At 32.0% G+C, this 72,089-nt stretch overlaps 2 protein-coding genes across 3 annotated transcripts; one reads left to right on the plus strand and one right to left on the minus strand.

Moving 5' to 3' along the window:
• The first annotated feature begins 13,996 nt into the window (after positions 1-13,996).
• Positions 13,997-28,227, plus strand: POU1F1 (POU class 1 homeobox 1). Of its 2 annotated transcripts, none has more exons than XM_016145825.2 (6): positions 13,997-14,213; positions 17,034-17,183; positions 23,570-23,794; positions 25,765-25,929; positions 26,747-26,807; positions 27,699-28,227. In XM_016145825.2, the coding sequence occupies exons 1-6, from the start codon at positions 14,072-14,074 to the stop codon at positions 27,907-27,909; spliced, it is 954 nt and encodes a 317-aa protein (XP_016001311.1). In that variant the 5' UTR covers positions 13,997-14,071; the 3' UTR covers positions 27,910-28,227. The 2 variants fall into 2 exon arrangements, with proteins under 2 accessions (XP_016001311.1, XP_016001312.1); XM_016145826.2 differs by having other exon boundaries at positions 17,112-17,183.
• A 5,943-nt stretch (positions 28,228-34,170) lies between these two features.
• Positions 34,171-58,331, minus strand: CHMP2B (charged multivesicular body protein 2B). The gene is made up of 6 exons (XM_016145824.2): positions 58,060-58,331; positions 44,809-44,900; positions 40,437-40,631; positions 37,298-37,400; positions 35,470-35,576; positions 34,171-35,269 (listed from the first exon to the last, which is right to left on the minus strand). Exons 1-6 carry the CDS (start codon positions 58,091-58,093, stop codon positions 35,159-35,161), a joined length of 642 nt encoding a protein of 213 aa, XP_016001310.1. The 5' UTR covers positions 58,094-58,331; the 3' UTR covers positions 34,171-35,158.
• Positions 58,332-72,089: the final 13,758 nt, after the last annotated feature.

Genomic DNA, 72,089 nt, shown 5'->3' on the forward strand with positions numbered 1-72,089 from the left:
TCAGATACAATATTCTATCTATATATCATTCAGTACTTCCAGGATGTGTTGGGAACTTCACACTCATAAATAGCTAGTAGGAATATAAATTTTTTAAATCTTTTATAGAACATAATTTGGCAATATGCATCTAAACTCTAAAAATTTTGCTATCTTTTCAACAATTTATTTTCATTTTTATTAACAATGCATTTTTATTAATCTTGTTAGTCTAAGGAAGTAATAATAGATGTTAGCAAATAGTTATATACAAAGATTTTTATTGAAACATTGTGTGATATTAGTCAAATATTGCAATTGTCCTCAGTATTCAATAATAAGTTAACATGATCAAATATAATACTAGACATGATAAAATATTATGTAGACACTTAAAATATCTTTATTATGCATTTGAAAGACATAAAAATGTGCTCATTCTATTAAATAAAGGTTATATAAATATATTAACAGAAATTATGAACCAAATTATATTTGACTAATTAAACACATATTTCCTAATGTTTTTGATGTCTTCCCTATCTTAGTCTTTTCTTTCTTACATAGGAAAATATTATTTTGGGCAAACAAAATAAACCATAATTAATAATTGATTGTAAGCTTTAAATTAGAGCTCAAATACTAAATTCAATAAAAATTTACATAGCTATCACAATCTAGTTCATTAAAGAAGAAACATACCTACTCATTCTAATTGATATTTTTAAAAAAGCAATATTAAAAATAAAACCTCAATCCTTAAGATACCATAGGCAAATCTGGATAATGGATAGGTTTTTATTTTTATTTACAAAATAAATACCATGGCCTTTCTCCATGTTTTGCATGTATTCTTAGCCTCTCAGTCACAAGCTGTCCCACAAGGACGCCCAAATTAAGTATTCCCACCATCCAATCCTAAAGTCCAAGTTAATAATGTTTGTTATATGTTCAGCTGGAATTCTGTTTACACTATGTAAATCTTACAGTTTATGGTTGTTATGGGTATAACTAGGTTTCCTGTAGAATGACAGAGATGCATCATATAAAGTCATATGTCTCAGTTTACCCAGTATGCACCTGTTGCTCAGTATAATTTTTAAGTGTACCCACTTTCCTTCTAAAGACTGTCCATATTTGGATAATAAATTAAATGGACACCCTAATCATAATAGAAAGGAACTGTTTTAATAAAGTTTAATGAAGCGATAACAAGTAGTTATTATCAAAGACTTGTCAGTGAAGATAATTATCAGAGAATAAGAAAGGTGTGTTCAGTAATATCATGTAAGTAGCTATTAATTAACCTTCATGTAGGCCTAGTCTTGTTATTGACTTAATGTCAGAAATGAAATTACTAAGTGCATTATTATAATCACTCATTCTATTTTTGCCACTGATTAAAATAATTTTTTAAATCTTAATTTCCTCATCTGTAAAATAAGACTGATATTGCCTGTATTAATTATCAGAAATAGATTGTATGACTTAATAAATTATGTATCTTAAATTCATTGGAAGAGATAATATGCAACATTATTTTATAAATATTTGCTTTTTTGTTACATCTATTTTGGTTATGTTTATTTTTTTATTACTGTCTCATTTATTTGTATTTTTATAAAGCATTATAATTTATTCTGTATCTTCATAAAAAGTCAGATTTACTTCTAACCTAGGGGTTAAGTTTGATTTTTAAAAAACTTCCTATGAAATTATTCTTTTCATTTTCATATATAATCTTGTAGATTTTAATGTTAAATATTAATTGAATAAGGTGTAAATGTTTTTTCTCCAAATATGTTTTCAGTAAATGAGATAATCATTGCATTAAATAATTGCAAACAATTATTTAAAACCAATAGATGTTCTTATGTCAGCATCTAGCTCCTCTAGATCCAGCGGATGCAGCCAAGGAGTAGGTGTAAACAAACATGATTTTTACTTATCTCAAAGGTATAATTAAGAAAATGTAGTAAAAACCATTATTCTGAAAAAAAAATACATGTGAAGAGATTTTAAAAGGATTATATGATAGTAATAATCCTTTTAGGGCTTTTTTTTTTTTTTTTTAAGTTTAAGCTCCCTTCCACAACCTAGATTATTTATTTATTTGTCTATCTGTTCGTTAGTTTGGATAAAGTTAGATTTGTATTTTTGAAAAGAGCCAATGTTAGAAAACAGCAGTGCAATTAGGATATTGCCCATGAAAACTAGTGGGAAAGCAGTCTCAATTGCTTACTGCATTTCCTCCAACAGCCTCTGCAGCTTTTCTAATTTGGTCAAGTTTTTCCAGCCCACAGTGACTTCCCTTCAGTTCTGTTACTACCCATGCTTCATGGCTGCTTTCCAGCAATAAGCTCTACATAAATAATTTTCATGATGACTTCAACTTGAACAATATCTTCTTTTTGCAATCTTCTTTAAATAAATCTTATAATTTAGGGCAAAATACTTTTTAGAGATGTTACTTTAGATTTTTCTACATTTTCTCTCTTTATTTTTTCTTTGCATCTCTTCAAGCGCTTCCATGGCTTTTATTACAAGGCTTTCTGGATTGTTTTCAAAAACCTAAAGACTTGAGGAAAGGTTCACGTGAGCCCTCAACAAATTCTTGCAATTGAAAGCATAGAGTGATGTTGATACTTGGAGAGGAGGAGACATGCAGACAACTCTCTGGCAGGACCCAAAGATCTCAAAAAGGATGGACACAAGTGCTTGAGAAGATTCAATCCACACCCAAACTTAGCACCAAAGATTTCCACATCTCAATCATGGCAGAGATGTAACAATGAAGGCCTAAAGTGATCCTGGGGGTCAGAACAAAAGTATCTAAACAGGCACCACTGCAACCAGATAGATGATCATACCTTCAGGGACTAAAGAGCCAGAAAAAGAGTGCAGTTGGGGATATTCAAAAATACTTTAAGTTAAATTTCCCACCAACCTTAAGAGATAAGATATTTGAGTTAAAAAAGACATGACTTACAGAAATTAACATATATAGTATTTTTTATATATCTGAATTTATAAATGAAAGTTCACACATTTTGAAATTATTTCATAATTGTGAGAAGAAATTTTAGCCTATTGTGATTCTCCATTTTAAAGTAGAGCTGGTGGGGAGAAGTTTCTTAAAAAACGTCTTGGTGTTTACATATGGATAGGGCTGAGAACTAAGATTCTTTCATTGAATTTTTTTTTTTTAACCCACTTCACGTCTGTTTGGTGTGTGTGTGAGGGGGAAGAGGCCTTTTAACATTAAGTTATGCTCTATGAGGTAACTGTTGTTTCTGAGAGAACTTATTTTGCCTTTTAGATGCTCCATTCCCCAAGTCAAACGTACTGTTGTCCTTCCTGGACGTAGTGGGAAGTGTCTTAGGACTAGCATGCCTTCAAAAGGCATAAGCTGGGTCTTTTTGGTGAGATATAGAGCAATAGAAAAGAAATTACGGAACAGGGACAGCCAAAAGATTCATGGGTTCCCATCCAGAGCTGTCTCTATAAGGTTTGTTTCCTTTGAGTATCTCTACACTCACCAACTACCACTTAATTGCTTTACTTTCCTCTACTCCAAACCTCTTTAAAAAATAGTCTATTTCAGAATCTAATATCTGAGCTCCCTTTCTCTTAATTATGAATAATCTAGTTTTGTATTAGATAACACTTAATTTTTTCTGCCAATGTTTTTATTTTCTTCTTTATTTAAACCTCAGTATTTCTTTGGGTATTATACCTTTATTGAATATAATATGATATATATTCATATTATGATTTATAATATGATTCATATATACATATATATGTATATATATGAAATATGTGACCACTAAACTCAAGGTCCTGGCTATTAGTAACCCAAACATTCACTTCTTCATATAAAAATCTAGATCTGGTATAGATTCACCAATGCATTACCTTCATTTGTTTTTATTATCTGGAGATTTTTCTTTCATTTTCTTTTTTTTCTTTTCTTTCTCCTTTTGTGAGCTTACACACACACACACACACACACGCACATATATATACACTTTATATATGCAACATTTTTGTTTGTAGCAGAAAGTTGCTTCGTTATATGAGAGCCTTTTTTCTAGAACTGAAAATATTAAAATTAGTGTATCTATGGTGATTTTGATATACAGACCTTTCTTACATGCATATATAGCCAAATATGTATGTCTTTCCATAAAGAAATCCTTTTATTTTTCTTTAAAAGTCTATTTCCATTGTGAGATTGCATAATCACCTATAAATTCTACTTGCAAGATTATATTTTTTTTAACAAACACTTTAATTCATGTATACTTATTTGATATATGCTTATAATTGAAGCTCTTATCCTGATATGTTTTTCAAAAGTAAGCCAAGTGTCATAAGAACATTTACTAAATAACACTTTCTTTTCCTACTCGTTATTAAAACACCTCCATCAAAAATAAAATTCTTACATTGATACTTGTATAAATGGTTTTAAAATTATTAGAATTTGAAAGGTTATCGTAATTATGAAACACTAAAAACTGTTTTGTTAAAAAACATTTCCATTATAATGTTTTTAGGTTAAAATCTTGCCTTCTCTGTCTTTTGCTTCAAAGCATTACAAGTGACCTTTTACAGGTGCTGGGCATTGATTTAAATATGCTGATGAAATCACTTGGCTTGCAAGATGTTTGATAGGAAAATGAAACTTTAAACTACCAACTGTGTTTGAACAGATGATGTTTTTCTGCTTAATGCAGCAATATTCATTAAACAGAAGTATGTGCCTAAAGTTCAGGCATGAATAAAAATGAAATGGATTTTCTGGGGGCTTACATGTTAATCTCTATTAGGTCATTGTTTCTCAATACTCTTATGATTTGTCCTTTGTTCTTCAATATAAAAGAAGCAATTAAAATATTACAAAGCCTCCATGAACTCCGAAGAACTTTTGTTCTCATTACTAATCATTTTTTAAACTGGAAATCTGTAGTGAGCTTTATAAACTTACGTAATTGCCTAATTCTAGGAACTTGTTCTACTCCTATTTTCATTTTTTTATCTCCCTAAGTTTTCTCTCCAGTTTATGGATATCGAATAGAAATAGAGGAGATTCTAAGAAGAATAATTTTAAAAGAGAAAATTCTTTGTAATATTTTACATTGTGCTTACTATCTGTATCATAGTTAACTGAATCATATGATGTAATATATTTTTCTTTTACATATCTCACTTGTGAAACATGACCAGCATTCCCTGCCATATATGTTCCATGTGATTGTCCTTACCTACCCTTACATTAGATTATCAGAGGGTCTTCGAAACACAGGATACAATTAATTTTCTCCAGTCCCTTCATCTCTCTTCCTCTAACTTCCTCATCTTTTCTATCTCCTTCTCTTTTCCCCCACCCTTTCCAATCTATTTGACATCTTGGAAAATATGTAGAGTTAAAGTAAGAAAAGTAAAAAACATTTATTTCACTGTGTATCAGTTAGTCAATGTGTTTTTATTAAAGGGGATGTATTTTACAAAATAATTATCATGTTTTTTTATATTTTGTAAATATTGATATTTTAATCATCATTCATGACTTTGAATCACTGACTCATTTATTAAAAATATAATGATCACATTCCATCTAATATATAATGTATTTTTAACTCATAGAGTGAAGTAATTAAGTGATCTTAGATTTTAATTTTATATTTCATTAGATGACTCATTAGAACTCACTCTTTAATTTTCATTTATCCATAATATCCTAAGAATATCAATCTCGCTGGTTTTATTTTTTTATGTGTTCAAATTTATTGTCAAACATTTTCAGGTCAGTTGACTGTTTTACTCAGATTGATTATTTATGACCCTTTAAAATTTGGAATTTCACTAATCTAGTTTTTAAAAATTCTGTCAAAATATTTTGTTTACACCCTACCTGTTTTTTGAGAACCATGGGAAGAATAGTTTTATCCTCAGAGATTGTTCCTTTCTTCAGTGTATGACAGAATAGTTGTCATTTGCAGAATCAGTCTAGTGCAAGGTAGGTGTCTCAGAGAAATTCTAACTTTATTTACCCTTTATTGAACCCTGTGATTTTTTTAAATTAAACTCCTAGGCTCCTGTCAAGAATAATGTGCATTTGTTTTTATTCAGAGACCTAAGATCAAGACAGCTAATTATTCATTAAAATATATATGTATAGACACACACAAGCACATACACATACCACATAGATGATTCATTGTTATTGTTCAGGTCATGAGGAAGTATTCTATAAATTGTCTTCATCTGTTCTTTCCAACTTTCCCTTCTGAGACAAACACATTCTACTCGCTTAACAGAGACTCTTATGAAACTTGAGTTTACCTCCACTATTTGTTCAATTACTACAATAAAAGAATTCTAGGACTCATTGAAAATGTATGTGGAGAGTTTAAGATTTTCAAACTAAGTACAAGTGAGAATATTTGGATATTTCTGTGATAGTAACACTGTGAGAAATATCAAAGAAGTATTTTCAAAAAATGCAAATATATACTTTTTAATAATGCATGTATTTAATAATGTTGGGGAAAACCAGGACAGAGATTAGCAAAAAATTACTTGGAGATCATTAAATTTACATTTACTTAAATAATATGGCAGAATAACATATATCGAAGCACAAATGGGCCACAGAGTTGATGTTCAATAAACAAGAACAGAATCTAAATTCAAGTTAGAAAGAAAGGACTTATTTTTTAAAAATGTTTTTTTCTAAAATTTAGGCACTAAATAGTACTGTGTGCTTGCATGCAAAGAACAGCCCTCAGCACCATTCTTAAATAATATTCTCTCGTCACTGAGACATTTCAATACATTTAGTTATGCTGCCACTTAGTTCTCCCATATTCATCAAGCCATTTATTTTTACCCCTTAAATCATTATTAAAAAAGATTTATCCACATCTGATTTGGAATAGTATAGATTTATGAAAATTTAGCCTATTAAATTGTTCTTCAAATGAGCATGCAGAAATTTAAAATTACTTTATTCGCTCATGACATTTCTGCATGATAAGTAAGAAAGATGAAAGCAGTATAAATTATACTTCTAAACATGGTAGTAAAAAAGAATAAGCAGAAGGTAATATAAGTGGTATAGATAACATTTTAGGATAAGTAGTCTTAAAACAAAACTTAGTATGAATCTGTTTTCTAAAAGCCTTCTAATTCTTCATTGTGATCTGTAATACGTCTTGCTTAGCTTCACTTTTTTACTGAACATTGTGAATTAAACAGAAGTCAATGAATGTTTTAGTTGATATAGTCCGTCCCTCCTCAGAAACAACATAAAACACTGAGGCAATCCCAAATAACCAAACATAGCCTTTGATCTCTATCAGAGGAAATGAAACACCTTTCTTCCTCCCACTTTGTACCCCTGTTTATATTGTCTCCCTTCTACAACCTCTTCATTAAATTATCTTGTGTCATGTACTAAGCCATAGCCAGATGATTATAATTAAATAATCTCATTGCAGTAACTAGGGAAAGCATTCTGCTTCTTTCATCTTCAGAGATGCCTAAATGAAAAAGGAGTCAGACTCATTCGGCACAATATCAATTAATTTGCTGTGTCCTGTATTCATTTCTTGTTACACCATATGATATCCTTGTGTCACCCAGTAAGACTGCTAAGGAGCTAATCTTTTTTTTTTTTTCACATCATGAGTTTAAGGAATAAAAATATAAGTTTTCTAATTCAGGTTCAAATAGCGAACATCTCTTGTGAAAGATTTATATACTCCAAAATGTATCTTTATGTATCATGTAATAATGCTGCCTAATGAAACTCAGAGCAAAGAGGTTTTCTAACTAAATTAATTCAGACATGTTGTTCAGACAAGTCGTACTCTATTTAAGTGAGACAAATGATAAATCTACCCATAAACTCCAGTACAAGAGGAATACGGCCCTTTTGGGTGAGCATTGTTCCTAAGTCAATGTCTCACCTTGACATTTATTTTACATAAGTTTACCTTTTAGACAGCAATAAAAGAGCATTCATCTTCAGCAAGGTTGCAAACCATTGTCATTATCTCTTCCTTGGGTAATAAAGAAACTTGATTTCCAGATATGCAAAAATTTAAGCAAGAATGAACTGAATAATGTGCACAGTTATCATTGCTTTCACTATCAATAGAGAGCCAAACATGACATGCATGACTGATGTGCACTTTAAATAACGTCTGTTTCCAATGTGACTAAGTTCCTTTTCAGGCCATATGGCTGTATAATCTCTTTCTTATAAAACTGCTTTGAGTAAAATTTACCATCTTTTCAAAAGTTATGAGTTGTGGGAATACTACATTTTATTGCTGCTTAGATTAACTGAATAAATTAATTTAGATTCATTTTCATATCCTCATTAGAATTCTCCATCTTAATCCTCCTACTTCTATCTATCATCTCTCTATATCTATCTCTCTGTCTCTATTCTTCTATCATCTATCTATCTATCTATCTATCTATCTATCTATCTATCTATCTATCATCTATCATCTATCTATCATCTATCTCTATCATCTATCTATCTATCTATCTATCTATCATCTATCTATCATCTATCTATATCAATCTAGCAATATAGCTACCTACCTATCTAATAAAATAACCATGCATTCTAATCTGTTTGACATTATTTGAACTGCACGTTGGTGAAGAATGAATTATTAACAACAATTGAACACATTATTGAATAGGGTTAACTTATTCAGCAGTACTAGTCTATTGCCAAAAAATAAATAATATTTATATTATTCATGTAATATTCTGGGTACTAATATAGGTTTTTATAGAGATCCGTATGCTGGAAACATGAGAACACTATATCTTTTGGAGAATTAGGTTTTTCCCCACTTTTTCTCTCTGAAACTATGTGACAAACAAAATATCTACATATAGAGATACATAGAGGTACGAAACTAGAGTTAGATCAATCTTAATATTGAAATACCTTACCTTTATACAATATAAGACATTATGATGTAGCTTGCTCAGGTTTAAATGATTTGGATTTCTATACCAGCTTCACTACTTACTGTATGGCTTTTGGTAAATCTATAACCTCTGACTCAATTTCCCAGTCTGTAAAATGATGCCTAGCTTACTGGATTAATGTGAGGATCAATTGAAATAATAATAGAAAGTATGCAGACTTTTATTAATCATAAATATTCATTGTTATTAGTTCACTTATGAGTAATTGCTAACATTTATTAAGAATTTATTACATGCCAAGCATTTTTCTAAATGAAACAAGTATCAGATAAACTGAGACATTGAAAGGTGAAGTTACTTGGTCAATCATTACATAGCTATTAATGTGTAAAGTTTGAGTTTAAGCCCCAATGATCTGGCTCCAGAATTTACCTACATGCTGAACCATTATACTATACTTCTAACTCAAACAAAAAAGTAGAAAAATTAGAAACATAGATACGAAAAAGAAAAAACAAGCTTTCAATTCTATTACCTGGAGATAAATAGATTCAAATATTATTTCTTAATAACATAATTGCTTTTCTTCTGGGTTTATGTTTTCTTAACATGTGATTATTCTGTTAAAATTCAAACAGTATATTTTTTAAAAAATAATCATTTGTTTAATTGAAGAGGAGATACAGTGAATAAACCAGCCCACTCAATAAGCCTGACTAATACTTCTGCTATATATTTTTTTATTACCTTAATTTGAAATGGATTTTTCTCTTTATTTATCTGATTATTTTCAAATTGTGGTACAATTTTCATTTGTATCTGAGCAATTATAAGTGAATTCTAAAAACATAATAAATGTGGCAGCTGAAAATCTCAAGAGGAATTTTTTAAGGCTCCAAAATGACAAAAACAAAACAAAAATAAAAAGAAAGCCTCTGGATTAAAGAGAATTTTAAAACTTAAAATCATTATGAAATGCATGAAAGAAAAGATTGACATGTTTGTTCATAAGAAATTATTATGTATGTCACTGTCCAACATGCATTTAAAAGACAAGGAAGAAATTAGAAAAATTTTAACCACGAATGATGAAATTAATATTTTTAATATATTTAAAAACACATAAATTGATAATAAAACTGATTAATGTTAAATAGAATGGCAAAATATACTATCTGCTAATTAGAAAAATGCTAAATACAAATAGCTAACATAGATATGTAAAGATAGCATATTAGCAATGAAAATGAAAATTAAATTAATGAATGCCATTGTCTTAACAGACTAATAATGCCTAAGAATTTAGACTTCTGTAAAATGGTAGAACAGCATCGATCATGTTGTAAAGATGTTTTTCCAGATAACAATCCCTCCTTGTCTACAAAAGGCTGAACGCTACCAGTGCAAAACCATCCATTTATAAGTGTGGGCACAGGAATCATGTTGGAACACACCAGTAGCCATAGCCAATCAGGATGTGTCTCATAAATGTAGACTGAGAAGCAGCCAGATAATCTCATCTCTTGGCTAAAAGCTTAAAGTGTGATCTGAAGATCTGTAAAGTGGGATAATAGAGAATCAGCCAAGAAGTTTTGTAGAGAGTGAGAAAAGTGAGGGACAAAGGGGAAAGGAGTAGGAGAGTCAGAGAGATTTGGCAAATAGCTTTTCATGTCCTATTCAGTCTCTGCCTATGACCTGACCTTCTTTTCTATGAGTTTTAAGAAATCTCCATGTCTCCTAATAATAAATAAATATTTTTTCCTCAACTTGATATTTGAACCTAAATCATGTTAGAACGAATTATTTGAAAAAATAATTTGGAAGACAAACCACAACTGGCGAATTTATTTGCAAAAGACATAACCGATAAGGGATTACTATCCAAAACATACAAATGGCTCTTAAAACTCAATGATAAGAAAACTAACAACCCAATTTAAAAATGGGCAAATGATCTGAATAGACACCTCATTAAAGAAGAAATAAAGGTGGCAAATATGCATATGAAAAGACTGGCATCAGAGGCTATCAGGCAATTTCAAAATAAAACAACAATAAAATATCACTACATATTTACTAGAGTGGCTAAAATCTGAATTACAGACAACATCAAATGCTGGTGAGGATGTAGACCAATAGGAACTCTCATTCATTGCTGTTGGAGATACAAAATGACACACCTACTTTGGAAGGCAGTTGACAAGTTTCTTACAAAACTAAACATGTTCTTACCAATGTGATCCAGCAGTCATGCTACTCGGAGTTTAACCAAAGGAGATGTCCTTTGGTAGGTGAATGGAAAAATAAACCGTAATATACCTAGACAATGAAATATTATTCAGCACTAAAAAAAAAAAAAAAAAAAAAAAAATGAGCTACAGAGCCATGAAAAGACATAGAGAAAACTTAAATGCATATTACTAAGTGAAAGAAGCCAACCCAAAAAGGTGATATAAGATTCCAACTATACGACATTCTGAGAAAGGCAAAACTATGGAGACAGTAAAATGATCAGTGGTGACAATAGTTAGACGGAAGGGAAAAATGAATAGATGAGACACAGAGAATTTTTAGGGCAGTGAAACTATTCTGTATGATACTGCAATGATGGATACAGCCGTTATACATTTGTCAAAACCCGTAAAAAGTACAAGAGTGAACTCTAATGTAACAGATTTTGAGTGATAAAGGTATATCAATATAGGTTAATCAATTCTAACAAATATGCCATTCTAGTGGAAATGTTGATAGTGGGGAGGACTACATATGTGTGGGAGCAAGGAGTACATGAGAACTGTCTATACTTTCTGCTCAATTTTGCTGTGAACTTAAAACTATTCGAAAAAAATGTCTTTTTTAAACAAACATTTTGAGAATGTTTTCAAAAACTTTAAAAATCTCATAAGACAAATTCAATAGTCCTACAACTAAGCATATATCCTAAGGGAGAAAATTCAAAACAATCCAACAGCTATATTGTAAAAATGCATTGTGTATAACATTTTGAACAAAAAAGGTAATTGCATTGTTATTTATAAAAGTGAAAAGCAGGAAAAAAATACAAACGCTTAAATTAAAAAATGGTCAAGTTGCAATAGATTTATATGATTCAATATTATGTAAAATTAAAGCTATAAAAATCTTATTTAAAATTGATAAATTAATAGTTTCTAGTACTAGGTTAGAAGATTATAATAGGAACATCTATTTCCTGGCTTTACACAATTTTAACTGTAACATTCTGGTTTGCATTTTGCAGCGTAAGTAGTTAAATAGTTTAAAACCATTAATAAGGAAATTATGTCTAAGATTGCAGTTTTAGAATTTTAGGTAGTATGGCAATCTACTGGGAAACTTTTTGTTTGTTTTGTTCCAAGCAGGTTTTACAGTGCTCTTCATTATCTATCATTTGATTGCTATACTTTACCATTATATTCCAATGACTCTAAATGACAATAGCAAAATTATTAGGGGCAATTCTCAAGTGCTATTCTCTCTAAATATCATTTATTTAATTTTAAATATATGAAATGACTAATAAACATTTATTTAGTTTTATTAGCAAATTCTCTTTTTAAACACACTGAAAAAGTATTCTTTCATATATGTAAAGTCTAAAAATTATAAGAATTTTGCAAGAGTAAAATAAGTACTTTTGATTGCCCATAAACTTTTCTCATTAAAGAAAAGGTTCAAAGATACAGAATTATAAATTGAAAAATATGTCATTTTAAAAATATATATTTTCAGGAAATATCTAATGATTTGGGCAACCTTATAACAGCTTTTTTTTTCTTTAAAATATCAACCAGTTGTTAACAAACCAGCATTTATATTTCATTTTTTAAAATGTATTATTGTTAATATTAACATTAAGTTAGTGCAAAGCAACCAATATCAAGTTATCTCGAAACATTCTATAATATAAAATTATTTTAAAAAATCTAAAGTATGGCCTTCGTTTATTTCTAAGCCCGTCAAGTTACTTTTGCTTGCTGTATTATCCCTAGAATACACTCTAAAAATAGTATTATATTTATTCATTTATATATAGAAATCACGATCATTGGAAAATCTCAATGCTGTTGTTTATCTTTGACTCAATTGTTTGTAGCATATATTTTTTCCATTCTCAGATAATGTCAATATATTCTGTTTACAAAGTTTGCACCCAGTGCTACCTACCATGGTTACTTCGGGCTCTAGAGCAGAATGACTAAGATCAGAGGCTCTGGTACAGTTAAGTGTAGGGAGGATGGTATGATAAATAACTCACACAGATGTGAGATTTGTGTGACGTAAATGTAGAAAGTGCCTAGAATCTGGTAGGTATCTAATAAGAACTTACTAAATATTCATATAATGAGTAACTGAAATCAAAGGAGAGATGTTATCACTCACATTTATCTTCTATACAGATTACTACAATTTTATTCAATAATTTTTTATTTTCCATTTATAATATTATAAAAATTAAATTAATTTTCATAGTTTTTCCAAATCACATCATTAAGTGTCAATCAGTAGTTGGCAATATATTCATTCTTATATTTAGTTTTCTAATCTTCTTTTAATTTAAACTTAAATGTTTATACTTTCTTAAAATTATATAATGTTCTCTTGTTATTTTGCAAATTTAATGAGAAGTTAGCAAAAAAAAATGTCACATATATAAATTTGTCATTGGTTAGTAATGAAAAGACACCTACTATTTTTCAATTAATTATAGCATTATTTCTTCGAGGGATTTTTTTTTTTTTTTAAATTTCTCGATGACTTTCTAAAAGGTCTCAATTACTGAAGTTGTCAAAGAAAGTTTCAGATTTCTTCCTTCCCCTCAGTCCATACCCCAGAATCAGCTTTCCTCTTGGGCATAGATTATACTTGAGTTAGAAGGAAGGCAGTTTAGATAGATAAAGCAATACCCCTGGGAAAAGATGATTAACATGCATAAAGGGATTTCCCTGCAGTATAAATACCAGCACCCGCCCTCTTGGTGCTTCAGAGCCTTCCTGATGTATATATGCAGGTAGCGAGATTTGAAAGAGCCCTTTGAGACGGTAATATAATAAAACTCTGATTCGAAGAGTGGCAGTTTTCCTCATTTTTCTACTCTCTTGTGGGGATGAGTTGCCAACCTTTTACTTCGGCTGATACCTTTATACCTCTGAATTCTGAGTCTTCTGCAACTCTGCCTCTGATAATGCATCACAGTGCTGCTGAGTGCCTACCAGTCTCCAACCATGCCTCCAATGTGATGTCTACAGGTAATGACCTCAATAACAACCTACAGGTGGCTGGGCGTAAAGATTTTCAAATGGATACTTTGAATCTTGTTAGTTTAGAATGTGTTAACTTCCTTTTCTTTTTTCTTTTCCTTCGTTTAATATGCTTTCAGTTATATAGTAAGGCTATTAAAGGAGTCAAATGTCTAAGAAACCTTTTAAAACATATTAATAGGTAATAATTTAAATATTGTTGATTTGATTATAAAGATCTGTTCTTTACATAAGTAAACAATGAGTTTGGCTATTTTTAATTCAAAACCAATTTAATGGAAAGTTTATAAATAAAGGGAAAAACTAAAGAAACAGTCTAAAGTAATATAGTGTTTTACAAATGTTACTGCTATAATTTAAAGATTAATTTGTTTTTTTAGGTTACATTTGTTACCACTCTAAAAACAACCATTTACCTCATAGCACCTATGACTAAATGATTCCTACTACCAGCAATTATGGATATCAAAGAATAAACTAATAATTATAATAAACTTATCTTTTTAGTATAATTCAAAACTCAGAAATCAAAACTGGAAGCAATATATAACATTTAGAGCCAATGAACGGAGTTAAATTTTCTCATAATTGAGTTGTGAAGAGACTTCAACTTCTAACCAAGTTTTAATATTTTCTTGTATATCTTTTTTAAGTGAAAATTAAACTTGAGAATCCAAATATATTTTCTTAAACACCACCAAATAAGTATGTCTTGCTAATGTGTAATCCATTCTTTATGTAGTAACAAGTGTTTTAAAGTAGAATTATAAATAGACAAAGTCTTGAATTGAGTAAATTTCTCCCGTTATATAGCAATATACTATTTACTTTTCATTCATTTTGAAAGCAATCTAAATATGAAATAAATTTTATACATTTTAAAATCAAAATTTGAGTTGATAAATTTATATTCTGATTTAAAGAGTTAAGTTTTATCTTTTACTGTAATTAGGCAGTTTCCAAATACGTATGTAGTTTTGGCATTAATCTTCAGATGAATTTTAAAGATAGAGATTACATAAATATAGAGATTTGGTAAAATCATTAGAAGTTTTTTTTTATCTGCGTAAGATAATTTAATTGAAAAATAATAATGAAAGTGCACACAAACATATTTTTAAAAATATAATAAAATATTTTAACCAACAATAGGTACCATAAAAAATTTAAACTATTACAACATAGCTAATTGTGTGTTTTAAATAATATATCTTTCTATAAATAGGAGATAAGAAGAATAATATATTGTTTGTCTAATCTAGTGAGTGATTATTATTTGGCCAGAATGAAAAAAAATTTAGAATTGAGATAATGATATAGCACATTTAGGCTCAAAACCTTATTAATTTATTTTAAAAATGTATTTGTTTTCAAATAAGTAAATAACACAGTTAGCAAATTGGCCTCGCATTTATCTAACTTCCCCAAATCAACAACACAAAAGGTATTTAAACATTATGAAGTAGAAAACTTTATAATGTGTAAAAATGACCTATTTTATTATATTTATTATTTAAACATATTTTAAATAATAATAGCATTGATTTTTTTATTTTTCCATCAAATTATAATCACATACCTGTAATTATCTAAACAAGGAATTAGAAATAATGGTTATGAGAAGAGCACTTGTGTATTTAATTTGTTTCACGGTTATTTGATTAATTTTCAAATGCATAGTAAGGTTTTTATGTGTAATCATGTTGTAAAATGACTTCAGTTCTTTCTACATGTCATTCGTAAAATAAAAATTAATACAGATTTTTAAAATATTAAATATTGTTCTATAGTTAGAAATATTTTGCTTTCTGAAGAGACATCATATTTTTAATCACTAGATTATATCTTAAAATTTTCAAAGAATCCACAGTCTACTTTATAATATTGCTGATATTGATTCAAGAAGATATGATTATTATATTTTTGAAAATCCAACACAATACTTAGAATATGAAGGAAAATAAGAATAAAATACATAAGGAAACATTGGCTAATGATTTTATTGTCAATAGTCTATGTTTTTAGTCAGATGTTTAAAACTTGATATAAAAAAATTAGAAATTCGAATTTACTTCCAAAATACACATTGATTCCACAAGGTATATGACTATTTATGAACAAGTTTATGTTTATACACCAGGCACAACCTTTATAGACCTCATCACTCAACGATCAATAAACTTATTTTTTGACCAGCTTTATCATTTGAATTGTTAATTGATTTTGTGCATTCAGAAAACCTGCAACTCAAAATTTCAAAATCAATATAAACACATCAAGCATTGTCAAAAGTTTTTCAAAACCTCTAAATCTACTTGGATTTTTATGATTATATCCAATAGGAGTCTAGTTGCTCTGCCATTTCGCCATTAATGGAACAAATTTGTTAGAAGAATAAGCAAAAGTAAAGACTATTCAGGAGTCAATTTCTCTATTTATTCTTTCAGAGAAAGACCACTTTGTAATACTATGTTATGCAAGAATTTTAAGAGACTGTTCCTCTAGTCAGTTTGTTGCAATGTCTGTACTGGATGGAATCTATAAGAATTCTGCAATTTTCAGTTAGCCAAGGTCCAAACTGGTCAGTCAACTCTCAGAGCATAAGATAATCAATGAAGGCTATAGTCCACTTTGATGATTTAGGATCTCATTATTTGAGACAAACTTTAACTAGTTTTAACCTATTTATTAGACAACTTCCTCCAAATGCAAATGAAAAATTAGCATGTAAATTAAAGAATTGTATAAATGTGTTATTTTTTGAAATGAAATGAATATGTCTTGAATCCTCATACATTTTCTTACCAGTCCCGTCTATTTTGTCTTTGACCCAAACTTCTAAATGTTTGTATACGTATTTCTCCATGACAATGTTGGGAAACACAGCAACTGGACTTCATTACTCTGTTCCTTCCTGTCATTATGGAAATCAGCCATCAACCTATGGAGTGATGGCAGGTAAGAAAAATTGTCTTTACATATAAGATTTAGTTTGGGGACTCTTAGATGGACTTCCTGAGTCTGAGGCAATCTTGACCAGAGTGTATCATGAAATTCTGATTTCTTAATCTTGGCAATTACTGGTAAAACTACTATTTATTAAATGTTCCCTGACCTATGATGTGTGATTGCCCCTATGCTGTGCTTTACTGCTGTGCTCCTTAACTTGTTTACTTTGTATGATTTTTATTCTAATTTACTACTGTTGAACTGCTGATTGTCATTCGTTGATGCTGTTGATTGGTTTGTTCCAGTAATAATATGGTAGCCATTACCCTCATATGGCTATTTAAATCTAAATGTAAATTAACTAAAATTGAGGACAAACTTAAAATTCAGTTGCTCAGTTACACTTGCCACACTTCAAGTGTTCAATTACCTTATGTGGCTACCAAAATGAACAACATAGATTTCTAAAACATCCCCCTCACTGTAATATTTTTTTCTGGAGATTTGGTCCATAAAGATAAATTAGATATTGAAGGCTAGAAGTGATTTGCAGTGGCTTTAACAATAGCCATTGGAAACTGACAGTTCTGAGTTGATTTTGAGTCTTAAAAAAGATAACAATGGTTGAAATTACACACATTTATCTTCTGAATAAATAAAACATCACTAGACCAAGAATATCTAATTATTGATGCTTGAATGAGGCATCGATAGCACCACATTTTGATTATGAAAACAGAAAGTGATAAGCACATGGTCATGTGCTGCTCTCTCTTGGAGAAGAGGCTTGCTGTTTATTTCAGTGATTTCCATGAACCCAGGTGCAACTTTATGTGCCCTTGAAACCCAGCAAAGTGCAACAATGGTTTGAGGTTAGCACAAAGATAAAATTAGCCACAGACCAAATATTTGTGATGTTTTTTGTTACCACTTCTCTCTCCACCAGATCAAGGCCAGAGCCTGGGAGCTGGTGAGTTACAGCTGGTCTGAAAATTCTAACATCCTTACAGTTTCCAAAATATGAGCGAACAGGTTCAGGTTCACATTGGCAGTCCACAGGCAGCTCAGGTTGTGCTGGCACAAGTTCTCTGGACAGCCACTCAGCAAACCTGGAGAGAGTCCCCTGGAAAAGCCTTTTAAAATGACTCAAAGCCTGGGTTAGTGACATCAAAAGCAAATGATTATCCTAAGATTTGGAGGTATCACTGTTGTCTTAAAACAAAATTAAATATCTTTGTTACTGAAAGAAAAACTCACCATAGCAACCTTATGAGTATATTTGAATATTTTTTGAAAGCAATATCAATAAAATTTGATATGCTTTGTAATTTCTTAGACTGTCTCTATTTTGACATGTATTCAATATTAGCATTTGCATCGTGGCAGATTAAATTCAGAGAATCTAAATACTCCTGCCTTCATCCCCAGAGAAGCTACTCAAGTTGAGTTATAAAACACAGGAATTCAGAAATAATATAGGAAAGGTATAAAACAAGCAAGAGAAACCTGGTTATGTCATTTGAATTTTCTGAGAAGTCTCAAGGCATTTATCAAATCAGCCACTTCCACACAATCTGGAGAAGTGTCTAATCATCAACAAAAAAGACAGATTCATTGTCACATACTTCATATAAAAGTGAAGCATTACATTTCAAAGGATGTGAAATTGCTTTATTTGAGTGTGGTTATTTTATTATCCATGCTCTGATGCTTACATTTAGTTTGAGCATTTCATTAAATTAATAACCCACTGGAAGGGAAGAACAATAGCTAATATTTTGTTAAGGTTAGTAGAGAGGACTTTAATTACCATATTAATCCACTGTGTCACATAGTCCAGGTGTGGGCATACCAAAACAATGACTAATCAAAAGCAATGAATTGGCCACACAATAAACTAATTACAAACCTTGTTCATCACTTAACATCTCTTGAGTTTCAGTCTCTTCATATTTAAGTTGAGTGGGTACCACATCTCTGTTGGAGTTCAGTTACAGCTAATTCGTACCAACTCAAGCTGTCTTTCTCCTTTGGTCTTCTCTTTAGATACACTTGCAGATAAATTCCTTCTTCTGTCCCTTTGCTTCTGAGAATATAGGTAATTCAACAGCCTACAGTATAGATAAAAGGAATCAGGAATTGTAAATGCTATTCAAAAATCTCTTCTGGATAAACACAAACAAAACAAAATAACAACAAAAACTCTTGAAATTTGGATTCTTGGGTACCTGAGATTGTTTCTGTTCTTCAGTTTTTAAAGCTGGTGAAGGTTAGGACATAAGCTCAGTGAGCTTTCCACCCTGCCCACCATCCTGTGGAAACTGAGCAAATCAGTTCTACATGGTAATGAATGCTTACTTAGCCCAACAAAGTTACATTACATGACGACTGAACCAAGACCTAGTGCGAGCCCTTGTTTAAAAAGTAATTTTAAGAGGAAAGCAAAATAACTGAGGTTTGAAAATTAACCAAAAAGATCACTTATTTTATGAGAAATGAATAATAAAAGAAAAAATTACTATGGCTGAAGTGCCCACTCCAACTGGACTAATGCAAAAGACAACAGAAATTAGTTTGATAGTTGACATAGAGAAATAGTCTACCTTGGGGCTATCTCTTCATTCCTAATTTTTTTTCTCTCTCTTTTTTCTTTTTTTCTTTTTTGGGGGATGGGGGTAGGGATGGGAGGGGAAGTTATTTTTCCTTAATTTGTTCTGTTTATGTTGACTCTGAGGGAAGGAGTAATTTTGAAGATCTTTTGCTTCTGGATTATGAAGGGTCTTTCAGTAGCAGTAACATAATGCATTTTTCTTTAAGTTTTTTAGTCTCTGTCTCAGCTACTCAATTAGGTAATTTTTAGCAGCAAAACAGCCATAGGCATTATGTAAACAAATGGCCATGTCTATATTCCAAGTAAACTTAATTTACAAAACCAAGCAGAGGAACCCTGATGTACAATGGATAGGATTACCAATGCATAAAAGAGAAAATATCACAAATTTATGTGATTCAAATGAAATTCAAATTTATGATTTGCTTCATATTGTCATGTATGGGGGGATAAATGAAACTATTTAAATGAACATTCCTGTACATGTCTATAGCAAGGTGATATATTTTACTAGTTCCCTCTGCTTCCCCTGTTTGTCCTTTTAAGGCTTCAAGTCCGTAACCTCAGAGATGTTGTCAGTTAGCATCTGGCAGAGCCACATGCTGCAGAAGAGCAATTTGCCCCATACCATGGTACATTGAGCCAGAACCCTGCAAGGCAAGCCAGACCTCTGCATTCTCATTGCCTACTTTAAAAGATTTATCTCTGTTCTCCCACCTCCACTACACAGAAATACATGCAGAGCAATTCAGAAAGGCTGTATTAATCTGAAATATGAAAATTTACTTTGGGCTGTAAAGAACATGCAGACACATCCAAGCTATTTAGACTTCTAGACAATTTTGTGCACTAAAGATTTAGCAATTGTATATGAGACTTCTGATGCGCAATAGTCACTGCATCTTTCATCCTCTTCTTTTTCTTTTTTCAATAACCCAGGCTTTAGAAAGATTTTTTTAAAATCTTGCTATATATACCATACACTGGCTCCCTACTCCCTCCCTTCTCTCATTTGATAGAAACTGCAGTTTGTTTGGCTGAGCTTATAACTGTCATTATGAATTTCTCTTTAAGGTTAGTTCCAGAAAAAAATGGTGTCCCTGTGGCAAATTGTGGTTACTTTCACTTACTGGAAGAAAAAAAAAAGTCACACATTATGTTTTCCTTTTTGCTCTGGATGTCAAAACTTTAAACATGGTATTTCCTGTGTTCTTTTCATAGACTCTTATTTAAATCTATTTTCTAAATGTTTGTTTTCCAGAGTATTTATAATGTATAAACTACCTTTAAAGTTTTCAGAAATGAAGATGGCATACTTCTAACATTTTAATGAATAATATTTTTGTATGAAAACATTTGTTTAATGTAGTCAAATACGTTTAAACAGCAAAAGTTTTAAAGGAAAGTCATTAGATTTACCTGAGCACAGACTGCCTGGAAAATGAACTAGGTGGTTATTTTGATGTGGTTTATTGCAGTGTTACTGGAGTTCGGTTCTAGTTTCAACTGCATAGTTAATTCAATTTTTTTTTAACTTAAGTTTTCTAAATTTTAAATTGCATTCTAAAAAAATACATATCCTTCCTATCTCATTTGTTTGTATAATGAAAAGAAAATGACAGATATGAAATAAAGACAGCACAAATGTTACACAGAAAATTTGTAGCAAAATGTGTCTATAATCAGCAAGAAAATTTGAAAATAATGATCAAGATTGCTAATAAGTTCAGATTTTATGGCATTGCATGTAAAAGATATGCACCAAATTACTTATGTAAAATAAAAATAATTTGACATAGGTTAAATGAATTATCCAAAATGCATTAAAATACATTAAATGTGCAAAATCATACAGCAGCCTGTCTTTTTCTCTCTGTACTGTTTCTTAGAGTATTTCGTCATTCAGTATATTAAGTGACATATTTCTGAATGATGACAGAAGTGAAAGTTTTTTCATGTATATAAGAAGCAACTCGGAAAGTCATAAGCAAAAGAAAAATCAAGACAAATATTAAGAAAGCTAAAATAAGTGTGATGAGTTTTTTAAATATATACATTTAGTCATTCTTTTATTTCAACAAGCACAAATCTAAAACTCATAGAAAACTAAAAACGTACCCCAAAAGTAATGGACATTTGAATAATGAGCTATGTAATAAATTTTAAAATAATACAATTTTTTTAAAAAAATTGTATCTGGTCTGATCAATATACCACTCACTAAAGCACTAAGTAAATTACTAATTGACTTTTCAGAAAGTAAAACCGGATAATTTGGTTTGTAAAAGCAGCATGACACTTTTAGACAGTAGTTTCTTTCAAATGTTTTTCACATCTGTGAAGCAGCTAAATTTATTTTATGACATTTTGTTTAATTTCTCACTTGTATGTTTACTTTGCCTCAGAAAAAGAATATGATCTATTGGAAAAGGCGACACTATAATTACATATTCTCATATAAATAATATAAGCCAACAATTTGCTGACTTACACTATTCTTTACTCATTACATATTGATATATTAATGTAACATCTACATATTCTGACAAAATACATTATTACTCACATCTTTGATTTGTGAATGTATTTATAAAGAAATTATAGATAGCATAAACCCTTGTATTTTTTCGTTGTTTCCAAAAATAATTATTTCATATATTCTGTAGTAATTTATTTTTAGCTTAAATATTTATTTATACTCATAATAAACATGATTAACTACTGAACATTTTATTTATATCAAATGTGTCATTTAATATAAATTATAAGGTGTCATTTAATATAAATCGAAGTGAAATCTCTACCAATTAAGATGTATTGTATTGATGGAGAAAACATAAATAAAATGTGTGTGGATTGGCTTATATTATTCCCTCACCCATGCTCCTCATCTGAGACAGACTCTTCTCTACTAATGAAGAATAAAATCTGGAAGTAATTTAAAAGTTTTTAGATACTTTAGTTATTTCGTGATTTACCATTTAACCCACTCAATCAATAAATATAATGCTTCATTATGTATGGGTGATTAGCTATCATACATAGAATTCCACCTTTCCTTGTCACTTATTTTTGCTTTTTATATAATTATCAAAAATCACTTCATTGTACTTTTCAAGAAACCTCATTACTGACTTTTTAATGGAACTTTAAAAATTGCTTTTTGGTTACTCTTCAGAACAATTTAACCATATTAATGTAGTTTATATTCTCACGATTCGCTTTTTACCTGCCTTTGTTAAATTTTAAAAAGATGCAATTATTTCCCCGTTGAAGTTAGGCATTTACTGATAACATATTGTAATATAAATCTTCTGATTCTAATAAAACTTTCCAGCATATCACTTAACTATTTGCCTTGATTATAACAAACATCACAGATTATTTGTTCAATGAATTAAGAAAATAGAGATCAAAATATACATTCTGGTTAGAGATAAACCTCAGATTCCCAGGAATAGTGTCTTTAAGAGAAAAACTGACAGGAAATGTACACTTCTGAGAGAATTTGCTTATTTCTATTTTAATTATTTGCAATTGTCTGCTTCTTTCCTTTGGCATTATCTTTGTTTTTGTTGCTCTGCGAAGGTGGAAAATAAATACTCACCTTTATACTAAGATATTCTAACTTCTACTTTAGAAGACTAAATGTCAGTTAACCTTTTAGGATTGAAGCTGGGTATAGCAGAATAATGGGCTCTCACAAGCGAAGACCTTGCTCATCTAGAAAAGAGAGGAGTAATTACAAATGTTCCTGTCCTTTTCTTTCTTTGTTTATTCACAGGTAGCTTAACCCCTTGTCTTTATAAGTTTCCTGACCACACCTTGAGTCATGGCTTTCCCCCCATGCACCAGCCTCTCCTGGCAGAGGACCCCACAGCAGCTGATTTCAAGCAGGAACTCAGGCGGAAAAGTAAATTGGTTGAAGAGCCAATAGACATGGATTCTCCAGAAATTCGAGAACTTGAAAAGTTTGCCAATGAATTTAAAGTGAGAAGAATTAAGTTAGGTATGCACTTTTTACGAACAATGGGGCACACAACTTGCTCTGCAAATCCTTACTGTATTACTGTTCAGTCTCTTCTACTCTGCTCAAAAGTCCAAGGCAGTTCTCATTCTACATCTCTACTGTGTATTTAAGTTAGTTCAATTGCGAAAAAGCTACATAAACCTTTATATCCTTGTAAATTCTTAATAGCCTAAAATACATAGATTTTTAAATTAATGACACTCATTTTAATTTAACCACATCAAGATTAGTTTGGAAGTGCCTGGTTTTCTCTATATTTTCATCGAACTTATGAATAGATGATACAGTCATATGATTCAAAGATGTAAAAGAATATAAATAAAATGTATCTCTTCTGCTTATCTTTCCTGTTTGTCAGTGTTAGTTTTTTGTGTATCCTTTCAGAGATATTTTATGCATATGTAAGCAGATACATATATTTATTTCTTTATACAGATTTTTAAATTTTAACTATTTTGAAGAGCTTTCTGTATTAGCTTTTCAAGAGTTTTTTTTTTTTAATAGGTCTGTCATATTCCATTTTACAGTGTATTTAACTAGTCCCCCACTGATAGTATATTTGTGTGGTCTCCAATCTCATGCTATTAAAAACAATGCTGCAATGATTAACTTCATATGTCATTTTGCACATATATATATACATATATATGTAGGAAAAATGTTAAAAGCAAAATTACTTTATTGAAGAGTATGTACATTTGTAATTTTGATAGATGTGGTCAAATTGGTCTATCGAGAAGTTATTATTAAATTTACTGCCATCATGTTTCTTTTGCCGCCCCTCGGAATATAATCTCCATGAAGGCAAGAGTGTTTGTTTTTGTTTTCTCCTTAATAGCATATCCTCAGCAATTAGCGACTGGCCCATAGAATAAATCATTAATCGTTGAAGGAAAAATATGCAGTTAGCTTTTTGGATCTTTGCAAATCAAATAGGTCAAAGTAATGCCTCATGGTAATCTCATTTTAAATTTACCTTTGAGTGAAGATTGAAATGTGTTCTTTTATGTGTTTGATAGTCATTTGTAATTTCTTTTCTGTGCATTGTCTGTTCACAATCTTTGCTCACTTTCTATTGAAAAGTGTTTTTAACATAACTACCTTGATTTAAATTCATGAAGTAGTGATTTTTTTTAATGGATTGAAAATGATAGTACAAACTTCCTTATCGAGAAATAAACCACAGGTAATTTTGCAATAATATTTATTGATGGGTATCATATGTAAGCATTATATGCCTAAAGGTATTTAGCCTTAGACCCCGAATTAATATGTAGTTACTATATGTGAAAAACACAACAACAAGCATTTTATAAGCTTCATTTTCATTTTATTATTTATATTGTGAATGTTTCAAATTTGATACTGATGGTTTATATCAACTTGTACTCTAAAAATGAGGATCTTTGCCTGGCAATAGAAACCTTACCAAATGATAAAATAAATGTGCTTGGAGGTATCTATAAAATGTTGGATGATCACAGTCTTATAATAAACATGTTTTTAGGAAAAGAAGTATAATTTTTAGTTTTATTTGGCACCCTTAAACAATATATATATCACCAAAATATTTAATGCATTATATTTAATGTACTACAGAATTTTGAGCATATATCATTATATTTTATAATAACAAAGAGGGTAAGAATTTTTAAGTGTCTTACGAAGTGTTTATGACACATCTATCCAATATGACTAAATATGAATGGCATATGTTCTTATCTGAATTCTTTCAACTTGTAGGAAAAAAAACAATGAACCAGAAGGAATATTTTTTGAAGTATTGGACAATTTTACACTGAACCTTACTAAAGAATTCTAAATTACCAACAAATATATCCCTAAAAGCAATATTTAATAATTGACAAAGACAGATTTGTGTGATGTTGGACCAAAAAACAAAAGCTTTTTGAAAGCTGAAGGTAATGGCCTTTATTGTCCTTCCACAGGATACACCCAAACAAATGTTGGGGAAGCCCTGGCAGCTGTGCATGGCTCTGAATTCAGTCAGACAACTATCTGCCGATTTGAAAACCTGCAGCTCAGTTTTAAAAATGCATGCAAACTAAAAGCAATACTATCCAAATGGCTGGAGGAAGCTGAGCAAGTAGGAGGTACTAAAGCTATATCTTTAAAGTCTCTGTGATATTTTAACCTAAAAACAGTGGGTTCGGTTGGTAGGATTAATGCTAAAGTTCAATTCGATTTTTTCATTTTGAGACAAAAAATAAATATCTTGTTTCATCACACTAAAAGAAGGCTAATGCAAGTACAGAAATAAATTTACTGAGAGGGTAAATAGTGAGAGAATAAACTGTGTAAGAACAGCTTTCTAGACAGGGTGACACAGGTGTGGAGTGGTAAAATGAATTTTTCTAACACATTCAGGTTTTTTGGTGTTGTTGTTGTTTTGTTTTGTTTTGCCTCTATGCTATACCATAGTGGTTACACATGAGTCATTTTTATAACCTAATATTAGTGTAACAAGAGCATGCACACACATCGAGTCTTCCAAATGAGTAACATAAGCAATTGCTAAAAGAGCAATTTAAAATTTTTTTCAATTACAGTTCATATTTAATATTATATTAGTTTCAGATGTATAATTTAATGTGGCAAAATTATCTACTCATACTAATGTCAAGGTTGGAAAATTAAAATGGTTTGAGAGCATTTAGAGCAAAATACTTTAACAAAAGAAAGGTAAGGATATGATTTATAGACAATTGCCTTTGCAATGATATTATTTATTTCTTAATTAACATTTTTATCTAGGGCTTATAATGTAAATGACATAGATTGAAAAAATTAAAATTAAAATACATGCTGATTTTGTTTTTCATTATTTTATAAAGAAAACTTGAAATACAAATCTAAACTTTCTTTAAAACTATTTTGTTTTTGTAATTATCCCTCTTTCTCCCATTACAGCTTTATACAATGAAAAAGCAGGAGTAAATGAAAGAAAAAGGAAACGGAGAACAACTATAAGGTATGCTTTTGAGATATTAAAAGTTACTGGGGGAAGAAAAAAGATATTTTACTAATGGAATATGCTTTTAGTGTAATATAGGTGAAATATAGTATGTAAATGTAAGGTGAATAGAGTCAATTGAAAAAATAAGAAAGATGAAAAAACATATTTTAATAACTTAATCATGAGAAGAGAAGAGCTGGTAATTTTAAACATTTAATGAAAAAGTATGTATTGTTTAATTCGAGAACACTTTTGCTCCATAATTTTGGATAAAACAAAAACTGAACAATTACTTTTAAAAAGGGTGACTGTTTTTGATGTTCTGTTATATATGGCTTGCTCTGGCAATATAGTATCTGTGTTATTAAAAATAAAACTAGTAACCAATATTACAGCATCTTAAATTTTACGGTTACTTCTTACAATTTAAAGCAAAAAAGATTGTTCTTTGATCTTTTTGTAATCTCCGTGAGGCTCACACAAAAAAGGCTAAAATAAAGGTTTTGGTTGTTGGTCGTTCACCAAACATTTTATCTACTATAAATAAAAAAGGATTTCTGGTGAGACTTTAGAAATGGCTACAGAAGTGTTCCTCTCCTTCTCAGGAAGTCAGCTCCCTCTTGTGGCATGAAGTGGAATAAACATAGAAAATATGGGTTCCTCTACTTATTTCTTCCCAGTACTCTGATAATGGTACCCTGCACAGGACAAACATCTAAAAGTTCGACCCATTTATCTTTGTTGAAGAGCTTTAAAGGTGTTTTCAGAATCTTTACGTATGGTTGTCATGCTAATATTTAGGAAATTCAACCTTAACTGAATTTTGATCTGCCAGAAACATCACTAAAAACATAATCTCACCCTTCCTCTCCAACCCTATCCTCTGCCCTGAAACCCATCTCCCAGTATTGCTGCTAAAGACGCTTTGGAGAGACACTTTGGAGAACAGAATAAACCTTCCTCTCAAGAGATTTTGCGGATGGCTGAGGAATTGAACCTTGAGAAAGAAGTAGTAAGAGTTTGGTTTTGCAACCGAAGGCAGAGAGAAAAACGAGTGAAAACAAGTCTGAATCAGAGTTTATTTACTATTTCCAAGGAGAATCTTGAATGCAGATAAGATTTCTTTTTGTGTAATTGCAAAAATTTCTATTTTTTGTTCCTTTCTCTTCTTTAACAAAAATAAAATTTAGTTATTTGGCTTCAAAATTATATCAATAACGTTTGCAGAAGCTTTTCTTTTTGATGTCCTAAAAAATAAAATTTTAATTATATTGATAAATTATTCTTTAAAATAATTATTCTCATAAGCCACATTGTACATTTAATACAAAGATATAATAGGAGTAAAACAATTATTCTCGTTCTCAATCTCTTTCCCTATCCATTCACGCACCTATCATCTGTCATCTGTCTATATACACACACACACACATTGACTAATGTGCACATGTGTCTTCTGGTTTAAAGGTTCCTTTTCTAAAGGATGTATGTTAGTTTTTTAATATTTTCATCAGTAATATCAAATAATTAAAGAATATCACCAGTGCCCTGCTTACCATCAGTTCTAATAGTTTGAAGTCAAAGTTTTGCACTTAAGAGCCAGAGGTGCCTTAGAATTCTATTATTACGTTTAGGAATAACCCTTAATCAGAGTGATACCTCTGAAGCTAATATAGTTAGGGCATAGCACTCATAGAAGTGTTTCAATAGAGATTTGTAGAAACATGATATTTTTATTCTCCTTAGACATCAAATTTTCTAATGTTCAGGTATCGAAAATAAACTTTATGGAGTCTCGAGCCCCAAAGTACTATTCTATAGGCTACAACAGTGCAGGGGAGATGCCAGCTTGTTTGCTGTTTTTTCTCCAGTGCCTGAGAAAGTATTTGCTCATAGTGGGCATGCAATCTTTAATTTGATTAATGATTTATTCATCGTTAGATGAAGGGGTGTGCTGTTAATGGCTACAAACTTGAAGGGAGACTAATTTAATAACATAATTTATTTTTGAAATCTCACAACCCACAAAATTGTCTGGGGTCTTATAAGAAAGACTATTACTTTTGGTTTAATTGGTTGGAATATGATTTATTATTGATAAAAAATTGATATATTGAGCTTTTAAATTCAAGTAATTGCATCTCAAGAAACATTAATTTATTAGAATGCTCTTCTTTGAAACTTTCAAGTAAAAGCAAACTATAATGTGATATCAATATCAAATAGTAACTTTTTTTGCATTTTGAATATAAATCTGCCAGCAATGTTTATCTAATTTATTTTATATAACAAAAATGGGAATAATTAAGCCAAATTTTATTATTGCCTTAGAATGCTTACTAAGTAAATTATACTGTCCTGTCTCTTGCTTTTTGTGGTATCAATAAAAACCAAGTATCATACAGGTCTTAATCTATGTAGATCATGTATATCTGTGCATATATAATCATGATCAACTGGATGATAGAAACTTGATATATTAACAACAAAGTTTTCAGTGCCCTGATCACTAATGCTTAAGTAAACATCTAGCACCTAAAAGGTATTACAATAAAATAAACATATAAAAACTTCTTATTCAAGAGTAAATTCCATATTACTCAGCTATGTAGATGTCTAAATTTCTTCTTCTGATAATTCATTTGCTTAAAACATACATTAATTGGGGAAAGAATTCTCTACTTTGCAAATGGCAGGGTAGGAAGTACATGCAAAGATAAAAATACATATATGCACATCATTAAAAATTGCAAATAGAGGCAAAACATAATGCCATATAAATCTAAGATAGTGACTTTTTGCACTTTAAATATGAATTTGCTGGGATTGTTTAATCTGACTTATTTTCTAAACAAAAACAAGCATGTATGTACCCTTAATCATCATACATGTACATTTAAATCATATTATCATCAGACATTCACCCATAGATCATTTTCAAGTTTAGATACAACTAGCATTGAGAACCAATTTTTCCTCTTAAAAGAAATTATTTTAAATCAATACTTAATATTGAAATAGCAATTCTGGGATTATTTAGATATTCATAAATTAGTTGTAAATGCATTGGTATTTACTATTAACTTATTTGTATTGAGTTTTAAGACTACATTTTCTAACTATATTGAGATATTTTAATAGATATTCATCTTTTTGAAAAATAAAAAAAAATGATTACTGTTATTTAGAATTCTAAACTGCAATTAAACAAATGACAAATGTAATTTACTGTGCAGTATCTATGTGCTCATTCTTTCGGGAATAAACATCAAAAGCTGACTTTAGCCATGTTGCCTTTTTGTCTTATGTTCTTGTGAGTGCTTCTTTACTAAAGATTTACTGGTAAATCTTTACTAATTCAGTAGAGTAGTCCATTAAAATGAAAAGATCTGTTTGTCACTAATACTTATTGGTACATTCAATTTTATCTGGTAGAGGTGGTTGATTACTCATTCATAAAATGTATCTTCCCATCGCTAATCATTGAAAGATTTGTCTAGTTAAAGAAATTCTTTGTATTTAGAGAAGAGGTGCGTGTGTGTGTGTGCGCGTGCGCGCGCACACATGTGTATATTTTTAAGTTCATGAGAGCATGTTGTTGGTGGGAGGAAGGTAATGTGTGTAGTGTTACAATAGGGTACCGGAAATCAGACTTCACAATCCTCAGGCAAATTGGATCTAATTGAGTCTTGAAGGAATTAAGAAGAAATGCTCTTACATTCCTTCATGGGACTCGGCTTCCACAGAGAGGAAATTGGAAAGTTGATCTGTTTTTCTACAGCAGCGAAAACCTGGAAGAGTAATAGCATCAAAGGAGATAGTCATCATGATCTCTTTTCACCCCTGGATGCACACCTTTTTAATGGTGTTTGAAATAGGAGTGTATATTTAAATTAGGGTCACAGGCATCAGGCTAAAAGTGTGGCTACTGGGCTAGTAAGGAATATACACGTGGCAGAGGGGCAAGTATTAAGCTTCCCCTAAAGGCATTCAAATGCAAATAATAAAATATGGGTCACCATGCATGTCAAATAACATAAAAACCACTGGCTGCCAGATTGCCTCCACTAATTTGTAGGGTCACAATCTTAGGCCCCTTTCCATCAGGCCCTGCTATAACCAGGTACCATACTCAGGGCATAGGATCTGTGCAACACAATTGTCTGACAGATGGTAATTTTATGTTTTCTAAGATTAGGTACTATTATTAGTATTGACATTTTTGTGCCACATTCTACTTCTCTTGATACTCTGGAATCTGCTCCATCCATGTCTTTTGCATTCGGCAACAGAATGTGACAGTGGGTTGCGTCCTCTTCAGTAACAGAGAAATTGCTATACCCTTCTGCTCTATTGGCAATCTCTTGTTTGAATGCAGTTGTTAGAAACCCTTTTGCCAAAAATGGGAAGTTAGGAAAAGCGAGTTAAAAAAAAATCAATATTTTCATTAAACTCAATGTACAAGAATCCTTGTTTTTGAATCTTAAAGGATCAAAGTTTTATTTTTAGCAAAAAATAGCATAACATTACAAATTTACAGTGATTGTGAAAACTGTCACCAAAGCATTTTATAAATGTAGCCGAGTCAGAATGACTACTCTCTCCTTTGGGTCCCAAAATCTTCTTTGGCATCCGCATTTGACTGAAATGAAAGACTTCACTAAGATTAATCTGTTAAAAAATTTTTTTGTCATGATATTTATTCCCTGGAAGTGCTAGGAAACAAATCGTCAGATCAATTTCATGTGAAACCACTTAATTCTTAGGCTTATTCCATTCACGATAACCAGTCTTGTACCAACTGCTAATTCTTTTCTTCAATTAAATTTATCAGGGTGACACTGGTTAATAAAATTATATAGGTTTCAAGTGTACAATAACACATCATCTGTATATTGTATTGCGTATTTGCCAGTCAAATCTCCTTGTCACCATATTTGACTCCCTTTATTTACCTCTCTCCTCCTCACTTTTCCTTTGGTAAACACTAAACTGTTATTTGTGTCTGAGCTTCTGTTTGTCTGTTTGTTCATTGTTGCTTTGTTTTATATACCACGAATGGAATCATATGGTTAACTTTTTATGTCTGACTTATTTTTCTTAGCATGATTATCTCCAGATCCATGTTGTCACAAACGGCAGTATTTCGTCTCTTCTTCTAATATTCCATTGTATATATGTATCACATCTTCTTTATCTAGTCATCTATGGAAAGACACTTTGGTTGTTTTCACATCTGGGCCACCATGAATTTTTTTACAATGAATATCAGGGTGCATAGATCCTTACAGATAAATATTTTCATTATTTTGGGGGGAGGGGTAGATACCCAAGAGGGATTGCTGGGTCATATATTAATTCTATTTTTAACTTTTCAAGGAACCTCCATACAGTTTCACATAGTGGCTGCACTAATTTACATTTCCACCAGCAGTATATGAGGGTTCCTTTTTTTTCATTACCTCCCCAACACTTGTTACTTGTCTTGTTGATGATAGCTATTTTTACAGGTATGAGGTAGTATATCACTGTTGTTTCAATTTGCTTTATCTAATCGCTAGTGAAGTTGAGCATCTTTTCATGTCTGTTGGCCATGTATATGTCTTCTTGGGAGAAGTGTCTGTTTAGGTCCTCTGCCTGTTTTTTAATTGGATTGTTTTTCTTTGTTGTTGTTATTTATATATTTTGGATATTAGCCCCTTATCAGAAGTGCAGTTTGCAAGTATCTTCTCTCATTCTGACAGTTGCCTCTTTGTTTTGTTGGTGACTGCTTTTGCTGTGCTATTTAGTTTGATATAGTCTCATTCCTTTATTTTTGCTTTTACTTACCTTGCCTTTGAGGTCAAATTCATAAAATCCTCTCTAAAACCAAGGCTCATGAGTTTAGTATACATATATATATATATATATATATATATATATATATATATATATATATGTAATTTGTTTCAGGTCTTGTATTTAGGTCTTTGATTCATTTTGAGTTAATTCTGGTAATATGTTGCCAGATAGTAGTCTAGTTTCATTCTTTTACATGTGGCTCTCCAATTTTCCCAACACCATTTACCGAGGCTGCTTCTTCTTCTTTTTTTTTTTACCATTATTTGTTTTTGGCTCCTTTGTTGAAAATTATTTGCCCATATATGTGTGAGTTTATTTTGGGTTTTCAATTCTGTTCTATTGGTTTGTGTGTCTATTTTCCTGACAATATGATGATGTTTTGATTATTGTTGCTTTGTAGTATATTTCGAAATCAGGAAGTGTGATACCTCTGGCCATGTTCTTTTTTTCTAGGATTGCTTTGGTTATTTGAGGTCTTTGTGATTCCATAGAAATCTGATAGATTTTTGTCCTATTCTTTTAAAAATGCCACTGGGGTTTTGATGAGGATTACATTAAGCCTATATATTGCTTTGGAGACTATGACCATTTTGGCTATGTTGATTTTTTTCTATCTATGAACACTGAGATATCTTTACATTTCTTTGTGTCTTCTTCAATTTCTTTTAATAATGTCTGTAGTTTTCAATGTATAGGTCCTTCACATCCTTTGTTTATTGTTAGATACTTCATTTTTTTTGTTGTTGAAATCGCAAAAAAATTTTTTCATTGCTGTTTCTGAAATTTCATTGTTCCAACTACTAATTCTTAAAAATATAACTTTTGTTAAAATGTAAGTAGCATAGTTATCTAATTTTCTTTTAAGAAAAATAAAAATCATTCTTTTGAAAAATCACCAGATATGCATAAAAATTTTAACTTTGGCAGAAGCCAAAAATAGAGCAAGAGATTTTAAAAAAGAAAAATAGCAATAAATCTTTATTGGGATTTTTTAACAAAATAATTTTTAAAAACAAAAGTCCCCATGTGTAAACAAGAAAGTAAATTAAGTTAGTTGGCATTACTATGTACATCCAAAAATCAAAACAAGTTCTCAGTTAACATTCCATAATCCAGTAAAATCTTGATTCATAAATGTTCTGGGTAACAGTATTTAATATTACTATAATGGAATCATACCTTTGAACATTATAAAAAGGTTTACAGATTATAAACTATGTCGTTTAGCTTTTCATTTTCCCACCAATCCATATACTAGTTCTAAAATGTACTATATTGTCAATGTTAGTCTAAAATATCCATCATTCCAAATTAACCAAGTTACACCAATCTGATCTCCTACAGGAGTTTTATGGTGGGATGTGATAGAACCTACATATTACAACATCATTTTTCAAAACGAACCTAATCCTAAATTCTACCTCTAACTAATCTACCATTTATTGATTTCTTCTCACTTTCTATACATACATTAAATACCAAAGGAACTTTACCTTAAAAAATACTGCTAAGACATTAATACACATTTAGGCAGTAATTTTTGACAAAGCTGTAGTTTATTCACCAAGCAAAAAGTGCTAATATTTATTTTAAAATTTAAGTCAAGAATTGTTATAGTAGTGTTACTTAACTGAGAATGACGGCTTCAATTAAGAGGATTCAATATGCATATTAATACAGTTCAAAATTAGAGATTAAACTTTAATTCATATGGAGAAAATGTCAATTCTTGGAACACCAAAGTATATTGTTTTTTTACTATTAAATGTTATTAATTTACTTTCTTTTTTTGCTAACACATTCAATTCACTTTCGTAAGCTTTACAAAAGACAGCCTGGATAGTTTTTGTAAGAGGTCTCAATTTTATCTGAAAATGTAATTCTTTTTTGTCAGTTAAAATAATTTAAAGATGTGCACAATATGTTTGTGCTGTTTAAGGCAAGTGCCAAGCACATTTCGAAAGGTAATAAACTTACCAACTAGAATGTCTTGCAAAGGAAAAAAAAAAAATTCATGACAGTTTTTGTTTAAGACAGATGTTTAAACAGCACTCTTCGTTTAGATCGTTTAAAAATAATTTGGCATCTTAATCGCCTATGTTCATAACACATATCACTTACAAAGGGCAAGTAACAGATACAGAATTAATGATATACTTTTAATATTTTTACAAGACTCTTTTAAGTTGGTGCCTACTAGTATTTAACAAGATTTTTGTATTCATTGTAAAAAGATTTAGAACATAAACTACACAAAGTAATGAATACGATTTCTCTATCCCATGCAAAAAGAAGTCAACTTTTTACACATCGATGCTCCTAAATAGTTCTAATTAAAATCCAAAGTGTTCTCATTTTCTATCGCTGTCATTCTTTGGCAAAAGATTCAAAATAGCTATGGGTTTAGGAAATAATGTTCACTCATGGTCTTCATTTTTGCAAAATCAATGTGTTTTGTAAAAGGAATCTGCAATGTACCTGGTTTTCAGTAAATAATTATAAGCAAAATGTTATGGCTTTTTGGGTTAATCTACTCCTAAAGCTTTGAGTTGTCGTTCAATCTCTTCATCAGAGATTGTAGCCTTTGAAGTAGAGGCAGATGGTAAACTTCTGGCAGCTGATGGAGCTTTGGCCATCTACATGAAAGAGAGAAAAATTTTAACAAAGTGTATTATCAAACATTTGGGATAGGACATAAAAGATGTGCTAAAAGAGGCTTAATTTACTTTTCAAACAAATATAAAATCATGAACCTCATGGTACAGGACAACTTAAAACAATTAAGTGACAAAAGCAGTAGAAACTATTTCCAGATGAGAATAGGTGACGCTCCTACCTTTCCAGAGATTTCAATTCCAATTTCATCAAGAACTTGATTCACAATATCTTGGCTTTCTTCTTCATCGTCAGAGCCATCAAAGATGTCATCAAGTGTGTCATTGACTTGTGGGGGTGGGGGAGGTGAAACAAAGCAGTTACTCTCAAACAGATTTCAAGTTAGACTTACATTTTTAGAAGGTGGCCCAACTATAGTTTGTATATTACAGAAGGGCAAACTTAAGTGAACCAACAAATTACAAAAGTCATTTTCAAATGTCAATGAAGTTCACTGATAAATACATTTTTGAGGCAATAAATCTGGAATAACATTCATTTCAACATAAATTATCCTATAATAAAACAAATATACGCAGATTTTTAAAAATTATTTTAAAAATCTTTAATAAACAACTATATGATATTCATAGCTGTAGGATTAAAGTTTTTAAAATATGATTCCACAAATTGAATCCACTGAGCTGGTAGCTATTAAACCTGACCATGGGAAAAAAAAAAATGTAAGAAACAAATATCCTATAAACATTTGGGAGAAAATTTCCTCTTTTTATGCTTATAATTATAATTTCAGCTTTCTTAAATTTACATTCAAAACATAGGTAGAATATTCTAACAAAGTGTAAGGTTCAATATTATATTAATATTGCAAAGCATAGGAAATAGTCAATAATATTGTAATGAATATGGTATCAGGTAGGTATTAGACTTATTGCAGTGATCACTTTGTAAGTTTTATAAACGCCTAATCATTATGCTGTACACCTAAAACTAATATTGCATATAAACTATAATTGAAATAATTTTTAAAAATCTTTGCAAAAATGATGCTAGTTTTAAGATCATCACGTAAGTAAAAATTTAATATTGACTAGGATGCTGAAAAGAGTTACTCATTCATTACTGGTAAAATAATAACTGGTATAGTCTTTCTGAGAAGAATTTGGTAGTATGAACCAAAAGCCTTATAAAAATTCATACTCTAAGGAGATTTAAGAAATTTAGACAAAAATAGAGAAACATTTATCAAAGGATTATTAAACACACTGAAAATTTTAAAACAATCTTATTGACCAATGTAAGAATGTTTCAATAAATTAGAGGTGATGTTATTTAATATTAATGTTATGCAATATTAAACCATTTTTTTAAAAAAGACCCAAGAAGGTTTAAGATCATCAGTACATGCTTATGTAATACTATTGTTTTTTAAAAGTAAGATAAGGTTCAAAATTGTACATGTAATATGATCTATTATAGGTTATGGGAAAATTAAAAAAAAAACATGCAACATCAACTGTACCTGACTGGTGTGATGATAGATGTTTTTATAATATACTTTTTCCCTTTGATTTCCATATTTTCACCACATCATGCAATTAGTTTATATTCAAAAAGAAGAAAACTAAATTTTAAATAATTTTGGGTGAGGAAAAAAAAAAAGAATGAAAGAGCTCCATTATCTCTACCTCCAAGATCTACAGTATGAAAGAATCAACAAAACTCTGAAACCACCCGACTTATACCAGGAAGAGTTATTTTATTCATAAGTTGGTTTTGGTCCACTAATCAATAAAGTAAAACTGCTAGGGCCAATAAGACATAAAAATATGGTATTTCATATTTATCCTTCGGTTAATAAAATTTTGAGCCTTATACATTGCCAATTTAAAAAAACATTAGCATTACAATAGAGATGTCTATCTAGAGGGGTCCTGTATCATTTTTCAATATTTGTGCTTTCATGGATGAGAATATGAAGTAACTTGTAAATAAACTTGGATAATTCAAAGGTGAGAAAACTGTACATTACAAGTTATTAAACTTACTCATTTCTTCAGTCATTTCCATTTTCATGTTTTCCTTCTGAAAATTCTGCATTGTTTGTAATGTCTTTTGTGGATCCATCTTCTTGTTAACTGTCTGCATTGTCTTTAAAAAATGAAAACATTCATGTTAGCTACATAATTATGAAAATGTTACTGTGAATAAGTCCAAAGGGAGTACATCAAAGAGAGGTGGGCTTTGTAAAGTAATACATTCGGCCATAACTACACATAAGAATGTTATGTATTCTTGAAAAAAGTAAAATACTGGTTTGTAAACCATCTGTTTAACATCTATATAATAAAGACTGGCATAAAAGAAAACAACTCATCTTAACAGTAAGCAAATCATGTAATAAAAAACACTATCAACAAAATCCATTGCTATTCAAATGGGAAAACTATATTTTTTTATTATGTGATATGCTTACCACATATTTGAATTTCTATAATATCTTAAAACAAATTTTAATTTAATTTTTACAAGATTTTTCACTAATTTAGTGTCTAAATTAAAAATAATATATTAGTATATGTATTTAAATCCATTAATGTATTTTAAACCATGGTTTAAAAATATAAAGCACTGAGTTTTGCAAAAGTATGTGCAAAGAATTCTCTTACATTTAATTCACAACTTACTTAAGAGGTTAATGCTATTTAGTATAGCCATAATACATACATATAAAATATATAATATATATATGTGCTATATAGAGTTAGATCAGTATTAAAAGACACTATGCAATATAAAACATTGGTTTCAAAGATGTAAAGCATACAGTCTTTTCTCAGACAATCTGTAGGCAATGCTGCAGCAAAAGTAATCTTTAGTTATGACACTACATACCCCTCGGCTCATACACACCTAACTCCTCAGTGGCTTTCCACTGCTCTTAGTATTAAAAGTTAAATTCCATAAGCCTGTGAGACCAAACATCAATTAAACTCTGCTTAACAAACCAGTCTCATTTTGCACCACTGCCCTCTAATCACACTGATCTTTCATTTCTTTAAATACGCCATGCTCTCTCCTACTAAAGGATTTTTGGAGACGTGACCACTCACTTGGACTGCTCGTCTACATTTGCGTTTACAATCAACACTTCAGATTTCAGTTTATATACCACCTTCTTAGGGAGTAGCTCCTGATATCCCAGATTAGAATATGTACCCCTGTTAAATCCTACTCACTATAGATGAAATTTTTTATTTATTGGCATAAATTATAATATTTTACTTGCAACTTATACTATTATAAATAACATAATTACTTATTGTAAATAAATTATTTTAAATGGCAATAATAATGATAATTATAAAAGAGCATTTAATGCCTACATAGCCTGTGTGTCAGACACAATTCTAAGCACTTTATATATCATTTTAAAATTAAATGACATTTATACTTGACAAATCTTTATATGTTAAGTACTACCATTTTCCCTGCATCACTAATGAAAAGTGAAGGCATAGAAAGGTGAAATAACTTGCCCTGGTCACACACCTACTTAGTGGAGGTGAGATGTGAACACAAGTCATTTGGCTCTAGAATTTATGTTTTTAATCACAGCACAAAACTGCCTCTCGAATGGGCTGATTTTGAAACAGACTGCAATCTATTACAGGTTAAGTCCTTGGTTTTCCTTTCTACTTAATCCTCATCACTTGTTATAGTTTCTACCTTTAGGATCTAAACAAATATTTGCTGAATTAACATATTTCTTAGAAATTTAAGTAAAAATTCCAATCCAGACATCTGTATATGGCAGGACCACAGTAGGTATCTTTTCCTTGCCGACCACTTGCAGAAAATTGCAAAAACAATTAGAGCCAATCCTCACTATTTTTGGATTCCATATTTATGAATTTGCCTACTCACTAAAATTTATTTGTAACCTCAAAGCAATCTCACAGTGCTTTTGTGCTCATTTGTGGACATGCCAAGAGCAACAAAAATTTGAGTTGCACAACAGCACGTTTTTCAGGTGAGGTCAAATAAGGCAACGCTGCCTTCTTGTTTCGGCTCTCAGAATGTAAACAAGTATCCTTTTTGCCGTTTATTTATTGCCACCTTCGAGTACCTTGTTGGTGACTTTGCTCTTTAAAATAGCCCCCAAGCACAGTACTAAAGTGTTACTTAGTGTTCCTACCTGCAAAAAGGATGTGATATGCTTATGAGAAAATATACTTTGTTAGATAAGCTTTGTTCAGGCATGAGTTATAGTGCATTAACCATGAATCAATGACAGTGTTCCCAACTTTATAGAACATTAGATACTACAAATAACAAGAATCAACTGTATATATCATCTTCCTAATGTGAACCTCATACTTTCCTCTGTGGCTTTTTTTTCCTTTTGCTTTTTCATACTCATACTTCTTGCCTATATTTAACACTTAGTGAAGTTAAGACCTATGTCTTCTACAGTCTTTCGAATCACTCCAAAGATCTGTGCAGTTCACTAAAGTTTAGCAAAGACTGACATTATGACACATAATGTCAGTCTTTTCAGACATATCTTAACTACCCACCCTCAGGTGAACAATAAGATCCCTGAGAGCAGAGTTTTTGTCTTTAAACTTCTTATTCCTCACAGTACTTCATATGCAATGAGGAGCTCATTATTTATTAAAAAATCGAAAGGCTCAGAGCACTTTAAATTCTATAGTGGAAACATTTTCTATATAAAGACTAAGTTAAACATAAGCTCTTATTAAAATTAACTAATAAATCCATCTGATAGTATTCCTGTCCTTCTGACACATAAATAAAAATGAATAAAGAAGAAATTATAACTCTAAAGTAATCAAAACTTACAGCTTAATGAAATAATACCCTCAAAAATCTCTGACAATTAAAAAAAAAGCAAACACTGTTTTAAGTCAATTTAAAAAACTGAAAAGCCGCATGTGAGCTTGGGACAGTGGAAATGTCCTCAAACAAGACATTTTATATTAAAACAAATGAATAAATTATCTAGAAGTAGTTACCTAGATTTTCTAATACTCTAATTCATTTTACTAAGAATTATAGTTTCTTTACTACATATATATCAGGAGGTACTTTTAAATTTGATTTGAATATTGATATTTAAATATCTTAAACTCTCAGCCTATGGACATAAAGGCTCACACTTACTTTTGCTGTAGTAGACATTGCTCCAGCCATCTTCATCTGGGAATTCATCACTTTTGTTTGTGTGGACATAGAAGTGACTTTTGAACTTACAGCAAAAGTTCTTGTTTTCTGTTTCCGTAGATGTACAAGCTGTTTGGCTAAAACTCTGCAAGCTTCTTTATTACCAATTTTGGCCATTTTCTTAATTTCTAATTCCTAGGAGAGGAAATAAGAGGGAAATAAAATCATTAAGGGGTAGGCCTCAATGATTTATTTCAGCAGAACAAGTCTAATGAAGTGAGGCAGAGGCTGTCATAAAATCATAGCAAGAAAAGAGTAATTTGAAAGCGCAATTTATTCCACATGTTTACATGAGAGTCAACTGGTATCTTCATCCACAAATACATAGTTCATCTAAAAGAGTACAAGAGTACTCATATAGAGCCCAGAAGTTCAACTTAACCTAACTAACAGTAATATTAAAAAAAATCCACCAACAGCAGCATAAAACTATTTTTTTACAAGTGTACGCTAAAAAGAAAATCATCAAAATATATCATATTCTGCATTGGAAAAGAAGGTTCAATAAATTTAATAGGACCACAATGATACAAAGAATTCCTCTAACCACAACAAATTAAACTAGAAATCATTAAGGAAGATATGGAAAGAAAATCACAAATTAGCAGAAATTAAACAGTATGATTCTAAGTAAGTCATAGGTTAACAATGAAAGAAAAAATCACAAGGGAAATGAGATATTTTGAACTTAATAAAATAAAAATGCCGCAGATCAAAATGTGTGTGCTGCAGTTACAACAGTTCTTAGAGGGATATTTCTCACATTAAAGCTTATATTCAGAAAAAAATCTCAAAAGCTTCAAAACAGAAAAGCAGGAAAAAAAAAGCAAATAAAACACGAAGTAAACAAAAGAAAATAATATAATTAAGACATTTATAAACTGGAAGAGAAAAAAAAAAAAAACCAGTATAGACTATTAATGAAATCGAAGTGATTTTTTTTTTTTAACAAGTGATTGATCAAATTGATAAACCATTAGCCAGACAGATGAAGAAAAACACCTGAATCAGAAAGAGAAAACACATAAGTCGCAAATATCAGGATTGCAAGGCAGGGGGAATCACCTCATAGCCTAAAGATGTTAAAGGATAAGAAAATATCATAAACAACAATATGTCATTGCATTTTAAAATTTAGTAGAAATGAACAAATTACTTGACAGATGCAAACTACCACAGCTCAGTCAAAAAAGATGGATAACCTGACCTACATCTACTTTAAAAAAATAAATAAACAAACTTGTAGTTTAAAAACCTATCCACAAAGAAAACTTTACTCCAGATGGCTTCACTAAATCCTATCAAATGTTTAAAGTGGAAATATACAAACCCTTCGAGTAAAGTTAAGAATGACACTTTCCAACACATGCTTTTAAGGTAAGCATTCTTTGATGTCAAAAGCAAATAAAAGACACAAAACAAAAAGACAACTAAAAATCAATACCTTTTATGAACATAGATGCAAGCATTTTAAGCAAAATTTCAGCATACTGTAACAAAAATATTTCAAACACATTATTACCAATGAAGTTTATCCTAGGAGCAAAAAACCTGATTCAACTTTGCAAAATTAAACAATGTAAGTCACTATATTAACAGACTAGAGAAAAACTACATGATAATCATCTCAAGAGATGCAAAAATGGAAAAAAGAATTTCACAAAATTCATTCCTGAGAAGTCTGCAAACTAGATAAAGAGGAACTTCCTCAACCTGAGAACGGGCACTTGCAATAATCCTACAGTTAATATCATACTTAATATAGTGAAAGACTGAATGTTCCTCCCTACATTTAGTAAAAAATAAGAAGATATTTGCTATCACCACTTCTATTTAACACTGGAAACTCTAGTTAATGTAATAAGGTATAAAAAGAGAAAGCATCAATATTGGAAAGGAAGATGAAGAGTTTAAGTTATTCACAGATAACATGATTGCCCATGTAGAAATCTAATAGAATCTATAAAAGGCTACTAGAATAAAGGAATTTAGGAAGATTACAAGATTCCAGATTAATATACAAGATAATAATGCATTTCTATATACCAGTACTAGAAAATCAGAAATTGAATTTGTTTTCAAAATATCATCTAGCATCAAATATATGAAATAGTTATAGATAAGTCTGACAAAAGAAGTAGAGGATCTGTATAATTACAAGTACAAACACTGTTAAGAAATATTAAATATCTAAATAAAGAGATATAGAATATTCATGGCTTGTAAGGCTCAATATTTTAAGATGTCAAGTGTTCCCAAATTAGTCTATATATCCAATGTAATCCCAATCGAAATGTGATCTTTTTTATTAGAAATTAATAACTTTATTCTACAGTTCATATGGAAATGCAAAGAACCTCAAACAGCCAAAAAAATTTTGAAAAAATTACAAAGTTGAAGGATTAACAGTAATATAACTTTTAGACTTACTATAAAGCTATATTAATTAAAAAATGCAGTATCGGCTTAAGAATAGTCACATAGATCAATGGAATAGCATAGAACCCAGAATGAGTCTCATGCGTATTTGGACAACCGATTTTCCACAAAGATGACAAGGCGTTTGAACAAGGAAAGATATCAGCAACAAAGGATGTTGATGCAACTGAATTCCATATGCAAAAAGTAAACTTCTACCCTCACCTGACAGCACAGTAAAATTTAACTCAATATGTTTCATAGTTCTAAATGTAAGAACTAAAATTATAATAGTTCCAGAAGAAAACCAAGAAAAATATTAATGACTTTGGGTTAGGCAAAGATTTCTTAGATAAGACACTAAAAGTACTAATCATAGAAGAAAATAATAATAATAAAATAATAATAAAATAAAAATCTCTGTTCCTCAAAAGACATTATTAGGAAAATAAAAGATAAGGCCAAGAACGGGGGAGAATATCTGCAAAACATATATTTAATAAAGCACATGTATTCAGAATACATTAAGAACTCTTAGAAGTAAATAATTAGAAAACAACTTGATGAAAAAAAATGAGTAAAATATTTCAACAGACACTTTGTCAAAGAAGATATGTAAATGGCAAATACAAAAAAGATGCTGAACATCATTAGTGAAAGGAAAATGTAATTTAAAATGACAATCTACTACACACCACTAGAATGGCCAGGATCTAGAACAACTTTACTTGCATATATAGCTGGTGGGAACAGAAAACATTATAGCTACTTAGCAAAATTTTTTAGCTCTTATGCAATTAAATATACATTTAACCCAGCAATCCTACTCCTAAGAATACATCATCCAAGAGAAATGAAAATATATATATGCTCACACAAAGACTTCAACTGACTGTTTAAAGTAACTTTATTCAAGTAACTTTATTCAAAGTAGCCAAAATCTAGATATAACCTAAATGTCTACCGGCTGGTTAATAAACAAATTGTGAAACATCCACACAACAGAATAACATTCATCAAAAAAAAAAAAAAAAAAAAGAGAGAGAAAAAAAATTAATACTGATGCATGTAACAACATTAATTAATCTCAAAATAGTTATGAGTGAAAGAGTCAAATGCAAAAAAAGTTCATATTATATAATTCAATTTATATAAAATTCTAAAAATATAAATTAATTTATACTGACATTAGTGTTTGCCTAATTGGGGAGAAGGACGACAAGAAGGGACGGAATAGGAGGGATGACAAAGAGAATAAGGAAACTTTTGGGGAATGAAGGATATATGTTTACTACCTTGATTGCAATAATGGTTTCACCAGTTGATACATATGACAAAATGTATCAAATTGTATGTTTTAAATATGTACAGTCTATGGCATGTCAATTATACCTCAATCATACTGTTTTTAAAAATGTTTTAAGCAACGTTTTAAAAAATAATAAACATATTTAAAGATAGCCAATCTATTTTAAAAAGTGCATTATCACAGACACAACGATAGTTAAAATATCAAGTTGAAATGTCAAGAGACCTATAAGTTAACATAATTATTTTCTTGAAAACCTCTCGTTTCTAAGACTATTTTATCTTTGTTATTAACTGAGAAGTTGGCTCTGTTTTGAGCAATATTTCTTCCTAGGCATTTATGACTTTTACAAAATAAAGAATAATTTGAGTTTATAATCAGCAGAATGCGAAGAATTCTGATAAAAGTCTGCAGAATGACACAATAAACAAAGGTAAGCAGAAATTGCAGAAAGGCATTGCCATTTCTTAGTAAAGCAAATCACTTACCACCTGCTATGTCTCTCCTTCCTAAGTTAGCTAATTATTCCAACACTAATTTCAAAATTTGTTGAAAAGTTAAACTGAAATTTAATATTCAACTTACCAGCTGTTTTTCTTGTTTCTCTAACGCTGCTCGATCTCTGCTTATAGCCCTCTGTGTACATCGTAACTCTCGATTCTGCTCCTTTATTACATCTGAGAGAACCACAAAAGAAACCTAAATATATGGGTTATAAAATTTTCTTCAATACCATTTAAAATACTGGATTCAGACATTGATAAAAAATAAACCTTGATTTACTAGATGTTATAATTTTTTCTTTCAATTCAATATATTAAAAAAGTCAAATATTCAAACATGAATTATAAATAATGATTATATAAAGAATTACAAAAGTGAGTACAAGTATGCTATAATCTGAGGTTTAGCCAAAAGGACATATAAATCACAATAAACTATTCCCTTAGAGAACTGATTAGTATACAATGTTTTATATGGCACATATATATGTCACATACACACACGCACACCCTTTTCATATTTCCTTACTCCTGTATTATGTGAAATCCTAGAAAGAAAGACAGGTTATGTGTTCATTAAATCTTTTTTTTTTTTTTAACACTAAATCATCATAACAGTGTGAAGCAGCAGACCTTCCAATGATTCCGTCTGCTACCAGATCATGGTATGTTGGAAAAGTTAGTTAACACTCTAAACCTCAGGTTTCTTATAAAATAGAGATTATTGTTAAGGAGTAAATAACATATACAATGCCCTGCAGTACTGTAAGGGGCTACTCAATGTATTTCTAATTTATTTAAGTTATCTGGATCCATTAGTCTTACCTTCTAAAGAATTAAAATACTAGTCTAGGCCTGATGGGTGATAAATTAGATAGTTGTTACCAAATAGTGATTTCTTCAAAGGATCACATATATAGATGGTAATTCTTACACAAACTGTTGTCTCATTGTAAGGAATCATTTACGTGCTTTATACATATTATACAATATAATGTTCATAATAATGCAATGAGGTTGATTTTTCCATTATTTTATAATAAGAAAATTAAGTGTTAGCAAGTTTAAATAACTTACCCAACATCACAAGGCAGTAAGCATTAATGTCAAATTTGGATCTAAATATTCTGTTTCCTGAATAAGTGATATTAATCACTTCACAAGTACCTTCTTAGTAAAGAGATAGATTTTAAAAAACAACAGAAACAACAGTCTCATCATCAAATGATGCTGGGGGAACTGAATATCCACATGAAAAAGAAAAACTGGACCCTTGCTGCACAGCAAATATAAAATTTAACCCCTGAATGATTAATGACCAAAATATTATAGATAAAATTATAAAACTCTTAAAAGAATACACAGGAGTAAACATACATGAGCTGGGATTTTACACTGGATTTTTAAATATGACACTAAAAGCACGAACAACACAAGAAAAAAAATATATAAATTGGACTTTATGAAAATTAAAACCTGTACATCAAAGGATATTATCAATTGAAAAGACAACCTACAGAATGGGAGAAAAATATGTATATTATATGGTAAGAGTCTATTATCCAGAATATATAAAGAACTCTTACAACTCAAAAACAAAAGACAAACACCCCCATTAAAAAATGGGTGGATTTGAACAGACATCTCTCTAAAGAAGATATAGAGATGGCCAATAAACACATGAAAAAGATGATCAATATTAGTCATTAGGGAAATTAATCTAACAGAAGGCTATCATCAAAAACCAAAAAGGAAATAACAAGTATTGATGAGGATGTAGAGACTGGTACCTCTGTACACTACTGGTAGGAATGTAAATTATTTTAGCTACTGTGGATAACAGTTTGGTGGTTCCTCAAAAAGTTAAACATCGTGCTCACTTCAGCAACATATATACTAAAAAGTTAAACATAAAATTACCATATGACCCAACAATTCCACTCCTAGGTATTTACCCAAAAGAACTGAAACAGGTACCTAAACAAATACGTCTACACAAATGTTCACAGCAGCACTATCTGCAACAACTAATTTAATATATAATTGTATATGTATGTATGTACATACATACATATACAATTATATATTAAAATATTATTCAGTTATAAACATAAATGAAGTACTGATACTACTGCAACATGGTAAACCTCAAAAATATTATGCTAAATGAAAAAAAAAGACACAAATGGCCACATTTTATTCTTACACTTACATGAAACATCCAGAATAGGTTAATCCATAAAGAGAGAAAAAAGATTAGTTACCGGGGGTTGAAGAGAGGGGGGGAAATGGTGAATCACTGCTTAATGGGTACAGAGTTTTAGTCTGAGGTGATGAAAATGTTTTCGAACTACATACAGGTGGTGGTGGTTACACACCACTGTGAATGTATTCAGTTCCACTGACCTGTTCTTTTTAAAATGATTAATGTTATGTGAATTTCACCTCAATTAAAATAACAAAGCCAGCAACCATTATCCTTTTTATGATAATCTGAACTTATGTTCTATACCTTTCTATATGTATAGTGTAACTTTTTTCAGAATAAAAATAACTAATTATACTGAGTAATGGGGCACTATATTATTAAGTGCTTCACAACAACCCCAAAAGGTAGGTACTATTACCTCGCTTATTTCAAAAGAGGAAATTAATATTTGGCGAGGTTATCTGCCCAAAAGAGAAAAAGTGCTAAGATTCTAATACAGGTGGTCTGATTCCAAGGGCTCTGATTTTAGTTACTATATCTTGCTGTGAAGCTTTTCAGGCAAAGAAGAAATAAAGATATCACAGACATAATCCTTATAAACGTAGATCCATATCAATAAAAACATACAGTATTTCAAACTGAATGAAAAACATTTCAAGTCATTATATAAAATATAACCAATCAACTAAAATGGTTTTCTAAATAAAAGTTAAAATAAGATGTCAGATCTCCTCTACCCTACATATAAGACATCCATTTCCCCTTCTTTGCTTACTTTGTTTTTCAACTAAGTTATACTGGTGAACATCTCATGCTCAGGATTTATTAAGAACACATTCTATGTGCTCCTTATATATAGAAATATAAAACTATGCCATACCTTTGGGGTATATGAAGAGAGAAGGAGATGAAGAGGCACATGTCTCTCCCTCCACCTACTTTCTTCTGGATAAGAAATGCACAATTCATTTAAAAAGAAGAAGGACATGTTCTGTAGACAAATATGTTTGAGAAATGCTGAAGTTGAAAAAAAAATTAAACATTTTTTTGTTTCAAGGTTTCTAAGAATGTTTAACATATGAATGTGCACCGTCAATCCTTAAGGGGAGAATATATTATAGATTATTTCCCAAATTTATTAAGCCAAGGATCCCTTTTAAGAAATCTATATTAACAATTCCCAGATACTAATGTTTCATGAAGTATTTGTTGAAATCTTATTCTAAAATAAGATGATTTATTAGTTTGCTAGTGCTGCAATTACAAACACTTCAGACTGGGTGGTTTAAACAACAGAAATTTATTTTCTCACAGTTCAGCAGGCTAAAAGACCAAGATCAAGGTGTTGGCAGGTCTGATTTTTCTTGAGGCCTATCTCTGGTTTGGGAATGACCGCCTTCTTGCTCTGTCCTCACATGGCCTTTTCTCTGTGTGTGACAATCTCTGATGATGTCTCCTCTTCTTTTTATAAGGAAGGATACCAGCTCTATTGGATTAGAGCTCCACCTCATGATTTCATTTAACCTCAATTACCTCTTTAAAGACTCTATCTCCAAATACAGTCACAAAGAGGTTAGGGCTTCAATATACTTATTATGGAGGAACACTGTTCAGTCCATAACACATGATATCTTTCCTCTGACATTCACAGACTGACACTAAACAAAACAGTAATGAAAGCTCTCATTTCCTTGTTTTTCAAAGAAATCATCAGCCTTTTCATCTTCAATACTCAAACACTGCCAATTTTCTTCTTGATATGAAAACATTCACCACTTACCCTACTGTTTCAATGGAAAATATGCTCTAAATTTAAAACTGTGAAATTACAAATGAACTTCTGTATATTACCACTTTGTATACTAAAATCTCCATAAACTCAACTAGTATAAGATGAAGTATTGAGATAGTAATGATGGTCTTCTAAAGTTAAAAGAGTAATAAACTAAAAAAGAAGTCACCATATTGATAAGTTAAACTGTGGCCAGATAACTGACACGGGTGCAAAGCAACTGCTGAAAACCTTGATTGCTAAGATCTAGAGTTCTATTAAGATACTTTCTCATTACTAGGATGGTATAATGAAAGACAGATATTTGGTCTTTGTCCTGAGTTCCTGGCCCAGAGCTTCTAAAACCCTTGGAATTTCCTAAGTGACAGTAATGTCTTTTGACTCAGGAAGGGGAACCCTTAGATAGCTTCAGGATAGGGCTCATTACCAGGAAGACCAAATACTTGATTAAAGGGTGGGTACTTTCAGGGCCGTTCCTCATAGGAGGGCAGTAGGGCTGGAGACTGGTTTAGAAAAACTCTTGAACAAAGAGATTGGTAGAGCTTCTGGGATGGTGAACATATGACATACTGGGAAGGTGGCATACCTAGAGAGGGCATGGAAGCTCTGTGCCACTACCCTTCTCCCCCAATACCATGTTTCCATTTAGCTGTTCCTGAGTTTTGTCCTTATAATAACCAGTAACAGTAAGTAAAACACTTCCATGAGTTCTGAGAGTTGTTCTAGTGAATTATCAAATCTGAGGAGGGAGTTGTGGTGACACCTGAATTTATAGCTGGTTGGTCAGAAGTAACTGTGGCAACCTGGGACTTGTGACTGGCATCTTAAGTGAGGAGAGTCTTAGGGGACTAAGGCCTTAACCTGTGGGGTCTGTGCTAACTCCAGATAGTGTCAGAATTTAACTGAATTGTTGGAAACATTCAGTTAGTGTTGAAGAATCAGAGAATAAAGAATAGATATAGCCATCCTTGCTGAAAACAAGTATTATGACATAAAATGTTAACAAAACAGAATTTAATCAAACAGCTTGATTTTGCTTTTCTTGATTTTATGTAATTATGTGTACCATAACTGTCGGAGTATATTAGAGAAGGAAAAATAAAGAAAATTAACTACTAGAAATTCCACAGCCTATTGTTAATAGGCCTATTAATATTTAAACAGCTCCAAGCTATAAACTGAGAGAATCTAATGTTATATACTAAAACACAGTCATAATATTTTAAAACATATTATGTGGTACATGGAAAAAAGGAGTAAAATATTTTTTTCATATGAAATGATATGTATATCCTATAAAACTAATTACTCTTTCATTTTTTAAATCCCTAACTAAACAGGAAACAACTACTATGTTTCAACATAATACATTAGAGAAAAAAAAATCTCTAACTAAACCCACATTTAATGATTTGGTCTTCTAGATAATTCAGAAGGAATAACATGAGAAAGGTTGTGAAACACTTTTAATGCTTTGAAGCAAAGTTAATTTCCCATTACAATTATTTCTTCATAGGCCTGATTTCTTCCCCAAGTCACAAGCTCTTTGAATAAGAAATGCATGTATTTTATTGTTTTAATCTATTTCTATTCTCACCTTTATGCCAACTATCGCAATATATTAGTAAATAGTGATCGAAGGGAGTATAAACCTATATCCTAAAATGTGAAATAATTTGCCTTATAAGCATATTAAATATATTCCCTTAAAAATATAATAAAATCTATCAGTTTTCAAAAATTTAACACTAGTAAAATCTGAATCATGATAGATATCCTTCTTCAATGGAAAAATTGAGCACTGAAATAATCAGATACTTCCCTTATAATTTTCTTCTTTCCTCTCTTTTTGTTATGAGTCCAGACACTGACTCAAACATGTACAGGGTATTGCTGATATCTACGAAAGATGGAATGTGTGGCTCTCATCCACCCTCTGCTTCCTTGTCCATCCTCTGCTTCTTTCTCCAGGCAGAAAAAGCATGCCCTGAATTCTTATACTATAGCATTTCATCTACTTTGTGGTGTTAGATGTGAAGCACTTCACAATAGGTGTTAACAGAAAACTTTCAAACTGTGAAAATAGTAAAAGTACATGGATGTACCTATGGTATGCTCTTTTGCCATTCGGTGATGTAAAAAGGGTCTGGAGGCTGCCACCGCCCTTTCCCTTCCCATACCCAGTATAACACTAAAGCCACCCAGGCCAGCTACCTTCTTGGCATTACAAGCTGGCCTCAAGGCTTTTAGACTTTTAGCACTGAATAAGATAACACACTGCTTACACTAGTCATAGATCACAGAGTTAAATTTTGAACTTAAGAAGATATAGACAGAAAAGGTCATCCTGCCTTCTTTGGTTCTAAGTCAAAAAAGTCTGTCTATTTACAGTTAAAAAAAAAAAAGCCAAAAAATAAAAACAGATCTGAAAGAGCCTTCAATGTGAACCAGCCTACCTCACTAGAATTCTCCAGTGGGGTTTAAGGCCAAGCCCTGACATGTATTATGGTTGTCCTTCCAGACCCTGCTCATTTATATACAATTTACACATTTGAGGGGTAAGGCAAGAATAATTAACTGTAAATATGGGCATTCATTAATCTGTGAGTATTGTTTTAAGTGCCTGCCTTTTGAGAGATGGGAGGAGGCCTGTCTCAAGCTCTCGGGGCAGTTCAGGATTACTGACCCAGGAACGCTGAGGCACAACATGCAGATGGTACCACTCAGCAGGGTACCACTAGACAGCATTCCTCTACCATAGACTGGGTTTTGTGCTTTATTATAAGGTCATGATGGACTTTTTATTCTAATGTATCACACATTCTGCTTTTAAATGTATTTATTTAGGAAAAAAATCATTTTCATCTATGCAACATTATTGTTTATCAATTATCTTGAATCTAATCATCCCATGTACTGAAATAGGAGCACAAAATGTTCTCACATCCTGCTTTATCATTTCTATTAACTAGTTTTGGGAGTTAAGATCCCAAGATGAGACAGAGTTCCCACTTTAAATTTCATCTATAAGCTCTGCATCAACTGGTATCACTGGAAATAGTGGGTACTGTGGCACTGGTATAGTGGGATAATGGGTATTTGATAAACCCTGGTCATGAGTATGAAAAGAAAAGCCTGGAGTGTGCGTTCAGCTAAAGCTGGCATAGTGAAGCTCACCAATGAACAATAAAGCAGAAAGTGGTCCTGGTTATGTGGTGATGTACCATCTTCTTGGATTGATGAGGGAAAAAAACTGCAAAAATGCTACAAGCTCAAAGGTTAGGGGTAAAAAAGAAACATCAAAGGTCAGTATCTAGAAAATGCTGGCTCTAGGAACCAAATTTACTCAAAGGTAGGAGGAAAATGACAATGAGAAAAGGGTGAGAAGGAATCAGAATTTGATGTGCAAAGCAAATTCCTTTCTCAGATTTTGGAAACAGTGTATCAGAAACCAGGGAGGAATGGTATCAGCTTAATAGCCAGTTTTGATACATGGTTAAGAAAAAAATTAAAAATTAAAAATTAAAAAAAAATCTATAGGAAACAGAAAGAACAGTAGAGGGTCATGTCATTGACATCACGGAGGCAAGGACCCACTTGAGAACTAGGCTGAAATTGAAAAACTCAGCAGGACCTGCTTGGAAGAAACAGGCAGAATAATAAAGAGAAAACAGGAGAGTCTAGCCTTACATAGCATAATTTTTTTTTCTATTAGTAAAGTCTCAAAAATTACTCAAGACCTGAGGAATTCACTGAAATGAGTTTATTATTATTAAAATATCATTTTTTTCAAGAGCTGAAGGAAGGTATTGAGATGGGCCACCTGTCAGTAGATCTTTGGGTTGCATTTGGTTCTCAAAAAACACAGGCTTTGGCACTATCGTCAATAACGGCTCCTCTGAAAAAAAAGTCTCACAAACATCTGGACTTGAAGATAAGCAATGGTAGCATGAAAAAAAATACCAGTCCTTGATGTTATGATAGGGATGGAGAAATACAGAAGGAAGACATTTTCCTACAGAAATATTCATTCTAAAAGTATGGAGAATTTTGCTTAGAAAGTCTCTAAAAAGAGAATACTGAGTTCCTGAATCCCACACATTGTTGTTGTTGTTATTTTGGTGTGCCAAGAAGGTTGGGTCTAAAAAGAAAGTAAAGTTAGAGTCTTTAAATATTATGAATAGTAAGTGCTAAGGGAACACACAACATCCTAAGAAAAATCTGAGTACTGTAGGTAGCACCATAAGAATGTTATATTTTATTTGGAAGAATGCAGAAATATTTCTGGAGGGAATTCAGTTTATCTACATGGTAGATTTTATTCCCTTTTGAGCTAATGAAAATGTCACATCACAACTGACCTCTTGACCAGAGATCTATCCCAACTTGGTCAAAACTCCACAGGTTCTGAACTCTGGACAACTTACATACATGGACACCACCCCAATGAGACAAAAAACAATAAGTTCTGTTCCTGTTTCTCAGCAGTGTTCCTGAAATTATCTCTAAATTTGCACTAAAGTTCAAGGTCGGTAGTGATTATATGGATGTTGATTGTATTAAGATCTGGATACTGGAAACACTACTTTGGGTTAGTAAATACCATTGTTTTGGAATTTAGTATCTAAATTGTAAACGGCTCCAGGGATATTTTCATTTATGCTGAAGACTCTTGCAAATATGGAATGCAAGAAACTCTCAGAATAAGCATTATTCAACTTTGGAAGAACACAAGGATCTACCTTGGTTCTGCTGAATGCAAGGCAGGAAGAAGATGCTTAAAAACAAAACAAAACAAAAACCCACAAAGAGTGAGGGATTTAACATAATTTAAGGTGGATCAGAGAAGAATTCCTAGAGAAACAACCTCAGATAGTTCAGGTTAGCTAGAGGAAGAGAAAAAGAGATTTTCTTTTTTTCTTTTTTTTTTTTTTTTTGGCGTAAGGGCATCGTAAGCAAAAATATGTCAGAATGAGAAAAAGTATGGTACACATAGATGAACATGAGAACAGTTGTTGCATAGTGAAATATCCAGAGACATGGCCAAAAAGAAAGACAAGGACCAGACCAAGGAGAGCCATATATGCCTTATTAAAGAGCACCCACTTGATCCTGTTGCAATTCAGTAAAGGATTTTTCACTGAGAATTAGAAAGATTTGGGTTTCAGTTATATCAATCACACAAGCAACTCTGTAGATGAATGATTTGAGGGCTAAGAAGCTATAGCAAAAAGAAGCAGAAAAGTGATGTAGTAAAGTACAGGACAAATAAGATCTGAATTAGAACAAGAATTTGAAGGCATAGAGGAAGATCATATGTTCAAATATTTAAGATGCAAAAGGCACAGGACTTGGTAATTACTTGAAGGGGGAGAGCAAAATCAAGAACTCCCAAATGCTAGAGGATGAGACCCAGTAAAGGAACTGACTTAAACGAGATAGTGATGACTTCTGTTTGGGATCTCTTTAATGTGCTTTGGAGCATCTAGGTAGAGATGGTCGGCAAACTACTGGATGGACTGTTCTAGAACTATGAAAAATATATCTAGAGATACAAACCTGGAATCCATCAACATTCAGGTTATAATTAAAATAATAAGAGTTTGGATAAGGTCATGCAGATAGAGAATGTATAGTTAGCAAAGTCGTAGCCCATGCTGGAACCAAGAACACTAATATTTAAGGTGTAGGTTAAAAATAAAAGTAAGGAAGATAGGAGGGAGGAAGAAAGGAAAGAAGGAAGACAAAAAAGAAGAAAGGAAGCAAAAAAGGAAGAAAGGAAATAAGAAAAAAAGAAAAAAAAAACCTGAAAGGAGACAGATAAAGAGTGGTCAAAGGAAGATGAAGAAAATTAAGAGAGTGTTAATGTCATGGAAGCCAAGAGAATTTTAAGGAAGAAAGTATTATTGAGATCAAATGTAAAACACAAGCTCAAAAGATGATCACCAAAAAATGGCCATTGGATTTGGCAATCTTGAAGTCATTGATATTCTTAGCAAAATCTCATTACATGAGATGTAAAGCAAACTGGTGTAGAATGGGAGGCATCTGAGAAATAAAGAGGTAGAGATAGGAGACATCACTATTGCATAAGGTTTAAATAAAGAGCAAGAGACCGGACAATACTTCTTAAGAAATGCTGGTCAAGGAAGAGTCAGGAAAAAAAGGGTTGTTTCTAATTCTACCATCATTAGATATTAAAGAGCTACCACTAATTCTGAAAGAAGAGTCCAGTTCACAGACAATAGGTAACTAGATTGAAGTTGAGAGCTAGGTACATTACATACCTACCAAAAGTATAGAATTCCAAATACTTAGCAAGAACAGCAAAATTTACTGAGCCATAGGATATTTACTAAGAAAAAAAATAACGGTAATAGTCAAAAGGGATGAGGTCCTGGCTCTGCCATTTAGTACTTGTGTGATCCTGGGCCAGTAACTTAGTCCTTAGACTCTCAATTTCCTCATCTATAAAGGAGATAATAACAGTACCTATAGGTTTTGTGAGAATTCTAATAAGATACTGCCTACAAAATGCTAACTCAGTGCTGGCTTAAAGAAGGACCTCAAATCTGTCTTTATTTAGGGTAACAAACAAAAACTATATAGTGCATAAAGAACTTCATGTTTTAAGAGGCATAATTAGTTGTGCACTTATGACAAGTCCTCATGGCATCCTGATTTACAGGTTCAGAGCTCTAATAACAGGTCACCATTCGTCCACTTAGGAAAAAAACACTTTAAATACCCTAACATATACATATATATACACACACACACACACACACATATATAAATATATACACACACACATATAAGTGTGTGTGTATACACACATGTTAAAAATCAGTAGAAGGAAAACCAAGGATTCAATTGTAATTTCAAATTCAAAAGAATCTTTCTCTTCTATGGCATTGAGGTATAATACTAATTAATTTCTGTAACAAAGTATACAGTGCAGAGACTTGTTCATCTTTGTGTCAAAAATGAATTAAACATAACTCTGAATAGTAATAAGTGCTGTAATGTTGTCTCCCTTTTTAATTTGCATGTGCAGCCTTTAATGATATAGTGCGCAACTCTTCCAGCCAATCCAAAGAGACAAAAAGATTCAATTATTCTGCAGATCTATAAAGTTATATGCTTCCCTTATATATCAGAATTTCATTACTGTTGAAACAGATAAAAAGATACATACTGTAAAAAATCTTATGATCAATAATCACTGAGTCCAAAGATATGGCAGAACTACATAGAAATACATTAAGTTTCATAATATATAGCCTCATTACTGTTAAGAAGAATGCTGTCATCTTTTACACAAGCAAAAGATCTTTTTAATAGAACAAGGAGTAAAAACATCAGTAAAGCTCTATATCAAAATAATAAAAATATAGTAATAGAATTAAGATGTCATTAAGTGATTTGAATTGACATGATAATTTAAGAAAACATCAAATAAACAGTTTGGTAGTTATAATAAATGTACATGGTTGCCAAATTTAGATTCAGAAATTTCAATACAGATCTTTAAATCAATAGCATAGGAACTATCAACAGTCTTTAAGACCTTTTTTTCCACAAATAAGTCTATTTAGCAAAAACATTATTTCTTGGATGAATTAACCCAATTCCAAATGAATATACCATTAAACACCCTCACTGCACATCCTCATTGTTTTTTTTAATTCAGTTCTATACTTCAAGCACAACAGTCACTAAATTACCAAAAGCACCAAGAAGCATAACAATGAGAATATAGAACAATTATTTATGTCTTTAAAAATATTTGACAGATATTAAGCAAGGCTCTCTGGCGTTTAATGTTTAAAAATTCAATATAATTTGTAATATCACAGTAAGAAAGATGCAACCCTTTCCCTCTGTTTAGTAAAATCTAACTATATAAAACCTAAAAAAGAAATGCTCCCCCCCCAAGTACTATACAATAACTGAAAATCAATATTGGTACTGGGACACTGAAAAAATAAAAGTTCCACATTAAATATTAAACAGCCTTCTCAGGAATAAAACACATAAAGACTCATTTCACATAATTGTATTACATCCTATAGCACCTTGGTAGTTATTCTGATATTACAAATGGTTAAGAAGTCTCAATTAATAAAAAGTAAACAAATTTAAAAAACATTTTCAATCATTAAAGTCAAGAAAAATGTATTATTGGAGTAAAATGACTATGTGTTAAAGGGTAGAGTGGCAGAGTAAAAATGATGTCTTTGTTATCCTCCCCAAAATAATTTTGCTGGCATTGAAATAGTCAATACAAAGGAATAAAGGAGTTATCCCAGGTCTAGATTGAGCATTCTGTTTGTACCAATCACTGTCTAGCTACCACTGGTCCTTCTGTGGCAGAATTAGACCCTTAAAAAGAAGCGATTCTTTGGTTAAACCAGCAGCAACCTAGATTCAGCATGTAATGGGAAACACTATTTTTAAATAACTTGAATGAATTTGATTCCTGGTAGCAGTCAATGTAAACATCAAGACTATCAAGATTAATCAGTGTTATGCAAACATATATTATAGGCATTGCTTATAAACATCAATTTGTGCACATTCACTTTTTCTCTTTAGATGACATTGAGCTAAATGTCTGGAACCAATGCAAATACCTTAAAATGTAAACTCCTATGCAGATAAATACCACATCTTTTACTTTAGATAGCAAAAGATAATCACAGGAGAGAAAAAATTCATTATGAAACTAAATCCAGGCACTTCCATTGGGTTTCTTTTATTTTGATACTGGAATCAGTCAAGAATTGTTTCACACCTCTACTGATGGGGTGTCTTAGGAACAAGAGCGACCCAGACTGAAGTTCATTTTGATAACTGGATTCTGTTACCTTCCCCGCCCCAACCTCTGCAGGCACAGGTTTCTGGTTTGCATGCCTAGAAGTAGTACAGATCCAAACGGAAGAAGCAACGAACCAAGCAGATGAAACTAACAAGAAATTCATTAAACTACTAAAGCTAATGACACTCAAGGGCCAGCAGCATCCTGCGCCTCCTCGAAATACTCAGGATCTCCCTAAAGAAAAAAGAAAAAAGAAAAAAAAAAAAAAGCGGGCGGGGGTGTGGAGTAGTTGGTGGTGTGTTATCAGAGAGAAGCAGCCAGACTGTCCAGGTGAGGTTGAGTTGAGCCATTCAGAAGAGAAGGGAAGCAAGTGACGCATGAGGGCGGTCACCTGTGGGGCCAGTTGATCCAGCCCCGCCCTAGGGACAAGAGCAAGAATCGCGGCCGGAAGCCCCCAAAACATGCCATGGATACATAGGGCTGGGCCCCTTCGGCCCGACCTGGAACTCACCGTCCACGGTTTTCTTCTTGAAGAGGGACGCCATGGTCAGGGACCACGCCCGCGCGGCCCGGCTCGGCCCGGTCCGGCCGGCGACTCGGAAAGAACAGGACGGAAAGGCAGGCCCTTAGAGAGTTCGGAGTGGCGAAGCCTATGGGCAAGAGAAGAGGGCGGGGTCTCCACGCAAGACCCGCAGAGGGCGGTATCTGCGAAGCCTACCGCAGCCGAGTCTCCTGGAGCTCAGGTGACTGCGAACTAAGGCACTTTTTGGAGAAGTCACTTCTGGGTGGCGCCTGCGCGTTGTGAGCACGCGCCTGCGCACTGCGGTGCCTGAAGCCGCCGCCGTTGCCCTCACCTCGGCTGCTGCCTTGTCTTTGCGTTGTCAGAGCGCGGCTATGCCACGGGGCTTGAGCTCACAGCCTGTCGTGGGAGACTTCGGGTGGTGTTGGGGGCCTTCTGTATGCGGGTCCATGCTAAGTGCTGACAGAGATGATCCTCGATTAGCCCGTTCTTTTTTGCCCTGTAGGAAGCTGGAAGTAGGGGCGTTTCATAATCCTAGGACAAGTGTGGGTGACCAAGGTACCAGTTGATTTACGATCATCCCATTGATGTCTATCGATACTTTAATAAGTGAAAGGGCTGGTAGGAAAGCTGAGGGCCGTCCCGGTGGTGTTTCACCCGAGTTCACATTCTTTTCCGCCCTCACTCGCTCAGCGATCTCCCCGGCGCCCACTGGCGCAGCCCCCTGGGGGCCCCAAGCGTTCACTTGCCATCCCCAGCCCAGGGCTCTGAACACCCGGTGTCAGTTCCTGTAGAGTCGGTTTCGATGCTCGGGGAGGAAGGAAATGGAGAGCAAGTTAACGCAACACTTGAATATTCGTGGCTGGAAACGTGGGGGGAAAAATTGTATACCAGTTTAAATATCTCCAACTCTTTCCTTATAAATCTCGACTTGTAATTAATTGGTCAAGAAAAATTCATGGCTAGAATACTACGTAACCGTATATTGCTTACTGTGGGGGGGGGGAGGGGAAGCGCCAAATCATGTTGAAGGAAAAGCATAATAAGTTATTTAAAGAATTCTTGTGTTTATAAGCAGGAATACACTCTTTGGATCAAGACTTTAAGTTCATTGTTTTACGTGTGTGTGTGTGTGTGTGTGTGTGTGTGCGCGCGCGCGCGCGCGCGCGCTCATCTCAGTTTAATATATTATTTCACTACTTAGAATCTTAATTTTGCTTTGAACTTTTTCTTCCCAATCTATTAGTGCTTTAACCGACATTGCTTTCCACAGGATAAATTCATGGTTATACTCTTTCCGTTGATGTGATTTCTGATAGGGAGGACACTCCAATAATAGTGTCAATGTTATCAGTCACCTCTGGCTTTATGAATCATATCTCAAGGATTTTTAAGTATTTGCGTATTCAGATTTCCCTTCCCCATTTTCTCCCCCTCATAAAATATGAAAGCCATTAGGGCCACTGACAGTCCTGCTGTTGGTGCTAAAATTTAGCTAAGAGTTTGCTCATGAAAACTTTCTCAGAATGACATGGTAATATGTAAGGCAAATTGTCTTTCTCCTCAAGTTATTCTAGGTATCAAAGGAAGATGAAGAAGTAAGGAAACAGGAACAATTTTAACTGAGGAGACTTAGTCCCTGCACCCAAGGCCTGGTCTTTCATGGAGTAAACTCTATGGCAAAAAGGCAGTTTGTCCTGGCTGCCTGTTGTAATGAATGGCATTGAGCTGTGCTTGAATGCATGAGAGGCAGGCAATAAGCTGTTATGTGTGTAGTAATCATACTCCTCCCTGCTGCAGTCACCCTTGTTTTATTACTCCTACACCATCCCCCCTACTGACCCAATTGTAACAGTTGGTAAAATGCCAAAATACTTAGCAGCAACCATATGGAAGACCCTCCAAAAGTGCACAGCAGGAGCTAAAGACAGGGCTTGTTCATTACAATAAAGACAAAATAGAAATGTGTAGTATTTAAACTCAGCACTCTAATAGCTTGATTCTTCCATAGTTTGAAACAGGCTGACATTTAACTGATGTGCATCAGACTGGCTGGCATCTAGTCTGATTAGATGGTGGCCAAAATATACTGGTACGTATTTTGTATGTATATCACTCCTTATTTGAAGGGCATGTACAATTAAATATAGCTGAGATTTAGGACACCAAGAAGCCATAAACTGCAAATATAATGCTATTTTTTATTTGTTTAAGTGAAATCATACTGTACAAACTCACTGACTCAACGAGACATAGTGAACTGAGGAAATATTTTAATTTAACTCTTTCAAATTCTCATTAAGAAATAATTAACTAGTATCCTATGGTCTCATCATTATGACCCAATACTCTTCCAAATTGCTTAGACAGTGAAAAATATTTTTACATATCGAATGACACATACCATGCTATGTGCTGAAGACATACCAGTGAAGAGACAAATACAGTTCCTCTCTTCTTTTTCTCTTATTCAACTTCCTACCTTTTTTTTTTTTTTTACCTTTTCTCTTCCACTTGTTACAATTCTAACACCAATTCAAATGCATTTATTTTTTCCTCACACCAAGACATTCTCAGACACCATGGTGTGTTCTAAAATTCAACTTAATTCTGACACTATACCTGGAGATAGCATGAGATTCTACAGGTTAAAGAAGAAGTCCCAAAAGACTGCTTGCACTTCAAATCCAAAGTCCAGATTTTTACATGTGCTTCTGAGTGAATAGCTTTAAATCAGGGGTTCCCATGACCCCCTTCTTGGATTCCATTAATTTGTTAGGTTAGCTTACAGAATATAAGACCTCCATTTACTCACTAGGTTATTGGTTTATTACAAAAGATATTAAAGGATAACATTAATAGCCAGAAAAAGAGATACAGAGGGCAAGGTCCTGAATGCAAAAGCTTCTGTTCCCCTTGGAATTTGGGGCCCAGGCACAGTGGCACATGGATGCATTCTGGTTCACCGACCTGGAATCTCCCTGAACACTGTCCTTTTTGGGTTTTCATGGAGGCTTCATTTCATTGTCATGATTGATTAAATCATTGGCCAGTGGTGACTAAACCTAACTCCAGTCCCTCACTCTTCCCCAGAGGTTAGTGAAATAGTACTAAAAGTTCTAACCCTCCAATCCTGTGTTTGGTTTCCCTGATGATCGACTTCCCACCCTTGGTGCTTTCCAAAAGTCACTTCATTAACATAAACTCAAGTGTGGTTGAAAGGGGTTTATTATGCAGATCAAGGTACTTTTATAGCTTTTATTACTTAAGAAATTCCAAGGGTTTTAGGAGCTATACCAGAAATAGAGACAAAAACAAAATATGTATTTCTCATTGTAAATCACAGTATCACATTTGTCCATCACAGAGCAGCAAGCTTTGGCTCAGTGTAAGAAAAACAGCTTTAGTTATAAAACGTCATAGGGATGTGATGTATAGCATGCGGACTAGAGTCAATAATATTGTATGGTGACAGATAATAACTAGACATTGTGGTGACCATTTTGCAATGTATACAAATGTTGAATTATTTTGTTGTACACCTGAAACTAATATATTGTATGTCGACCAGTAATAATAATAATAATAATAATAATAATAAAACAAGAAAGAAAGAAACAAAAAGAGAGCTCTTAAAAGCAGAGCTATTCTAAAATGGAATGGTATGTGAAATAGTGAGCTCCTGGTCAAGGAAGTTTTCAAGCACAAACAGGTATGTTGTAGGCAGGATTCCTTTACAGATTTAAAGTCTTGATTAGAAGAGTTCTATGGTTTCTTTAAAATCTGGAATTTTATTATAAGTTATATATAACTCAGGTCAAATATCTTGGTATATGGCATTTCACATCTTATAAATAATGCCAAATTTATTGGCTTTACCTCTAAAGATATGATAAAGCCAAAAAGATATAGCATTTCACCATTTTGAATCATCTGAATTTAGGTAACCTTCATCTCCGGATCATGATCACCTATCTATTTCCCTGCTGCCATCCTTAACTCACTCCACTCTTATGAGGAGAGTGGTGCTGTTAAGTGTGAATCGAATCATGTTATTCTGTTTCTCAAAAAGAGATCAACATATTGTCAATATTCATGTCTGAAACACACATATGTGTGTACACATACATACATGCATGTTCTATAGATTAGACTTCTTTTGTTCACTCATTAAAAGTCCAAATTTTTACCATCCAAATTGCCCTCCTAATTATTTCCCTTTATTATGTCACTCAAGTAGAACATAATTGTTTAGATTATATCACAGCATTACGCCATCTATTACCTCCCTGTTCTGTACATTATTTCTGATAGCACTGTCTTTAATTGAATTAACATTTTTGACATTTATCATATTATTTGAATTGCTTCGAACTTTTAGTCAAGTAAAACTTTTAGCATATTTTTAAACTATGCATTTCTACTCAGTCTTCCCCATCTTGTACTTGATTGATGGATAATTTTAACCCAAATATGGAAACTTTTCTGCATCATTAGAGACATCTATTTATTTTTCAATCGATTAACTTTGAAGCACTTTTGAAACACTGTATCTATCTATGTATCCATTCATATTAAGTCATTAAGGACAGTGGAGAGTATGGATTGTCTAAAGTCACTACTTCCAACATTCACTCACAAAGGAATACAAGGTTTGACTTCAGGAAATGATAAGCTGGAGAAGGATCTTTTGTTGTACCTTTTCTTCCTGGCTCCCAGTTCTCCATGCTCTACACTTGGATCCCACTCTCTCAACTTCTCCAAATTCAAAGCAAGACAGGCAGCATTTATACTACCTGACTAAAGGACAACACTCAAATGAGATTGTCTCAACCACGTGGATAATTTTTGTATATTTAAAGTCATATCATGTATGTAACATTTTCTCGTTTCACCATGCTCATCATATTTTAGTATTAAAATTTAGTCGTTTTTCTATAATTTCTGCTTTCATTCTTTAACAGTTTCAGAATTTCATCTCATTGCTCTATTTATCATATCTTGCTTTTGAAAATGTATGCCATAAGGAATGAGTCAGACTAGCCAAACATATAGTCAATGAGAAAGCTAAATGAGTATCCTAAATGTGTGTGGCTGCACATCATTGATTTTATAGTCTAAAAGAGTTCATGTGTTATTTGGAATGTGTAACAACATGATCCTTTTTTGAAAAATAAACTAAACTTTGCCCTGAATTCCTCACAGTGTTAATAGTAGTTGCACATGAGTAAATCAAGACAGAATTTGTGCCCCCGGCACAACAGAACATATGTATATATTTGCTTTTCAATCTAATAAGGGCTCTAGAGTGCAGAACTACTACCATGCAAAATAAAAATGAATCTCAATATAAGGGTAATGGCTTTGGTTCTTCAATAAAATAAACCTTAATAGCTATCTCACTTTCTATTTCAAATGAATAGAAATCAAGATAGGCTCTGGATGTTAGATTTTGGTAAATTAGTAAGCATGAATAATTTACCAAAACAATAGCACAGTATTTTTAATACAAATAAGGTTATCTTTTTATAATGGTACCCATTTCGAGCCACATTTAAGTGGCCTCTTCATTGCTCTATTAAGTCACATTACAAATACTTATAGAACATCTACTATATGAAATATGTGATGCTATTTAGTAACTTTGTGGGATCAAAAATAAACTAGACATGGGTTTTGTTCTCAAGGAGTTAAAAGTCCAGTAAAGGTATTAGAGGTACATCAAGAATTAAACAACAAGGCACATTTGATGGCCATAACACTTGGGGCCACTAAGTGAAGTTACTGTAAATTCGATATTTAGAAATCTTTCAGAGAGTTAGACTATAATTAATATATTGTATTTAGAAATATTTTCTCACTTTTAAAATGCCTCCTTTTAAATTTGTTTCTCTTATATGCAAGGAAGTGATTCAGAAGCTCAAAGAGGCCTAAGAACAGATGAAAATCTAAAACAATTTTGAAAATAATTTTACATATTTTTGATACAAAAAATATAAGAATGTCTAAAGTATATAAGCCTGAGCTTACTAATGGACATAATAATAATAATAAATAACATTTTAATGTATATAATATTCAGATTCTGGGAGAATGTTGTATCATATTTTCATAGCTTAATACTAAAGTTTCTTATCTTCCATCTCTTTATTTCTACTTTATCTGTAAGAATTATAATTTATACTACAAACCACCATTTAAAAATATTAAATAAAAATAAAATTTTAGTATTACTTTTATAAAATTATAAGGTGACCATTCATAAACAAAAAGACTTTGGCTTTCGGTTTGTTGGAATATTGTTAATAAGTATTTAGACTCAGTTTGGAGATTCCTCTCTACCTGAGACCAGCTTATACAAGGTTCTTATGATAACAACGTCATATGTAGTGATGGCCTATTCTATATATGGCATAAAGAGATATAAAGAAGTATTAAGATAGGGTCTCTGCCCAATTAAAATAATCTATTTTAAATGATGATAACTAACCCACAAGCAAAATAACTTGTATTCAGAGGGTTAAATTTGTCATTCAAAATAGCAAGTTGATCTGTCATGTCAGAACAACTTTATATGTTAAAACAGTTTTTATGACAATAGCTACTGCCTTTGGTGATGTGGAGAGTGTCAAATACAATTCTGAAATTAGTTGGCACAGAATATTGACTTAAAAGGGAACCTGTTCAGAAGTCATTTTCTCTTTTTCTCTCTCCTGGATGTCCACCTCCGGTTTAACTACCAGAAGGATGCTGTATGAATTTCTTACTGCTACCATAACAAATTATCACAAACTTAGTGGTTTAAAACAATTCAAATGTATTATTTTATAGTTATGGAGACCAGAAGTTCAAGATGGGTCTCACTGGATTAAATTCTAGGTTTCATCAGAGATAAGTTCCTTCTGGAAGATTGAGGGGTAAATCTGCTTTCTGCCTTTCCATCTTTTAGAGGCTGCCTGAACTCTTTGGCTCCTTGCCCTTTCCTCTACCTTGAAAGCCAGCCGTGTAGCATCTTCATATTTGTCCCTGACTCTAACTCTTCTGCTTTTCTTCCACATTTCAAGTCACTATGACTACATTGGGCTCACCCAGATATTCCAAGATTATTTCCTCATTTTAAAGTCATCTGACTAGCAACTTTAATTCCCCTTTGCTGTGTAATATAACATATTCACAGGTTCTAGGCATTAGAATGTGGATAACTTTGAGGGATAGCATTCTGTTTACCTCAGGTGGGATTAACTTTTTTTATCTATCTATCTATCTATCTATCTATCTATCTATCTATCTATCTATCATTTTCTTTTTTTAAACTTATTTTTTATTTTTAGTTAAATTTATTGGAGGTGACAATGGTTAACAAAATTACATAGTTTTCAAGTGTACAGTTCAATAATACATCATATGTATAATGCACTGTGTGTTCACCACCCAAAGTCCAATTTTCTGTTCTGTCACCATAATTGACTCCCTTTACCCTTATCTACATTCCCCCTTCCCCCTTTTCCTCTAGTAACCACTAAACTGTTGTTTGTGTCTATGAGTTTTTGTTTTTTGTTCATTTGTTGCTTTCAGTGTTATATCCCACATATAAGTGAAATCATATGGTTCTCAACATTTTCTGTCTGACTTGCTTAGCATGATTATCTCATTATCCATCCATGTTGTAGCAAATGGCAATATTTCATTTTTTCTTTTGGCTGAGTAATACTTCATTGTATATATGTACCACACCTTGTGAGACTAACTTTTTAAACAAAGTATGAATCATTGCCCCTACGTACATCTTTGTCCTATTCCAGTAGTAGATTGTTTTCCCAATAGTACCTAACACCTCTCATATAGTTATAAAGGGCATTGTCGACCTTACTGACCGACGGTAACTATTGCTATTCTTTTCTACATAGTTAGATGTGTTTAGAATGTTAACCTAGCTAGCTTTCATTTATGCTTTGTCACACCAGCCTTAACGGATTTCTAAAAAAGGAAGTAAAAAATAATTTGGACAAATCCTGACATGGAACTTTTCATTGAAACTGACTTGGTTTAATACTTTGTTTCAAATTCTTCCCTGTGGATATAGTGCATTAGTATTTAATCAAAATTTTATTTCAATTGACATTTAATTCTGGACTCAAGCTGCATGCATAGAGTTGACCATCAACAAATTTAAACGTTTAAATAACTAAATGGGTTTTTCTTTTTATCTGCAACATATATTTGGCACAGAGGCACCCAATAAATATTTATTAAATATTAAGTCAACATTCGATTAACATTTAGGTTATGATTTAAATATATTTCAAAATGCATATTTAAATAACATCATTCAATTTTATTGCAAGAAGGACAAACTAGTTAGAACTAAACCAAAATGTTCAATAATTTTATTCGGTCATTTGTTTCTTCATTTGTTCATTCACTTATGCTAAAATTTTAGGAGTGAAAGAGATCTTATAGGTCATCTATTACAAGCTCTTCATTTTACAAATAGGTATATCAAGACCCATAACAAAGTATTGTTGAACCTCATTGTAGGTCAATGTAAGCTCTATAACTAGCAAACTAGATGACCCAACTGTCAAGCCAGAACTTGACCTGTACTATAGATCTGCCTTAATAAAGAAGAGAATAGATCTGAAAAGCAGTCTCTGAGAAAACTTCAGTTATTCTCGATACATTTAAACATTTTTGCTTATCAAGAAATGATAAGATGTACCTATCACTTATAGTGCCCAGCATATAACTTACGTAGTTCATCGAGACTGGTTGTGTAAATATGGGAAGACAGCCCTTTGAGTAAACTTCTCATTTTCTTAGGTAAATTTGATCTTGGAATTGTTTTTTTTAGCAAATGGTTTCTGCCATTTAATATGGAGGTTAGGCAGAATACTCATTCATATTTTGATAAAGATATCCTAATTTTAATGAAGACAAAATGATTTTAGTTTAGAAGCATAAAAGGGCAGAGATGAAATCAGTCTCTGAAAGGAATGATGCAGAAATGGGATTGGGACTCTGGAGATGGGATTTTTTTGGAAGCACTGTACACAATCTGCTAAGGAAATTGGAAAGATGAAGGTAGCCTCCATGAACAAATTAGAATGTACATAAGTAACCAGATCATCATTCAATTTCTAAAACATCAGAAATAGTTCCTAATTCTCCCAGTTTCTTCAAATCCAGCCTGAGGTTATCCTGGTTTTGGTGTGGTGGGATAGATAGTAAGAGAAAGTACTAGTATTTTTGTGAAACGCATTCCGAATTGTAGAAACAAAAAGGACAAAAATAAAAAGGGCAGACATTTAAACTCAATTAAAATCACAAAGATTCTATATTTTCTAGGATACATTTGTAAATTGAAAAATAAATTACAACAGGTTTTATGTCAAAAGAATACCTAACGACAGGGAAGACTTTTCCAAAATAGCATCAGAAATGTTTCTCAGATAAGTTACATGAATACAAATATAAATTATGGCTAATCTTAGTTATTTTAGTAATATCTAACATTACAAGGGAGGGCGGTTTTCTTTTTCTACATTTTGCCCATAACCCATTACATAGTAAAGCAGATCTAAGCACAAGGATGTGTTACCAAGGGAGTTTGGGGACTCTTCTCCTTTGGGGTCATAAATATAGTTTTCCATCTGCTGGAAACTGTTTAGGTGAAACATGCCTGAAGTCAGGGGCCGGATCAGATGATCTCTGGGGGTCTCTTTTGAGTCTTTGAGAGAAATTTCTAATCAGCATGTTAATGAGTGCTTTAAATTTGTATTCTGGTTTCCTTGAAGATAATTACCAGAAACACTAAGCAGAGAACAGCATTTCTAAATGCCTGTTTAAAAAAGAAGGAAAGGAAAGGGAAAGAAAAAAAAAGAAGCAGGATTCTGTTCAAAAAGAAAAAAAAAAGAGGTAATAAAATATGACCCACTTGATATCAGAGAAAGCAATTACCTGAGAAGGTAGTATGGTTTGATGGTTTTGGTAATGTCTGAGGAAGTCCAAGGCTACTGCATCTTTTCTCTGTTCTTAACGATGTCTTGCTGTGTGACCCAGGGCAAGTCACTTGACCTTAGTTTCCTCATCTGAAAACACAAGACCCCAGAAGTTGTGCTTGATTACCTGACTAATATCAAGCTACAAGAATTAAATGAAGAATGGAATTTCATTTTTGGCTTCATCACTGCTGCATTTATGACAGATGGGAATCATATAAATTAGGTTAGCCCCTGCGCTTCATTAACTGACAGAAAAAATGCCTGAATAACATGGATGGTAAACTAAACTTTGAAAACCCTTTCAGAAATTTTAACTTGGACATTATGTAAATAATAAATATAGCAAAGATTTATTTGGATTTCTGCCTTATGTAAAATCAATTGTGATATTATCCAATATGTTTAATTAATCTAATTACTCTGAAATTAGCCCCAGAAGAAAAAGAATGAGAAAAAAATACTAGATTAGACTGATATTTGTCCTTCCTTACTTAGTTTTCAGAAGGGCTAAAATCCTTTTTATTAATACTGATGTAGAGCTTCTTTATAAATAAAAACAAATGTGTATCAGTCCTAATTATTTTTCTCCTTCTGTTCTTTCTTTCTTTACCAGTAGTAAGATAAGTGAAACTGACTTTTTATATTTCTTGGCATAAATGTGATTTTCTCTGGGTGATTAAACTGGCAGGGTTCCAAACCTGGTACATAAGGTTAAATACTTAGCGTCATGCTATTTTCAACACCATATTTTTCCATGAGAGAGCACTGCTTGTTTTAATAAAAATGCCCTAAACAAGAAATCAAACAAGGAAGGAATTAAACTTATGCATAACAAAGAAGATAATGCTTTCCAAAATCAGCTAAAAGTTATGTTTCTGACACCCTCTTTAGAGAAGACAAATAACAAATTTAAAAAACTAAGACAATATAAAATAAATTAACATATGGTGTGAACAAACTTGGAAAACTGAAATATCTATATCAGATGAGATCTTTGAGTACTACTAATAACCATTATCTCTATTTTAATACACTATATATTTTCATTAAAGTAAAAGAGCCAAACACATTCCGAAAAAAGTAGTTGGCATTTCGATTAGAGATTGCAATTATATGCAGCCTTTTGTTCACAAACATTAAAGAGAGGTCAGGGATATCACAAAAAATATTGCTCTATGTGAAGTTTGGGGAATCATAAATTCTGGTTCCACAGCTCTTCAGCTTTTAGATGGCTTTATACCTTAGCTTCACCATCTGTACAGTATGAATAATCATATTTTGCTAACTCACAGGTGTGTTGTAAAGAAAAGGCAATAAAAAAGTAACTGAACATACAACCATTCTCAGAGTTCAGAGTACAAGAAAAACAAATATGTAAAACAAATGGGTTGAACTTTCTAATAAAACTCTGAGAATCACATTTAACTTGATTAAAAAAAAAATAACTATGTTTACATACCCAAATTTTCACATGACTTAATTTTATCTGCCAAATTTGTATGATATGGACTTTGGAACTTTATTCCAAAGTCTATGAGGGACAACAACAACAACAACAAAACACATTCTGACTCTACAGTGTTTTTGTTTGTATCTCTTACTTGAAGGTTACAAAAGTAAGAGTAGGAACTAGGGCAATTGTTAGGAGTTTTCACTCCAGGTATTAACATTTATTAATATGACACCAGTAGAAGGTCCAACAAGCTTTTGTGTCTCTTCCTTCTAAGTTTTAAATTCCAAGAATACCAAATTTATACTTCTAATTTGGTCAGCTGTTTACCTCTGGATATTCAGCTACATTCAGAATAGAAAGGTCAGAGTGCATATGTGAACACTAAGCTCCCATTTTTGCTTAATAATAGACTATTCCCAGATATAGGAAAAATTGTTGTGAAGCAAGAAATCACTGCAGGTGATAAATTCTAAAAACATGTTACTAAATGCTGATAGTCCTTTGGTATACTGGAAAAAGATAACACTCTTTTTCTACATTTTGTCCATAACTCTCCCTCCTCCCCCAAAAAATTGTTGTGAAGCAAGAAATCACCCCAGGTGGTAAATTCTAAAAACATGTTACTAAATGCTGATAGTCCTTTGGTATATTGGAAAAAGATAACACTCTTTTTCTACATTTTGTCCATAACTCTCCCTCCTCCCAAAAAAAAGTGTTATCTTTTTTTTTTTTTTTCTCTTCATGCTTGAGAGACCATTTCTCACCACCTATTGCCAGATAAACACCTGTTTTTGTTTTAATCCCTTTACCCTCCATGGGGGGGGGGGGGATCAGAGCTTGGAGATGTAAAGTTGGAAGTTGTTTATTTTCAAATTTCTTTCTATATGTGACTTTCTGGAAGGATTTTGTTCTTAACGTACCACTTTCTTTTACCAACCGTTCTTACTGTCTTCCTTTTATGAAATTTGAGCTTTTTAACAAAAAAAAATGAAGTAAATTACATAAATAAGTTAGAGCCATTGTTCAATCTACGGAAATTCAGAAGGAAAAAGAATTTCAAGGATGAGTCGCTGAAATTGTTAAATTCATGTGCAGTGGATGAAAGTATAAGGCAAAAAAAAAAGCCATTTTATTCTCATTGGTCACCTTTGGAAATGTAGTTTCATTAATGTGGGAGCAGAAGGTCAAAATACTTTGATGTAAAGACCAGGTAATGATGAAAAAGGAAGTGAAGTCAGTAAGTATAGAGTACACATCAAAATTTTGAGTTAAATAAAAAGGAAGTAGATTGTTTTCAAGACACTTGGAGTGCAGCCTCACATCATCTGGTCATGTGTGTATAAGCCTAGGAAAATTTTTTAAATTAGTCAACCCAAACATGCTTATAGAAAAATATGAGACATGTCTTCATGTTTTGTACAGGGCTTCCTGTAGTTCATGCCCTATCAGCTTTGAGTGGGTGTTCACAAGTACCTTTGTTTTTAAAATCATTCATCACTTTTCTCCTTTTTATCCTTATTCTCTTCACTTTCAAAGGACCAAGGTGAATAGTGTGCTTTGCAGTCAAGGTAACTGATACCGTTGTTTTGGGGTTCACTCTGACCTAAGTTTAGAATAGTATAAATCACCTGGATTCTTTTGAGTATAAATTCTAAAATGCAAACATTTGTTAATATTAACTACAAAAGGAATGAAGTATTCAAAAGGAACAGTAAACTTATAGTTTCCCATGAGTATAACAACATGAGAGCTCCTAGTGGAGATGTAGAGATGAAAGATAGTGGCACTATTATTTATCAAAGTGATTTAAAGACTACCTATATCACAATTGCCTGGAGTGTTTACCTATGTTACAGGTTTGTCAGGCAAAGAGCAAAAGAGAGTTCATCTTTAGATATCTTTGCATCAGAGAGTTAAATAAAGGAAAAATGCCTAGATGAGCTTTATGGAAAAGTGGACAAGTGAGCACATAAATAGCTTACTTTTAACACTTCACTTCCCTATGTAAGGTAGGAAGTGAAGTTATCTATTGAGAAGAAGTAAATAGGTGGAATTGTGAATGGAAAAGAAAAGAGACATTTTAGAATGATCACTGTACTGAATTCTCTAAGAATCAACAATATGTTGCTGTTTATAAGGCATTGTTTCCCCCACCCCCCTAGCATTTTAACAGCTAATGGTAACTTAAAATCATTGCTGGCTCAGTTTTGATGTAACTGCTATTTCCAACATATATGGAAACTTGATCATGGCTATTTATATTGCCACTTAAATTGAGTTATGTGACAATATGAATAGTCATCAAAACAATAAACAATAAGTTATTTTATACTCAGAAAGGCATGGAAACAGAGCAGTGGGGCATGAATTTGATGTTAACAAAGCTAATAGTCATCAGAGGAAGAATGAACACAATTCCATAATTTCTTGCAAAGAACAACCAAAAGCTTTAATGAGATCCACTGAGATGTTTGTAGAAAGATTGGCTATCATATACCAAGAAATGCACTGAAGGAAACAAAAATTTCCATATACCTCAGAATAGATTAATGAATTTTCAAATTAAT

Source organism: Rousettus aegyptiacus, unplaced genomic scaffold (assembly GCF_014176215.1).
Source record: "Rousettus aegyptiacus isolate mRouAeg1 unplaced genomic scaffold, mRouAeg1.p scaffold_m13_p_4, whole genome shotgun sequence".
NCBI lineage: Eukaryota > Metazoa > Chordata > Mammalia > Chiroptera > Pteropodidae > Rousettus > Rousettus aegyptiacus.

Coding starts and splice junctions, on each gene's coding strand:
- POU1F1 (XM_016145825.2), top strand. CDS start 14,072: ATGAGTTGCCAACCTTTTACTTCGGCTGATACCTTTATACCTCTGAAT. Junction 14,214..17,033: donor CTCCAATGTGATGTCTACAG/GTAATGACCTCA, acceptor TTTTCTTACCAG/TCCCGTCTATTTTGTCTTTG. Junction 17,184..23,569: donor AACCTATGGAGTGATGGCAG/GTAAGAAAAATT, acceptor GTTTATTCACAG/GTAGCTTAACCCCTTGTCTT.
- CHMP2B (XM_016145824.2), bottom strand. CDS start 58,093: ATGGCGTCCCTCTTCAAGAAGAAAACCGTGGACG. Junction 44,901..58,059: donor CAAGAAGAAAACCGTGGACG/GTGAGTTCCAGG, acceptor TGGTTCTCTCAG/ATGTAATAAAGGAGCAGAAT. Junction 35,270..35,469: donor GAATTGAAATCTCTGGAAAG/GTAGGAGCGTCA, acceptor TCTTTCATGTAG/ATGGCCAAAGCTCCATCAGC.